The sequence below is a fragment of the Enoplosus armatus genome, chromosome 10 (genome assembly GCF_043641665.1).
Source record: "Enoplosus armatus isolate fEnoArm2 chromosome 10, fEnoArm2.hap1, whole genome shotgun sequence".
Classification (NCBI taxonomy): domain Eukaryota; kingdom Metazoa; phylum Chordata; class Actinopteri; order Centrarchiformes; family Enoplosidae; genus Enoplosus; species Enoplosus armatus.
Window position 1 is genome coordinate 12551752 of NC_092189.1, and position 70344 is coordinate 12622095.

At 42.5% G+C, this 70344-nt stretch overlaps 6 protein-coding genes and 1 non-coding gene across 10 annotated transcripts in view; 3 read left to right on the forward strand and 4 right to left on the reverse strand.

The window, feature by feature from the left end:
- Positions 1–11244, forward strand: part of cabp2b (calcium binding protein 2b) — a 12598-nt gene extending 1354 nt beyond the window's left edge. Inside the window, exons 1-6 of one of the 3 annotated variants that reach the window (XM_070913334.1) lie at positions 6742–6786; positions 9427–9457; positions 9550–9696; positions 10216–10325; positions 10977–11124; positions 11219–11244. In XM_070913334.1, the coding sequence (XP_070769435.1) occupies positions 6742–6786; positions 9427–9457; positions 9550–9696; positions 10216–10325; positions 10977–11124; positions 11219–11244 (507 nt within the window). Of the gene's footprint in view, positions 1–6741; positions 6787–7550; positions 7656–9426; positions 9458–9549; positions 9697–10215; positions 10326–10976; positions 11125–11218 lie in introns of those variants that run through there. The other 2 variants (XM_070913333.1, XM_070913331.1) reach the window with 2 other exon arrangements.
- Positions 11245–13008: 1764 nt separating this feature from the next.
- On the reverse strand, positions 13009–14067 carry crybb1l1 (crystallin, beta B1, like 1). Its single transcript, XM_070913963.1, has 5 exons — positions 13975–14067; positions 13726–13844; positions 13506–13638; positions 13272–13414; positions 13009–13180 (listed from the first exon to the last, which is right to left on the reverse strand). Exons 1-5 carry the CDS (start codon positions 14065–14067, stop codon positions 13009–13011), a joined length of 660 nt encoding a protein of 219 aa, XP_070770064.1.
- Positions 14068–15965: 1898 nt separating this feature from the next.
- On the forward strand, positions 15966–17185 carry cryba1l1 (crystallin, beta A1, like 1). Its single transcript, XM_070913964.1, has 5 exons — positions 15966–16040; positions 16235–16353; positions 16445–16586; positions 16680–16822; positions 17038–17185. The coding sequence occupies exons 1-5, from the start codon at positions 15966–15968 to the stop codon at positions 17183–17185; spliced, it is 627 nt and encodes a 208-aa protein (XP_070770065.1).
- A 13298-nt stretch (positions 17186–30483) lies between these two features.
- On the reverse strand, positions 30484–49286 carry LOC139290985 (catenin delta-1-like). 2 transcript variants are annotated; one of them, XM_070912843.1, is made up of 21 exons: positions 49195–49286; positions 43966–44089; positions 42429–42592; positions 39979–40047; positions 39752–39871; positions 39271–39533; positions 38233–38514; positions 37883–38123; positions 37560–37782; positions 37026–37218; positions 36793–36910; positions 36514–36667; positions 36260–36277; positions 35830–35898; positions 35183–35310; positions 34814–34964; positions 34455–34647; positions 34131–34339; positions 33933–33974; positions 33752–33819; positions 30484–32093 (listed from the first exon to the last, which is right to left on the reverse strand). In XM_070912843.1, exons 3-21 carry the CDS (start codon positions 42585–42587, stop codon positions 32085–32087), a joined length of 2709 nt encoding a protein of 902 aa, XP_070768944.1. In that variant the 5' UTR covers positions 42588–42592; positions 43966–44089; positions 49195–49286; the 3' UTR covers positions 30484–32084. The 2 variants fall into 2 exon arrangements, with proteins under 2 accessions (XP_070768944.1, XP_070768945.1); XM_070912844.1 differs by lacking the exon at positions 36260–36277.
- A 1887-nt stretch (positions 49287–51173) lies between these two features.
- On the reverse strand, positions 51174–51997 carry LOC139291868 (gastrula zinc finger protein XlCGF49.1-like). The gene has a single exon (XM_070913988.1). The coding sequence runs from the start codon at positions 51973–51975 to the stop codon at positions 51499–51501; it is 477 nt and encodes a 158-aa protein (XP_070770089.1). The 5' UTR covers positions 51976–51997; the 3' UTR covers positions 51174–51498.
- Positions 51998–55357: 3360 nt separating this feature from the next.
- smtnl1 (smoothelin-like 1) lies at positions 55358–60311 on the reverse strand. The gene is made up of 5 exons (XM_070913601.1): positions 60042–60311; positions 57551–58191; positions 57344–57458; positions 57045–57196; positions 55358–56140 (listed from the first exon to the last, which is right to left on the reverse strand). Exons 1-5 carry the CDS (start codon positions 60123–60125, stop codon positions 55762–55764), a joined length of 1371 nt encoding a protein of 456 aa, XP_070769702.1. The 5' UTR covers positions 60126–60311; the 3' UTR covers positions 55358–55761.
- A 2845-nt stretch (positions 60312–63156) lies between these two features.
- trnaa-ugc (transfer RNA alanine (anticodon UGC)) lies at positions 63157–63228 on the forward strand. The gene has a single exon. It is a non-coding gene; the product is annotated as a tRNA-Ala (tRNA).
- The last annotated feature ends 7116 nt before the right edge of the window (positions 63229–70344 follow it).

A 70344-nucleotide genomic window follows, 5' to 3' on the forward strand; every position in this document is an offset into this window, starting at 1 on the left:
AAATGTTTTGCCTTCTCGTTTAACCCCTCTGGCAGGCGGGAGCAGCGAAGCACGTGTGTTAGAGCTGAGGACGGAGATGGCGTGTGTTTGAGAGGATTTAAACTCCTTCACTTTGAAACATTATGAAAGTGTAATCCGTAACAGATACGGCCATAGTCAGCCAGAGATCTGATGCACACCGTAACTCTGCGTCGTATCAGCTCAGTATCACATCACATCCCATCATTCACATGGTAAGCAGTGACACACGGCATGGCACGGTAGGCTACACCATTACAGCATCTGTTACCCCGGGGTCAGACGTGGTGTGAGAAAGTGATGGGTTTGTGTGTGTGTGTGTGTGTGTGTGTGTGTGTGTATGAAAATAAAATCAAAAGAGATTACACCCAAGTTAAAGCCCCACTCGCTTCCTGCTGCTGACATCAGTATGGCTTGTGAGTCACTCTGGATTTTGTTTTTTCTGACATGAAGAAATAGTCCACTTGATCACGTAAGCAGACTCTGAAGGGGGGTGATGATGATGAGTGTGAGGTTAGAAACAGGAAATCAATGTAAAAAGAAAAAAAAATGTGCATCAGTGGTGATGCAAGTGATCCAAAATAAGAGAGAGCGGCTGAGTGAGTGGGCGAGAGGACCATGATGGCAAAGTCTGAAGAGAAGAGATGATTTATCTTTTCCAACCTCACTTTGACAACCAGGATGAAACTTGTGTATAACAGGCAAAGTCACAGAGCAGCGAGCATGTGGTATTCCCAGAGAGAGACCCTCAGCCCCCACATGCTGAACTGATATCAAACAGACGGAGCTTGAAGAGGCCTGCACGGACTAATCGTCCTCTTAAAGAGATATTTCATAAAACAAGCTCAGTTACACACATTACATCATGACCAAACATATAACACTTTGGCTTTGGCAATATTGGCTTCACCAAAAGGCTCTGAACATCGTAAAAAGGACGATTCTCACTCAGCAGCTCTCTGGGAGGAGGTGTACAGAACTCTGTTTAAAATATGACTTATTTAAAGACGAACAATCCCTGAGCATATTTCTCTTTAATGCTAAACTTTTGGCACATAGTAAGTTGTTTTAGCTCAGACTGTATGTATGATGCTTTGAGTATCTTAATACAGTATATTCTTATTCATAATGTCGTCCCGTCTGCTCTGCACTATGAGCTCACCAAGGTTCCTAACTTAACTTAGCTCAACTCAATTAATTTCTTAAGAGGTTTCCTGCAAAGAATAATGTAATTTGGTAATTTGGAAAGTAAAGACAAACCTATAGTTAGAGTTCACTGTAGTTAGTAGAGTCTACAAGTAGTTATTGATTTCCTTCATTTTCCATTTATACCCCATTATATATTGATTATAATGGGGTATATATGTTGAATCGCATGCTTGCCTGAGGGCACATTTCACAGTTTTGCAAGTTCAGCTCAACTCAACTTTAGGTTATCGCAGCTATTAATTGCAATTGATTAATTGGAAATGAGCCAACTGTGTGAGCTGGAAGTGCGTCACCTATATTTAGTATCAAATCACATGATTCTGTTTAGGAAAGTAAGAAATTACATTATTACCCATGAAACAAAGCGATATCACAAAACCACACAATCCAAGGTTTTAGGGATCTCTCCGTCCTTTCTGCAGAGGTGGAAACTCTACTTAAGTACAATTTTGAGGTACTTTACTTGAGTATTTACATTTTGTGCAAGTTTTCATTTCTACTCCACTACATATATTATTATATTATATTTTATATATTTATAGTATATTATATTTTTACTCAAATGCATTTACTTGACAGCTTTACTCTTTACTTATAAGATTCATATTTCAAATTAAAATCATATACTCAACATATAGAATATGATACCTTTTTTTAAAATTACCCAATATTATATAAAGTAGTTAAAATGCACTCAACCTTGAACAACTACAACATTAAAATGCTTCTTACATGTTTATGCATCAGTACTGAGAATCTAATAACTAGTTTATGCAGGACTTTAACTTGTAATGCAGTATTTTTACTTTGCTGTTTTTCTATCTGAATACTTCTTCTTCTACATCTCCCTCCTTCCCTCCTTCCATGCTCCATCTCTTCTGTCTCTTCTAGTCTTTCTCTGATTGACAGCTCTCGTTACTGGACACCAGTTGATCTACATCTGACACCAGATCAGTAAATGATATGTCTACTGGTTTACCTTCTCTCACACACACACACACACACACACACACACACACACACACACACACACACACACACACACGCACACACACACACACACACACACACACACACATACACAGACCCAAGTTTGTGACTGGGGCACACAAGAGTCCAAAACAAAGAACAGAGTCACATTACCTGAGTACTGCCCATCTCTCTCTCTCTCTCACACACACACACACGCAGCACACATACACAATGCATGGTCGGTGTCACAGGTGTGTGTGGCGCTAAAATTAACTGCTAGTGTGACGGTCATTCAATGCTGATATCTGGATCTCAAGCAATTGAGAAGTAATCAAAACAGAAACCCAGTAACATAGATCAGCCTGACACACACACACACACACACACACACACACACACACACACACACACACACACACACACACACACATGCACGCGCACGTCAAAGTGGCTGATAAAGTTGTTTTTTTCAGTTGGATTCACACAAACAGAAATGTTGTGGGTTGTTAATAGGTGGTATATTATGTGATGGGTCTAATTAGCTTTGTTTTGTTTGTGGTTGGACTTAAAACTGGTTTCAGAAGTTAAAAGATTGTGGTCTTTAGGTTTCAGCGTCAAAGACGTGATGATGAAGTTCACACTTGAGTAAGATTATGCAGGATGTATTTACTAATTATGAAAAAGAAACATGGATGAGAATGAGTTGTTTGTTTTTCCCCTGTGAAAACACGAGTGTAGGATTTCAAATGTGTACTTTTTGTTTGTTGTTTTGGTCTTCAGATGTCACATTTTAAATTCAGATGTGGGGACCTCCATTACATAAGATGGTATTTCTGTTTCACACAAGATAAATAATTACACAAGCACAGACCAGACCTACAGCTTACAGGTGTGTGTATATACAATGCTTAACAAATTTATTAGACCACCACTCAGTGTAAGGTGTTTGCCACCGCTGCCCTTAATTAACAGTATTGCTGATTACCAAAATATTTAAAATAAATGATATAATTATTGTTGTTATCCATGACTTCTCAAATTTACTGTTTTACAAAAAAGCAGAAAAAAATAGCACATTATTATTTTTTGATTGAGATGCCAAATTACGATTATTTACTTGCATTCCTGAACAGAAAAATTTGTTTTGTGGTTGCAAGAATGCAAGCTGTTATCAGGGCCAAAGGAGGTCATACAAAATATTAAGATTTTTGGTTAATATATGTGAATAAGGTCTATTTAGTTGTTCCAGTTTGTTATTTGCCTAATAAATAACAATACAATTTTTAGTTTGAAACAAGTTTTTGACAGATTTCTAAAATATTTGTGTTTTCTCATTTTTATGACAGGTGGTCTAATAAATTTGTTAAGCACTATATATATATATATATATATATATATATATATATATATATATATATATTCACCTATGATAATGTATGTGAAGCAGCTTCTCAAAATCAGACTTTTCTGGAGGGCTTTGAAGGTGCATGTATACAAACAATAACAAAATATGAACACAATATGATGAGTCTGATGATAAAGTATGTGACATGGGTTTGTTTGCGTGAGTCCACTATCCATGTGATTTTACTTCTTTGTGTTTTCTTACATGTGCTCCATTGCTGCCATCAAATCAAAATGTAAGAGACAGTTAAACTGACTTGGTGGCAAAATAGATTATAGTAAAAATGACATTTGATCTCTTACATGAGGATCACATGATTTGAAAGATACTGTAGTCTTATTATACCCTCCGACAGCACTCACATCTGTCTGTATGCCAACTAGATCGCCCACAATTAGAGTTTTTAAGTCCAAACAGTCTGTTTCTACTTTTCTACTTAAGAACTTTTTCGTGGTAGAGATTTCATTTACAGTGGTCGCTCTTAAGCTGCACATCATTCAGTGGCGGCTCAATCTGCCCTGAAGTGATTCTGCTAAAATCAGAGGATGTTTATCATTACTGTCTGAAGCCTTCACTGCAGCAGCTGTCAGCAGTCATTAGACCTGAAAGTGGCCTCTAGTGGTGACTGCTGATCATCACAACGACTGACCAAACAGAGAGAGGCGTCACCAATATGAAGGTTCTTATAATGAAGGACGTTATAATCCAAACAGGTTCATGAGCAGCTTATGTGAGGAGAACACTGCAGGTTAAAGGCCTTGCTACACCCTGTACACCTCCTGATTACACCTCCTCTCCAGACTGTGTGGCTGTGAGTGTGCTTCATCACTATGACTCTGATATGAAGGTGTCGCTCGTAGTGATGAACCTACAGAAGACTATCACCTGAATCTGCAGCTCCTCTCGGCTTTACAGAGAGTTTCAGCTCATTGTTTAGCTGTCTGGCTGCATCTTTACTGTCGTTTTCAGCTGCTCCAAACAGCAGACAGACACAGTTAGCAACTAGCTGGTGAACATAGTGGAGCATTTGACAGTGAGAGAGCTAGATATTCCCCTCAGCGGAAGATGGAGACCAAAAACAGAGGTAAAAGAGAGTGAATACTGGACTTACATTTACCAAAACAAAAACAGATATCCATTTTTATAGAAACAATTAAAACAGACTGAGTAGTAAAGTATAACATTAGCACTTAGCATCCATTTACCTCACAACTCTGGTCACTACAACTACACATTAAAGCAACAACAATAATACCACCCAGCAAAAGTAAATGTTATTTGTCTTACTGCTTCTATACTGTAGCTATACTGTGTATGTTATATAAGAGTGTGTTTCAATTTTGCACATTCGATGCTAAAATTGGAGATCTAATGGGTAAAGTTACACACACACGTACACTCACACACGAACACACACACAAGCTGTGCCCTCCATATGGATGCACTGTAGTAAGCAGGATGCCAAATCTGCTTTTGAAGAGATTTGTTGACAGATGCTTCGTACTAGCTCAGCTGACCACTTAGCTTTGCACTTGTGATTTTAATGTTTAATGTGATAATTTTAGACAACTTTGCCGGTAGTTCTGGGATGTAAGAGTTCAGCGAGAGTTCAAACCACCTCGGACCCTCGTCCTGCCCAGTGTGACCTGAGATGACACGGGAGACTGAGGGTCTCGTAAGCTGTCATTTACTGAACTGAAGCTCAGTCGTGTCACTTTGTCATTAGTTTAAAAGTTTAGCGCGATTTGAACTGTGAAACATTTCTAATTCTTCATGGAAAACACTTGTCAGGAAACAAAGACTTTGACAGTGACTGACTAGTCGACTAGTTGATTTTAGAACTAAATTTCTCATTCAGTGGAGCATGAGAACTCCTCAAAATAACATTAATCTATCACTTCTGTTCTGGTTTTAAAAAACATCAGACATGTATTGTAACTTGATTTTTCCTACTTTAACTTTAACTTACGTTTTTTAGCATCTACCAACTGTTTTACATTTATATTAGGGCACATTTCATAATTCAATTGTTTTTATTTAGTTTCTGTTTGTGCAAAATGTTTTATCTTTGTTTTGTGTTCAAAATTGATGTACCAGTTTCATACTGTACATACACCTTTTTGGTTGTACATATACAATTGTATACTGCGTCCTACTCCAGTCAAACGTTTAGCAAAGAAAAGGCACAAATCTAGTAATTTAAGTTGCAGCAGATAAACGGGAAGTCATGCTTCTGATAATATGATATTAGTCTTTATTCACTATTATTCTATTTTAGAAATATATCCTTGACTCTATGTTCATTTTCACTTAAAAGGCTGAACCTGCTGCGAGAACTTTATTTCAGTCAGTTAAGAAATACAGCGTCAATTCTGGTTCAGATTTTACTGACACCCAAATGTTAATATTTTTAGTTTTGGATTTAGTCTAAGTTAAGTATACAGTTCTCAAGTTGAGGTCAGTTTTTCCCTGTTTTAGTTTCTTCTTTTCCATCTCTTTACTGTATCCCTTTCTCTCCTTTCTTTTCATCGCCCCATCTTCCTCTTTAATCTCAAATGGCAGGGATTAATCCCTCTCTGTTTATGTCCTCTTAATTCTCCCTCTAAAACTCTTCATGCTGTAGATGAAGTCATATGAATGCTGATGCAACATGTTGAACGACAGGGAGGAGAGAGAGAGAGAGAGCAGCTGCAGAGGAAAGAGAGCGAGAGAGGGGGATTAAAAGCACTGATCAGTGTGAAGGGGAAGAGAGAGTGACGCTGCTGCTGTGAAGAGACACATGAGTGAGCTGCTGTCAGTACAGTTTGGTCTGGTTCGTTTTTTTAAGGTTTTTTTGTGCTTCTTCGTTTGGTGCCATCGCTTGACATTGGATCATATGAGTCACCGAGGATCACTCAAACATGGATTAGAGTTGTTGTTCTCTGTCAGATGTGACAACCAGCATGGGACACTCAGAGAGGCTTTCTCACACTTCAGAGCTTGAACCTGAGCTGCACCTCTGAGAAGTCCAGAGAGAGGAGAGCAGAGGAAAAAGGGGAAGAAGAGATAAAAATAGACAAATAAGATCAGAAAGAGAGCGAGCGAGAGAGGGGAAAGATTTGTACGGCTGGAGGAGAACGGCAGGGTGAGGTTGGGCTATGGGCAACTGCACCAAATCATCTATGAAAGACGAGATGAAGAAGGTAAGAGCACTTTGTGGGACTGTCTCTCACTGGAGCTTGAGGCTTTCGCTTGCATTTGCTAATTGACTCTTTTACTATTTTGCATCTGTGTACATTTATAATCATAAAACATCTTGACATCTTTGAGCTTAGAAGTTCATTCTTGTCATTTTGTGAAAGTATATGTAACAAAATAATAGCTTTTTTCGCAACTGGACGTAATTATTGAATCCCTGCATAATAGTATTAATAATTGTAATGTATTTCTAAATGCAGGAAACAGCAAAAGATAATTGTTAAAATTTCCCTGCTGGTTGTTTTAAACCACCTCACACAAAATGTTTTGATGGCAACTGCGAGAAAAAAAGAAAATGGTCAGTCATTAGACGAGACAATTAGCAGAATTATCAGTAAGTGCAGCAGGATGGATTCATACAGAGGCTGTTGAGATCAAGACAGTTGTCACAGTAAGGATAATAGCGGATGTTAGTTGCCTTGAAATAATAAGCAGCTTATGTAATCCAGGCTTACAGCCCTTCTATCTAATGTTTGCGTGACTAGAAAACAGTCGTTCTTAGCCTCGTTCCTTGAGAGATGTGATGTTTTTATGTGTGAAGAAACCAGTCGTGCAGACAGTTGGAGTGGTGGAATAACAGCCTGGTCTGCCTCTGAAGGGGGTAGTGGATGGGCCACACAGGGGTAAAGTGAGGGGCCAGCAGGGTCTGCAGCCGGAGGGAGAGGAGGATCCCGACGTGGATGAAAAGATGTTCAACGATCCTTTCAGTATGCTGCTGAGGAACTGCAACATGCTGCACAACATCGTGGGCCCGGCCTGCATCTTCCTTAAACAGGGCTTTTCACAGACGCTCGTATGTAACACAACACAAAGTGTGCCCTCTGCGACCTCACGCGACCCTGGTGCAACTTTTTCCACTCGTAGTCGATTCATTTTCATCCCCCGCATCGTGGCTGACCCTCCCACTCTCCATCACACCAGCCGTGTCATCCCATCACTGGTCCGGGTCAGACGATCAAACCTGATGGCACCGCACGTGCTCAGAGGGGTCAATCATTCAGTTCCATGGAAAATTATTGACTGGCTTTGTGGAGCTTACTCTAAACCGTGTGGCACAGGGTGATGTGGACTGAAAAGGTCCCTGAAGGCTCCAGGCTCACTGCATTGGCAGTTAGCTTGATCTAATTTAATTAATCACAGTTATTTGTAGTAATACTGAATGCACCACTAAAGCACAATGTAAACTGACATGACAAGGACCTTAAGGTGTCTCTTCTGGGTGATGTTCCCAGTGTCCTCTTGCGCATCGCCAACTGTTATCACCATCTTTGTTTCATATATGTTAACATATAAATGCAGATAGAAACTAAAGCGAACTCACTTCAGGGATGAGGGCTCAGTATTCACTGTCCATCATCTTAATAAAAGGTGTCATTGGCTTCATTGTCACTCGGCAACTCTCTTGTGTTTGTGTTTCCTTCCTTCCCTCTGTGTCCGTCTCTGACAGGCTCATATTAGATAAGACTTCTTGATGTTCGGCAACTAACTAATAAGAAAACAACCATGACAGGCGTACCAGTTGGTTTTTGGTGGCTCTGGTTATATTTTGCTCTGGGCTAGACAGGGGGAGAAATGTGGGGTCCACTATGGGTCCACAGTTCATTTTTAAGCCATAGCATGTCAATCCAACCCTTTCAAAACTGTATCTGCAGATTTGATCTGGCATTGACAATTCATATAGACGACAGGAATAGAGAATCTCACATTAAAGGAGGAGTGCAGCTTCTGGAGAGTTATGGGATTTTTCCAATCTTGCAAATCACACCTCTTTTCTGTTTGTATTGATATGAAACTTCCCTTGCTGTGAAGAAGAAGTCTACTCATACTGTAATTGTGCATTTAGTTTGTTGTGTGAAAAATGAGGCTGAGGGCAACCAAAGTAAATAAAATGACCTCAGAGGATTTTGTTTTCACTTTAAAGCTTAGACTAACATGAACCACAACGTCCACTGTGTGAGTGTGTGCTTTTGGCCTGCGTGCAACCGTGAGTGCTATGTGCAAGACAGTGTATGGATATATAGTATATGTGTATTTATGTGTGTCTGAACAATGGACATGTGTCCCAAATCTCATAATCTCCAGATGTTTGCTGCCTGGTAGCCTCCCACAAATAATCTGGCTCCCCCCTGTGATTTATGGTACATTAATTGTCATATACATCATATTTTAATCCGTATAGAGTCACTGTTTTTCATTTGGAGATGCATTGGGTTTGTCCATCTAATGCAGCTTACTGAACAACTAAAGCATACTTCTCTACATTTGCAAATTATGTTGACGTATTAAACCCTGACGATAATGCATTCATGGGCTCAGTTTTGATGTAAATGGACACTTCAGTCAACATTTTATATCATCGTCACAGTTAAAGCCAAACTCCATTAATCTTTTCTCTCATTTCTTCTGGTCACTTGATGTTTGGTTCATTTCTTCCACTCTCAGTGGTTGTCTGTTTATATCTTTGTACTTTGCCAAACAAGCTCTCTAAATATTTTCACCATGAGTGTTTGTGAGTTGTGTGTGTGTGAGAGGTTTGGCGCTGTAGGAAGTGAGAGGCTAATGTGTGTCTCTACTTCCTCCAACAGGACAGAGAGCTGAGACCAGAGGAGATTGAAGGTGAGGTGATTTCTCCTCAGTGTGTTCACAGCATATCACCGTGACGCCTGACATATGAATATGAACATTTGTTCTCTGTGTGTTTCTGTCAGAGCTCCGTGAGGCGTTTGTGGAGTTTGACAGGAACAAAAAGGGCTACATCAGTCATAAAGACCTGGGGGAGTGTATGAGGACCATGGGGTACATGCCTACAGAGATGGAGCTCATCGAACTGAGCCAGCAGATCTGTGAGTGGAACAGCAGCCTGGAACATCTGAGAGAACGGGACACAAGACAACACAACACAACAGGAACAGGAATAGGACAGGACCAGGACCAGGACAGGACAGGACAGGGACAAAGGCAGGGGCAAGGACAGGGACAGGGACAGGAACTGGACAGGAACTGGACAGGAACAGGATGGGACGGGAACAGAACATGAACATGAACATGAACATGATCAAGAACAGGAACAGGAACATGAACATGATCAAGAACAGGAACAGTAACATAATAGAATAGACTGGAGAACCCCAGCAGTCTAATGGTTAAGGCTAATTGAATGGGAACCAGGACAGGAAGAAGAGAGATCACAACAGCAGGACAGAATGAAACAAACTATAGTTGGCAGCAGAAACATACTGTACATGGGTGGTTTTCCTACAATGACTAAAACAAACCGAGTAGGTCGGCTTTACAGCAATTAACAATCATTTCTCTATACTGTTGTAATTTAGTGGAGACATGCGGACATTTTCTATATAACTTGTGTGTTGTAGGTGGAGGTAAAGTGGACTTTGAGGACTTTGTGGAGCTGATGGGACCCAAGATGCTGGCAGAGACAGCAGACATGATCGGAGTCAAAGAGCTACGAGATGCATTCAAAGAGGTCAGGATATGCATGTTGTTACACACAGGTGTAACTAATAACATTGTTCATAGCTGCTGGGATGGAGCCCTCGATAGTGCGATTACTGCCTTTCCTGCTATAACAAGTCAAAATGTCTGCTGTGAAGAAAGCTCTGTTGGGACAACAGGTGGGAGATAATGAGAGCCAGTCAGATATTACTTGTCCATTTCTCAAACCAAGTGCTCCAAACAAACAATAAATCACACGTTTTGCGCACGTTTAAAGAAACGAGAGTTATCTGAAGCTGGCAATGCTGTCAAGATTCATGTTTAGCAACTTTTGACAGGGAAGAAAAGCCCTTTACCTTTCAGTTTTCATTTCTTTTTCTTTTGAAATGTTATATAAGTTTCTTTCTTTTGTTTGTACTGTGGTTTCCCCGTGTTGTTGCTGGATTATAAACCACTTATATGTCGGGGTGGCGGCGTGAAATTGGGGGTCACGCCAGAAAAAGTTTGGGAACAACGTGAAGGATTTGAAAATGTCTTACTTTAGCGCCATCCAGTGGTGGTATAAAGAATGATTCTGTGGCTGCATTGAAAGTAAATTAGTGTTATTTCCTAAAATGTCCCAGTGTATTCAGTTTGACAGTATCAAGACAAAATGATTAAATTTCTCTCTCTGTGTGTCCAGTTTGACTCTAATGGTGACGGCCAGATCAGTCTAACTGAGCTGCGTGAGGCCATGAAGAAGCTGATGGGAGAACAAGTAACCAACAGAGAGATCAACGAGATCCTCAGAGATGTCGACCTCAACGGAGACGGACTGGTGGACTTTGAGGGTGAGATAAATTATCTTTGCCTCAATGGGATCTCTCAGGAGACCACATTCATCCTCCTCTTCCTCCCTCTCACCCCTGTCTCTTGTCCTTTCAGAGTTTGTGCGAATGATGTCTCGCTGACCGGCCCAGCTGCCCACATGTCAGATGGACACACAGACTGGGCGACTGCTGGATTTGGGAACACACTACGTTGTAGTGAACTTTCTTCATCTGCTCTTGAGAGCACTTATCTAAAATTGTATTTTTTATATTAAAAAAGAAAAAAAGAAGAAAAAAATGCTTTGAATAGACAAATAGCATCCAGCCTACAACTGACATGATTATCCACATCTGAACTTGAGGTGCAACACAAAGATAAAGCATTTTAACAACTGTAAATCATATCAAGAGCTTCATAGATTTACATTTATGACTGTGTTTTTTAGATGTATTTTTATATATCAACGTTTGTCCTTCGAGTGTAAAAGCTTGTTTGTAAAACTGTAAAAATCTTTTTTTAATTAAAGATATATACAAAAAATGTGGATGAATGGGCAACTTATCACACACTAATCACATCATTAAAGAGCCAATCCATAAGTCTATAATATAACATTTATACAGTACATTGACAGTTAAATGGTTCATTGAGTCATGACTGGGCAAGAGAGAGACTTTGTGGCTTAAATAGGGATTAAACGAAAACACACACAGTCTGTGTTGAGGTAAACATAGTGTGTAGGAAAATACTGAGAGGACCAACTGATCCAAACATGTCAGAGGGTATAAATAAACACCATATTTTCCTAATTTGTATACAAACAAAATAATAATAAAGTATTATATAAATAAAGGTGGGGTTTGGGCTCTATTTTAATGTAGTATGCCACTTGCAAATCAGAAATGAGGCTGAATATCAGCAGACATGTAGGTGTGTCCTGTTGTTATCTTGTTACACACTAATATGTCACTATGTCACATGATCAGCATCACAGGTCTGAAACTGCCCTGTTGGCCAATTCTCTTTTTCTATACACTGCTTTTTCCTCTGTTACAAAGCATTGTATGACTTGGAGCTTTTTTTGTTGCTGACTATGCAAAGCTTTCCACACCCCAGTCAACATGACCATATAAGGAGTGTTTGTTTGCTTTAACTATAACTACCATATTTTCACAGTTGAACACAGGTATCACACAAATAACATGGCGGCTCAAGCATGAAATGATATTTGGTGTCCAAAATACGGAGCTTCAGAAAAGCAGTGATTTGTTAATGATGATTCAGAATTGATAAATCTCACATTTTTATTCATCTTATTATTTTATTTGTCTGTTTTGTTCATTAACACTTTCGATCAGATGATTTTTCAGTATTAAGTAACAACAACAACATCTTTGAAATCAAGATTTTCCTTTTTATTGAAAACTTGGCCAGGATTCTGTACAGCAGAGAGGGTGTGCAAAGCACAGGGGCAAGAAGATGGGGGGCAGGGGGCTCTAGGGAACTCAGTTTCCCATGGTGCATCATACCCTGAGCCGAGAATCAAGTGTGTAAAACAGCCAGAGGTGTTGTGTTCCCTCTTTGGTGTTTCAGAGGACCGTGGAGGGGAATGAAGTGAGGGACTAAAAAAAAAGGGAGAAAAGGGGGGAAAGCAAAACTCAGCCCATAGGGGAGAAAGAGAAAAGTAGAGACAGAGAGGAATGGAGGGTGGTCCGGCTGGTCCTTCCACTGAGGTGTTGTCTCCGATCAGGGGCAAATCTAAATCCTCACCCTTCCCCTCACTGCGTTAGATCAAAGACCGTTTAAGGTACTGAGGTAAGGCCTCAGACATCTCTCCCCCTTTCCCTCTTCCTCCGCCCCTCTCCCTCACTTCCGCTCTTTCTCTTTCTCTCCTTCCCTGAGCCTCACTTGCTGGCCATGGTGTAGCAGCCCTGTTGGTGCCACTGCATGTCACGGATACGCCTCACGGACTGGAACTGAGGATGGCGGGCGCCGTACTCGTTGAAGTGCCTGTAGTCGCCCTTCTCCAGCAGGTACTGGCTGCCACGGTATCCAGGGAACTGGTATCCCACAAAGCTGGAAAAAAAGAGGAAACATGTCTGTGTAGGTCTGACTTTATGTAGATTTATATGGTATATGAGTCCTGTTTTTGAACAGTGACACTCACGTTCCACAGCTGACAATGATGCTGCCCACTCTGTCTGTGAAGCCGTAGGAGAACAGGCTGGGAACGTCATCATCCATGATCTCCATCTTGCGGCCCTTGAACTCTCCGACCTCGTACAGGCAGATCTTGTGCTTCTCGGGGTCCTGGAAGAGAGAAAAACAGTACTTTAGAAAGGAGTCTAAAGCAAAAGAGAAACTTGAGAGCATGAAACCAAGTGTGCGTGTTTTTTTTTACCATTCTGACAGGCCTGAAGGACAGCAGGTAGTCGTTCTTCTGGCAGTTGCTCCAGGAGTCCCAGCGAGGATACTCTCCCTTCTCCAGGATGTACATCTCACCACAGAAGTTCATCTGCTCAAAGCCCACGAAGCTGCAGACAAGACAAATACCATGAAGTATCCATGCAAAAACGAGTGTTTTAAATGCGAAAATGCACACGTATCTCTTGGAGACTTACGGTCCACACTCAACGCGCAGGGAGCGCACGCGGTCCATGCCCATCTCACACACATTCATGCACTCGTTGCTGATCTCGATCATGCGACCCTGGAAGTTCTCCTGGTCGAACACGTACATCTGGAGGGGACAGATGAGTAAGTACAACAACGGACAGGATCTGCGATGTGATAACCTGAATATATCTCAGTGTGGCTTTGACAAGAGCCACCATCATCTGTATCTGAAGTCCCATGTGAGAGCCACCCACCTTGTAGGACATCATTCCCATCTCAGACTTCTTGCCCTGAGCGGCCTTCCCGTCAGTCTGGGAAGAAGTCTTGGACTTATCTCCACTGGACATGATTACTGTGTGGAAAGAGAAGGGAAAAAACACTTGTTCATGCGACAAATCAAACCTGTTTTGACTTATAAATACTTGCAAATAAATATAAAAATATAAAAAAGTATATATAGAATAATCTGTGTATTTAAGTGTAATCTTTGCCTTATCTCCACACACCTGCAGGAGTACAGCATGTGTGTGTGTACCTTACCTGTATGTGCGTGCGATGCCTACGCCGAGCCTCACTCAGAGTGTGTGTGGCTCGGAGTGCGCCTCTCCCTTTTATACGCTGGCGCCCATGGGAGAGGGATTATGGGGAGAGAAACAAACCTGCTGAGGTCAGAGGCACGAGACAAAAGAAACCCCACATCATCAGAGAGGGACGGACAGGGAGGATGGGCGGGGGCAGAGGAGGACTGACTGGAGAACGGACTGAGGACCAGTTACTGATAGAAGTAATAAAGTACAAGCCGATGTTCCTGACATCAACTTTGAGAGGCAATTAATGAGCCTCAATCATAGCGATTTAGTCTTATATTTCTTCATTCCCCTGTCACCATACCAACCCACTGAGACAGGCTTGGTTGCACTCAATGACATGAATTATATGATTGTGGATGTGGGAATGTAACTCATAAGGTGGTTAAAATTAAATGTAATCGATTTATTTTATTTCCAGGCTACATGTTTCCAGATAATGTCGATGAGTAACATTCATGTGTGATACATAAATCTGAATGAAATGCTTCTCTATTTGAGGTCTGAGGCTCCCAAAACTTTCACCTGGAAGACCCCCTCATGGAGGCACAAGACCACCGACCCACGTTTTACAGGACAGGATTTGTTTAACAATCTCAATCAGACATTTGGTGTTTGGTGTAATTTGGGATTGGATAACTGTTTGAATGGGGATGTAACTTCATGGAAACTTCCATCAGAACTGTTGAACCATTGATCTTGTTAAACCACACATCTGTGTGTACACGCGTGTACCTGCACCCTTGAAGGTGCGCGCGCAAGAGCGTTTTGGTGGCAATGAGACGCCATTGTGTGAACATGAAAATGAAACTTGTCTAACGTTTCTACATACATACAGACCCACCCAGTTATCTCCTACTGTGTCCCCCCGCGGTGCCTCTCTGCTCCGCCGTTAATCCCCACCGATCCCGGCCCTTTGTGCCTGGGCACGCGCTGGACTGCTGACCGGGGTTCGAACATACCGGAGCGCCTTTGTTCCGGAGCACCAGCAGCACTATAGGATCTGCTGAGCTGGCCGCTGGAGCGGGACAACAGCGTCCAGCGGCCACGCAGCGAGTCCGGGAGCGCGCCTCGCTGCCGGCGCTGCCGCTGTGCCAAATGGACGGTGCGCGCGGTCCGAGTCAGAGCCGTGGACGCGCACCAGCAGGCGCGCTCCCCGACCGTCGGTATAAAACTGAAGCGCCAGGTTCTCTCAAAGCTCTACGCGAGGCAGGCGGTAGGCGCGTATCACTCCCAAGCTCTTCCTATAAAGTGCCACTCTAGGTAAGGCTGCATCTCTGCTTTCAACACGGCTCAGGGTCACGCAGACAGCAGCGCTCGAGCTGCTTCACACAGACTCTGAAAACCAAAAGCACTTTCTGAAACACCTGTACGACACGTTACTTGTTATCAGAATTGTATTTTTTTATTTAATCTAACAGTTTTTGGCCAGACCTCCTCCAGATGTTTTAGTTCAGATTTGGAGTGGTGGTGTTTCAGTACGTGGAGATTGAACACCATCATGTTTTACACTAAGAAAACATGCCAAATAGTCTATCATTGATGCTCTGAACGAGTCTCTACATGACATTTTCTCCCCCTCACTGTTTCCCCCATATCTTCTTGCCTTTTACTTTACGTCCTTCTCTCTGTCTTCATTTGCCGCCTCAGGAGTAAAGATGTACAGAACTACAAGGTCCCCAATGATGCAGCCGCTGGTCAACTCAGGAATGGGCATGGCTCCTTTCTTCAAGGTAAACACACTCCCATTTGTGCACAAATTATGTGATTCAAAACTAGATACAAATTATGTGATTCAAAACTAGATACAGTGGATATGAGGTGGATTTATGTGACCTGTGCTTGAAACACAAAAGTAAAGGAGGATAAACTATATTTCTTCTTCTTTGCTGCCTCTTATTCTCCATCCCCTGCTCCGTCTCCCCAGGTGACTGTGTTCGAGCAGGAGCATTTCCAGGGCAAGTGCCTGGAGTTCACCTCCGAGTGCTGCAACATTCAGGAGTGCGGACTGGACAACATCCGCTCCATCAGGGTGGAGAGCGGAGCGTAAGTCTCACAAACTTTTGCTCTGGCAAAATAATGGGCAAAAATGAGACCCAGAATGTGGATGTCAACAGTTCTCTCTCTCTGTGAACAGCTGGGTGGGTTTTGAGCACCATGACTTCCAGGGCCAGCAGTTCATCCTGGAGAGAGGAGAGTACCCCCACTGGGACGCTTACAGTGGTTCCCTCTCCTACCACGTGGAGCGCCTCATGTCTCTGCGCCCCATCTACTGTGCCGTGAGTTGCAGAGTTTTGAGTTTCAGGTGACTGTCAACAATCACCTCAAGAATCCCCCCCAAAAATCCAACCGTTTCTCTCTCTCCCCTACAGTCCCACCAGAGCAGTCGCATGATCATCTTTGAGAGGGAGAACTTCATGGGCCGCAGTGTGGAGATCTGTGACGACTACCCCTCTCTGCAGGCCATGGGCTGGATGATGCCTGAGGTTGGCTCCATGCATGTGCAGTGTGGCGCGTAAGTAATTGTTATTGCCCTAATAAGATGCATTTTATCAGGACACACATCCACAAATGCTCCTCCATTTTCCCGGTGTTTTAGACTTGTCTCCCTTATCTGGCTTAGTTAATTAATGTAATCTACACACTAGACAATTACACCTGTACACTGAGCTTGTGCAGCTCCTAAAATAGTCCCACTAACCCTCGCTGCCTCCTCTGCCCATCCCACAGCTTTGTGTGCTACCAGCACCCTGGCTACAGGGGCCAGCAGTACATCATGGAGTGTGAGAGACACAGTGGAGACTACCAGCACTGGAGGAACTGGGGCTCCCACTGCCAGACCCCCCAGATCCAGTCCATCAGGCGCATCCAGCACTGAGAGGAGGACAGGCTGAGACTGAGACAGCAGCTCCCCTCGACCCCCCCCCCCTCCCTTTACCCATAACCCTCTCCTCTCTTTCCTCCTGTCTCTCTTCAATCTTTTCCTTCCTCTTGACTTGAGCCACAACAGCCGCCCCAACACCTCTACTGATTTACAGCCGCTGCCAGAGTGTGATAAGAGACAATATCGCACTGTTAAAGCACAGGGAAACACACACTCCACACACATGCTGACATAACTGACACTCACACAGTGTCTTTTTATTTGGTTTAGAGATCCCTATACACTCATGCGCAAACACACACCTGCGCTGTGCTCTCACCCGAGCTGGGTGACGAGTAGAGCAGTTCCTCAGCGAACTGGAGGCAAACAGAGGGGGGAGATGAAGCTCCAACAAGACCGGGGATACCTCCCCAGCTGCACTCCCCCTCCTCGGTGCAGCAGACTGCGCTGTGGTGCAGCTCAGATGTGTTTTGTTGTCGTGTGTAGGAGGTTGATCCACAGGTTGATAACTAATAAACTCATTTTCAATTCATGCATTCTTGTTTTATTACGTGTGTGTACATCATTTCATGGTGACTTGTTTATAAAAACACAAATACATGAATAAAGTTTAAGATGCGCCGACTGTAAAGTGGTGCAATGTGAAATTAACCACCAATTTGCCACATTTAGATCCAAACGTTTAAAAAAGTGGTGTGAATTTAATGTAACTTTTTACCAGATTTGCAGAATATATTTGTCATATTTAATTTTCTTGTGAAAAATATATTAAATATAATGTAAATGTTAAATGTTGAATCTAAATCTAAATCTAACTTTAAAGGTTCCATTTTAAATCTAAATGCTAAATGTAAAGGTTAAATGTAAATGTCACAGGTGCTTAGTGAAACTAAATATTTAGCTAATATGCAAATTCACACTGTTGGTCAGTGGAAGTACCAAAATAAATGCTTGATGAAGAGATCCAATGCGGTCTTCCTCAGGTGGTCAGACTGTGACGTGTCACCACGCTCAGCTGTCCGTCACTAGATGAAACCACGCCCACTTCCGCATGACGAAAGCCTAGATGGCTGCGTTCCCATGGAAACCGCGCGGGTGACAGCTACAGTAGTGATACGGGGCGCTGAATTTGATGAATTTACAAAATGAGACAAGAGTTAGCTAGCTAGCGTGCTGTTTCCTAACTGTATGTTCAGTGGGTTGAGTGATGGGAAACGTTAATAATTCTGAAGGACTATGAGTCAACAGTTTGAGTCAAGCATAGAGGCCTTTAGTTTATGTGAATAGTTTTTATTTGAGGTGAGGGAGAATGAAACCTACACCCCAACGATGAGGCTCGTGTTCAGTGTCGCACACGTGGAGTCACAGAACAGAGCTGGTGCCACACAGGAAGTAGAGTTTTTATTGTAGAAAGACTCAAAAGTGCCACGAGGAACATTGTCAAACGTAACTTGACAGTAAAACAAGGAAGACAAGAGTTTTCCTGGAACATTTATAAACTGTGGCAGGACAGAGGCTGACATTATCAATCATATTTACAACTAATACAGTCATTGTCATAGTTACAACTGACAAAACGCTCCTGAATCCTTTGGCAGCCCATAAACCTGATTTCTCTTTTTGCGGTGAATCTCTTTCTAAACTGTTCGGTTAGTGTTGTTTTCAACACTTGACAGTTAAAACAAACTTACCAGTAACAACGTTGTAACTCTTAATATAAAATCAATGTCTAAATATCCACAAAGTACAAAAGAATGAACAATCCCAGTCACCTTTGACAGTTTGACAGTTGTCTCTATAATCAACTCAAGAGCTGAAACTGAATAGCAGCAAACTACACTGTCCTGTTGTTTTGTGTCTGTATACATTATGATGCACATCTTTTCTTTTCTGACAACAAATAGCTAACATGTTGCTCACTGCTCTTCTTTTCCTAAACATTGGTGAAAAACAAAAATCCCTCACGTGATTGTGACGCAAAACAGAAGACATTCATGATCAAACCACATTTCTCTACCTGTCCTGTAACTCACAGCTAAATCAAACAATTTCAGGAATGTTTTCTGGGAAATGTAAGAAATAACACAAACTGAGGAAGACGAGTAATATGACAACTCCACTTGGCTCGCACTTGGACATCACAGATGCTAATATAAGAGCATCTCAGTCTGATATTTTCTGTCAACAAGCTCACCTTTATTCACAGTAGTGAAGACCGCTGATGAATCGCAGTCTGTCTTTTCTCCGACAACATCAACATCCTCGTCTGCTTCCTCTTCCTCGCCCTCTGAAGACTCCGTCCAGCTGATAATCACCGGATCAGGGGTGGGACACGAATCTCCAATCACGTCAATGACCTCGTCTTTGTCCTCTTCCCAGCTTCCTGTCGAGCCCACACTGACCTCTTTAGCTGAATGTGAAGGAGGTGAAACAGAAGAGTTCCCTTCAACAAAATGTGACGGGGATCTTCCGCTCTGCCGGTGGTTCTTTTCATCTTCCACGTCTCCATCCACATCGATTATGTCATCACCGCTGCTCTCCATCTCTTCATCCATCAAACTTTCAGTTTCTCTAACTTTGATTTCACTCCACACTGGTTTTTCTTTTCGCTCTTCTCTTTGTAAATAGTCTCCTTCACTGGTCAGCGAAACAGTCTCCACATCGATTACGTCCTCTGTCTCGATGGTTGCTGCGGATTCAGAGCTTGGTATGCATGTTTCAGAGGTCGGTGCTATTTGCTCAAAGCAAACCCTCTTGGCCACAGTGGCGTCATCGCTTATCTCCTCCTCTGACTCTGCTCCCCTCTTCTCTCCCCTCCTTGTAGGTCCCTCTGTCTCCGTCTGTGGCTGGACAGTCAATTCTTCTTCATGCCTCTCTCGATTTTCCTCTAGTTGTTCATCCACAGGCTGCGACTGATTTGGTGGTGTTGCACTCTCACCATTAGATGAACTGAGAAGTTGTCCATTTTTCCTGGGCCTGCCACGCCTGCAACATGGTTTGCCTGCTGAGGAAGGCTTATTGTCTATAAGTGGCTCCACAAGAAAGGGCACACTGTCCTGTAAAACAAATTAACCTTATTAGATTCTACAGACAAATACAAAAACGAGTCTGCAGCCATGCTAGCAGCTCTGCAAGGTTGCACTTATGCCCATAAGTGCAACCTTGATTTGGTGGTGCTGATGTTTAGCAGGTATAATGTTTACCATGTTCATCATCAATTTAGTGTGTTAGCATGCTAATATTTGCTAATTAGCAATAAACACAAAGTACAGCTGAGGCTGATGGGAATGCCATTCATTTTGCAGGTATTTGGTCATAAACCGAAGTATTGGACAAAGTAAAAGTTTTTACCTGAAGATGGCATGAAAAGTTAAAAGATCACCAAAGAAGTGTGAATGTCTGTAGTTTCTTTTGTGCAAATCCATCTTGTAGAAGCTGAGATATATTTAAGAGTTGTTGACATATTTAAGTCAACATAACCGACAGTGCCATACCTGGAGCCTCGCTGCTAGTGTAGCTAAACACAATAACGTTTAAACATGGCGTCTCTTTCTTTTCTTTTCTAACAGATGTTTGAAAGACAAGGTCTTTGATTATGTGAATGCTCACCATGATATGTGCTTCCCTAAACCTACTCCTGATTGGGTATGTCTTTGTGCTCCATGAGACTGTCTTTTTCTTGTCAGGCAGGCTGCGATGTGGGTACTTCACTGATGATGAACTTGAGGTCTTTGTTTTTGCAGGATTCTGAAAAATATAGACGCACAGAAAAACCATTTGAGACATTTTCTTTCACATTCTGTTGCCGTCAAAATCCAGTTTCACCCTCATATAAATATCAGTTATCAGTCTTAAAAAGGCAGTTTTTTTGCTGGACTGATGGTGACAGCAGACACCATCAGAAGCATTAGTGGAGTTTGAAAAGTTTGTCACCTTGGCTTCCAGACTTTGACAGCTGTGTCCCTGCAGTGTAACTCTGACTGGCAGTGTGCCACTCCTCTCCAGTTCCACCACGGGCATCTGCTGTAGTTGCTTGTCTCTTCGGTCATGAGCGATTTTGGACTTTGTGTCACTTGTTGACACTGGCTTCCTCACCCTCACCGTCTTTTTCTCCAATGAGAACAGATACTCATTTTTTCTCCTCCTGTACTGTCGTTTGGCCGGTGCTCTGACTTCCCCCGGTGTTCCCTTGGTGTGTTTGGGATGAACGGCACTGCGATTAGGAGCCTTGCGTGGCTTTGAACGTCTCTGCTGTGTTTCTGTCTGTTGCAGTTCAGTTCTTTGAGAGACTGGATGTGGTGTCCGTGTATTCTGAGGGGTTGTGGTCTGGGTCTTAGTTTTTCGGTATTTATAAGGCAGGCTCGTCTCTGTGCAGCTCTGACCACTCATCTCCACCTCTTCCCTGGCAGAGCAGCCGTCAATGTGCTGCTCAAAGGACTGCAGGAAGTGCTCCAGCATCTCATTCAGCTCTCCCTCTCCCTGCTGTTGCAGAACAGGCACCTCCCTGTTTGCAGAACTGGAACCGCCAGCTCCTCTTGATGCGGTAACAACCTGTGCGGACCCATGGAAACCCGGACCTGCTTCCAGGGTCTCAGTGGTACAGCCTGGTAATTTGCTTTGGGCCAAAGTATTGCCAGAGTAGGCATAGGCACAACTGCTGATTCTGACTGGGAGAGGAGGCTGAGAATGTGAAGCACCAGTGTTGTTTGGTAAAATGTCGAGGCCCATCATCACTTCCTCCAGTAGACGTTCAAAGTGCTCGGGCTGTTCCTCATGAGGTGGAGGGGCCAGAGGAGGGAGGGAGCAGGTGTGGAGGAGGGATGATGCTGTAGATATGTAGGAGGCTGGAGGTGACAGCAGGCCGGGTGATGGAGAAGGCTGGAGGGACGGACTGGAGACAGCGTGAACGTTGTAGAATCGCATGGGAGGGGAAGAAAAGCAAACTGATGTTGTTGGTTTGGCCCTCGACCTCTGAGCCCTGCTGACAGGGAGCCCATCCTGTAACCGGGGAGAAAAGTGTTTGTAATGAAATACAAAGTGCAGATGTCCAAGGAGTTAAACATGTGTAATGCACTCTCACCTGGATAAACTGCTGCGCTGTATTCCTCCGCCCACGCTGCGTGTTACCTTCTCCTCCCTCCCCGTACAGCTGCAAGTCTCCACTCTGGCTGAACTCCCACACTTTACTGCGCCCTCTTCTCCTCTGACAGCTCTTGGCTGGCTTCAGAAGCTCTCTTGTCTTCAGGTACAACTTCCTGCCTACAGCTCCTCCGCCCTGACCCGTCCTGGGAGCCCTCACCCCCCACTTCTGCAGGAACCGTTTCTGCAGCCGGCTCACCCCCACCTCCTGCATGTCTACCGTCTGCGTTAACCCTCCTCTCCCCCTCCCTGTTCTTGCTCGTGGTCTCCTGGCTCTTCTCTCACCCGTGCCTCCCACTCCTGCTCCCCGCCTCCTCCTTGCCCGCCCCCTACGGGAGCCACCTTCCTTGTCCGGGTTCAGGAAGTAGCTGATGTATCCTGGGATGTTGCCTTGAAACTGCTCGAACCACTCCTCCTCCAGTTCTTCAGCCGCTGCGACATCTTTGGTTGCTCCTTCAGGGCCAGACCACCAGCTCTGAGGGTCAGCAGCACACAGGGTCGCTTGGCTGGAAAAAGGAAGGTGGGATGGGGGGGCGGAGGTGTACGGTGGTGCCACAACAGCAACAGATGTGTGTCCAGCTGCTGTGGATTCTTGCCAGACGGGAGCATAGGAACGTTGGTGTCTTTGGTTTTCATCTGGTGGGTAGATGAGGGATATGGGGACGTAGGGAATTTGAGGGGCAAGAAGATGGGGGTCTGTCTGTCCTAAACTCTGGAGAGCAGCCGTGTCAATGGTCTCAAAGGAGGCAGCTGGGTGAGAAGAGGGAGCTGTGTTTACCTGCAGCTCCTCTGTCTGAGTCCATGTGTCTTTTTCACCATCTGACAGTGTCTCCTTCCACAGAAATGTGCTCCCATCCCTCACCTCTCTCCTCCACCTGCCCCGTCTCCCCTCATTCTCCCCAGGCATCGGTGACTCCGTCTGCACTCCTGCGTCTATATGCCGGCCTTCTCCTTCCTCGTGTCTGCTTTTACGATCTCTTTCTGTGACCTCCACCAGCCCGTGGATGCCCAGCTTGGCTGCAGCAGAAATAGCCTCTCGCTTGTCCTCCTCCCCCTCCCCTGCCATCTGTCCTGAGTACAGCAGTCTGACTATGTGGAGCAGGGTGCAGGCGCCGAGAGCCCGAAACTCCAACAGATGGCTCTGTCCTGCAGGGGGCGGAGGTGTGGAGGACAGAGCTGAGGAGATGTGGGGGCTGATAGCTGAGAGAATACAACTGTGTGCTGGCACTGATACACCTGGAGGAGAGGAAAGATGACAATAATGATAATATGCTTCCACAACTTACTGCATGAAACTAGAATAGAAGGTGTTAGGATGTGATGTGACATCTCCTACACAGAGTATGAATTCAAGTATATGTATACCTTCTGTCTGGAGCACAGTGTCACAGAACTGGCTGCACTGTTGCTGTCTCCGCAGCTCAGCGAGGAGGAGGGCTTCAAACCCCGGTTTCTGGTAGCACCACATCTCGCCATCCACTTCAGAGGAGGAACAGAGAGGAGGAGAGTGATGGGGCATTAATAAAGGAGGTGACAATTTGTATGTCTCTCTACACGACTTCTGAATTCTAGCTGGCCAGAATTGTAAACAACACTTATGGAAAAATGTCATAAACTCAAGTTTCTGAAAGTGTAATAAGAAAGATATTTTCTTTTAGCCAGAAACAATAAAACACAGATGTAGCTCATAAAAGTATTTGATCAAAGATATTTTATTAATGTTGGCATGAGCAACTTAGTTCAGTGCTTCATCAGGAAGCGTGGAAGAGTTCCAACAAACCAACAACATTTCAAACACTGATCTATAACTGTGCCCATGTGTGAGAAACAGTAATCCATACAAACATCATCAGGTCATCTTTCCACAGTATGAAGGAAACATTACATTCTGCACATGTCTGACTCTGAGCTGCATGCTGAGCGCAAAGCTGCTCTAATAAGGCAAACCTGTGTAGTTTGTATTGATGGACAGATCTATTACGACTCAATCGATGCTGTGATTGTGTCAAGAATCCAGCAGCATGAGTAGGATCGATTCCATTGTCTATTTCACACACAGCAGATTCATTTTCTTTTTTGTTAAATTCATCACCAACTGTTAAAGAGATGATGTTCTTTATTGAGCAGGGCGTTGGAGTACTGTATACTTTAAGGAGCCCCATCATGAGCTGTTCTAGTGACATGTATTTAATTTCTGTCAAAAATTGAAGTTCATGTATTATTATTTTATTAATGTATACTACTGCACATACCGTACATATTTCTGCGTGTAGTGTATAGCTTTCTTTTTTCCTTTAGTGCTACTGTTATATACTTTATTTACATTATTTTATATATATGTTCTATTTTATTTATTCATTGTTTTATTCTATTCTGATTTAAATATTTGAATATGTGTTTATACATTTTCTGTGTGTAGCGTGTGGGGGGCCACCACTGCGTTTCACTGTGCAAGCCTGTGTTGTATAATGGCAATAAAGCAGAACCTTAAACACTATTTATTAAATTAGTAAGTAAGTAGTAATACTGTAGCTATATTTTGATAGTCATTGGCTGATGGCTTAAATTATTATTTTGAAAGAGAACTGTTTAATTGACAGTATTACATTTTCCACATTCAATCCAACATTGGGTACTTATTAACATATCAAAAGCATTAAATATCATCTTATTTCTAAATCCCATTGTTAAGAGCCTTTGGCTCACTCCAGATTATATTAAAACTTTCTTTCTTCGTGAAAGTAGATTCATAGTTCTCTATGAGTTCAATCACAAATTCAAGCTTTAGAAGTTAACTGTGCACACAAAGTGTAATCTTACAAATTAATACAATTATTGTGCTGTTGAAGTTTCCCTTCCGACTGTACACAATTTTAACAGGATTAAATCAGCAATACACACTGTCTCAGCTGGGACAACACTTATTTGAACTGGGGTCCTTGTCCACAGACGTCAACTATCAAAGGGTCTCTATCATAAAGGCACACCTGCAGATTAGCATCACTGCTTACAGCTAGCAGCCAGCTAACAGGTGCACGAGACGACCAGCCCGCGCCAGGTAAGGAGGTGTAAACTAGCCATAACAGGCCACCTGTTAGTTAACATGTCGTGAACATTACATTAGAGGCTCTAACAAACCTTCGGTGTACAACCTGAGCTGTTTGAACTACTTTCTCGCGGCTGTAACGCTGTCACACACAAACTCGTGCAGGTGACGGTCTTCACTCACCGTTTGCGAGTCTCAAAGCTCTCTATAAATCCGTCCCCACGTCAGAGAAACTAAATTGGTTCCCTTTATAAAAAATACACGTTTTAACGCACGGTTTACAGACAGTATGTTTTGTTTTTCAGTGGGTTTTTGTGTCCGTTTTTAGTGAGGTCATCCACGGGGCAGCGTGGTCATTAGCGGCAACAGTACACTGTAGTGTGTCGCTCCGCCAGCAGGGGGCAGGAGATTCACCACGCAGCCGCCACAGTGCAGCAACGGACAGCCAAAGATTACAGAAACACATTAAACACGAGATAATTCACTTCTGCTACTTCCCTTTTCGCTTCAAAAGATTTAACTCCAGATGTACCTTTTTGGTAGTTAATTGCTATATTTACATATACTGTTGGTGTATATATTGGTGTATATAGCTGGTGGAAACAGACAAATGAGTCTTATTTGATTTACACTTAGTTACCAGTCTATTTGGTGGCAACTAGCTAAAGCTAATTCAGTCAGCAGAGGTGGAAGAAGTACTCCAATCCTCTACTTGAGTGAAAGTATCAATACCACATTACAAGTAAAAGCATAAAGTTAAACTATCACCTCTTTGAAGAGATTAAATGCAGTTTAAATAAAACTGAACATTATAACCTTAATGAAATTAGGATTAATTGCAGGGCTATGCTGCATAAATCTAGCTGGGCGGATTTAAAGTGAGACTGTAACTTTTGGAGGAAGAAATAACACATTCTTCTTTTTACAAATGAAAACTTTAATTGAAAAGCCATAAAAGTCAGGGGTTTTGCTGTTTCAGTCGTACTTGGTCTGGTATGACCAGTCGCTTACGGTGGCTATTAGCTAATGTTGGCAAGGTTTAGGTATATATTTCTGTGTAACTACTTTTGTGACTTCTCTACAGTTACACCACATTTTAATCAGTGAAACACGATAAATGGAAGACACTCCATACTGAGACACAATAAAAACATTATCCTGTGTTAATTGTTACCACCCAACTCTGCCACAGTCTGGCTATGATCTTATTTGGGGTAAACAATTTTAATGGCCGGCCTTGGATACCTTTCTCCTGAGTGACATGAATAAACGCATTAACAAGGCGTTATTTTTATCTACCTATATGTTGTGTCTCGTGCAGAGTTACCAATCTGCCTGTCAACCCTTGCCTCCCTGTTTGAGCATTCATATAAAAATATGCAGATGAGATACATTAACATGGATATCAAAATGTCACAATAACCCAGACTAACCACAACGGTTTCTACGGTATCGTACATCAAAATAATTCTGTCTCTATAGTCGGGTCCAGGTTTTTGTTTGGGAGGGTTACTTAGTGAGAGGAGGGGAAAAGACAAACAAAATGCCACTGTGATCTGCTCTTTTCAATGTGGTGTTGATAGAATGTTAAAGGATGAGTTCACATTTTTCCAAGTCTATCTTTATAATAGTCACGTGCACATATGCACACTGAAGGCGTTATTGGTCGCTTTAGTTGCTCAAGTGTTAACATCCACTGTAACAGACAGAAATACAGGCCAAACATATGACATCATTGGTGCTCTACTGTACATATCAGGCAGCCACATTTTATTATTAGAACATTATTCATAAAGTTGATACTGGAGTTTTTTTTCTTTACAACTTTAAGGGCCATTTAGTGCTTGCAATACGTCCAAAAACCTGTCCCGAAAAGTCCTAATGGAGACGAACTACATAAGTAAACTGCAGCACTTTTGGTTGAAATGGTTGTTATATCACCATGACCCAGTCTCACATTTCGCAAGTTAAAAGAGACTGGAGCACACTGATTTGTCCTTGATCTGAGAAGCAACTGATTCAGCTGCACATTGCTGGAAGATGTTCACCCAGTCTTACATGATATTTCAAGCCCTCAACATAACTAGCTGGGGTCTGGTAAGAAGGACAGTTAGGGGACAATAATCCAAATACATGCAAAATGAAATGACTCGTATACATTAGTATCAGTCTGTGCCCTTTTAATGGCACTGAGGCCTGGTGTAATCCCTGGTGAGTCCTTGTTGCTCATATCCACAGAGAAAAGAAAGGCTCGTCCAGTTTTTGTAATCAAACAGTTCACATCGTTTCATTGTCTCTGTGCAGTTCAACAAGGACTTGCTCGAAGGACGAGGAGGGGACCGGACTGAAAACCTCCGTAGGTGTCTGAGAGTCCTGCTGCTCTGGAGTGGGCCGTGGCCGGGGCCAGCGCTCGTTGAACTTGACGAAAAAGAGCGGGTCTTTGAAGGGCCCCCCGAAGATGATGGCCTGCATCAGGTAGACGAGGGCCACGACCATGAAACTGATGAGGAAGAAGGGGATGAAGGGCCTCAGGTGGTGCCAGGCCACACAAAACCCATAGCCCAGGCTGCCGAGCCCGCTCTGCTTCCCGGTGTGGGAGGTGTGGCGGGAGGAATCCGGGACAGTGCGATCGGGGGACTCGTCATCTGAGTTTGAAGAGGACGGACTAGGGACCCCGAGTGAACCCATGGGTTACAAGGCAAGACTGGGTAGCTCCTTTGCTCTGAAACTGATCTGTTTGTGCTCTCGTTTCTCCACAAACCAGCTCCAGGGATCATGAGGAAGGAAGGTCACAAATAATCTCCTAGTGGTGTGGTTTCCCTACCTCATCATGCATGGTAACACACACACGCTGGTGTCTTTAATGTGAGCTCGTGGTGATGAATCCGGTGCTGAACAGTCCTTCCTCTGTGAACATGTGCTATATCCCTTTGGTCTTATCCTTCCAGCAGTTTTCTAGTGCGCTGGAGTTACATGTTGCTGCTTCTGCTTGAGCCTGAGAGAGCGACAGAGAGGAAATGAAGAACAGCGGGGGAGACTTAAATAGATATGACATCAAATGACGGGACACAGGGAGGGAGGGAGAATCTGCTGCGCTGGGTGGTCTCAAGTTTAAGGAAGGGTGTGAGTGTGTGTGTGTGTTTATGTGTGTGTGTGTACAGCAGCTGCACAGGTTACTAACATCACACACTCTCAATGACTAACACAGACATGCACGCTCACTTGTCACTCAAATATACACTTGTAGCAGCTAGAGGACAAGATCATTTATGTTTCTCTGCAGTTTATTACAGCTGTAATAAAACTACACCTGTGGCTGCTGCATGTCAAAGATGTTGTTATAGGCTATAATAGCAGGTGCAGCTGTAGGATTTTTATTAACATGCATAAACTTTACACTTCACGTGTTGTCTGTTTTAAAACAATACTCACATGCACACGTGTTCATTTCAGGGGCTATTTGTCGCTGTAATTGTTCCTCCTCTCCATACAAGCCGTGAAGTGATCAAACAAAATCCACAGTCTTCTGTGTAAAAATACATCTTAAAGTTCAGTTGAAGCTGTAATGAGGCCTCATGCGTCTGAGTTAGACAAATCAAATCTCTCTGCCACAGCTCAGCAATGAAACATCGTCTCGGGAAGCAAAAAAAGGTGAATTTTGTACTAAAAAAAGACTGAAACTATCCTTTTGTATATGCTGAGTACCAACCAATATGTTTGTTTGTGGTTTGTTTACTTATTCTTTGATCAGATATTTCATGATTTAAATCAGAAAACTTTTTTAACTTTTCTAAAAAAAAACAACAACCCAAAAAACTGTGTATAACCATGTTTATATTCCTTTGTAAAAGGTACTTGAAGGGCAACAATATTGATGCCGATCCCTTTAGTTCTTTATGGAATCTTTCTTTTTTTATTCAACATGTTTATTTCTTATTCAAAACAGATTTGAAAAACAGAATCAGAAACATTCTCTGAAAACAAGATTAATCATTGTCTCTTTGAAAGTGAAATCTTCAGAGTAATGTGTATATACAGATGTGTATATACAGGTGTGAAACCTGTTGACCTCAGACAAGAGCCACATTTACGTTTCATAGACTAAACAGCTAATCAAGAAAATGATCAGCAGATTAGCTGCTGATGACGATAATCATTAGTTGCCAGCCTAAAGCAAAATGTATGTTTGTCTATTAGATCTACCTCTAAGACACCTGCCGTGTGCAGGTTTTAAATTTGTAAAACAGAAACTCCCCCCATGTTGCGAAATCCCCCTCAGGGTCCACATTATTCGCTACGGCCCTGAAGCTAACAATTAAGTAGCTGTGTTCAGTTCTTGGGAAATGGTCTTCATCTTTATCAACATTTACATTTTAAGTAACATTTAAAAAAAGTACTCAGTGAAGTTGTGTGACATTGTATGGGTCACAAGCAGACACATACACATCATAATCTGACTAATATCAAACTTTCACACTGACATGCACTTAAAGCCCTCGTGATCCAGCAGCTGCTTCTCAATCTGTGTGGGATGCATTTCAGATGGTTTGCATACTGGAAACACCGAGACACTTTCACGTCCCCGTACAACCCTTGTGTGTTCTTTCGATGCGTCTGGAGTCTGATAAACATACACATACAAAAGCTATTCCCTGTCAGCGTGTGTAACCAGAGACAACAGCAAAGCTGAGAATGTCAACAGTTAACGGTCTTCAACTGTGCTGTGGTGCACGTCGTGTTTGAAAGTTCCTCGGCTGCATGCAGGCATGAACACAACACCTGAACACAGTTTGGCATCTTAAATTGGGAGATTAATGTGTTTGTAGTGAGTTTGAAAAAAGTCTTCTGACACAAATGACTTCACGGATAAGAAGCCTCGATAATTAAACATCCAAAAAAACAAGCCTAATGGAGCACACAGATGTTGGAGAGTGAATATCTGAGATAGTGTCAGGTTTGTGTGTTTGCCATTTGCCTGAACAAGAGCGAGGGGATGAAATTACCCAGACCGACAGACTGCCTCTCTTTAATTAGACATGTTTATCTACATGATACAGCAGTCCTTCCTCACCTCAACACACAGCCACATCAATCACACTTCGCCAAATCTTGTCTAAGAAAAGATCTTTATTTATAAAAACAACAGTATTACCAGTTACATACTTTACTGAAAAAAGCAACTTCTCAGAGCCAAGGCAGGTATGAATGGTACATCATAATTTTACATGGATAGGCAACATTACAAATATACTGTGTGGAGAGTAAAAAAACAAAAACAAAACAAAGATGATTGGTCTCTTTTGCCTTAAAAACAACATCTCAGCGGTAAAACTGGGAATAAAAAGTTCAACGAATTGCATAATGCTCTCACCCACCGCTCCCACACGTATAAACCCCGGAATAAAATACAAACAAACCAGACAAAGTGAAAGGGTAAAAAAAAAAGAAAAAAGGATCATCGACCAAAATGTGCTTTTTATCCGCCTCCTAAATTAAATTAAGAGATCCTCCTGAACTTTCTAAATAGAGAATAAAGAGTAGGTTGTGTCTATAGTGTGAACCTATTACAGTAGAGCCAGGAATGGTCTCTGAAAGCAGGACGTCAACATGTTTTAGTGGTTTCGTAGTGTTTGTTCCCAGCATCACATTTCAGTACCAAGTCTGATGTGTTGTACTGGTCTGATCGGCTAAATCCAGACTGAAAAGTCAAAACGCAGCGTCTCAAATTCTCTTTTTCTTTTCATTGGGGGAAGAAATAAAACCAAAGTTGGAAATTAAGGTATCAAACACAAAAAGAGGCAGTTGTTACATAAAAACTAACAAAAAATAAAATAAAGCTTAGTCACACAAGAAGGAGCACAAGATAAAAAACAGACAACATGAACGGATGAAATTATCAACATGTGGTCTTATGGGTCTGGTCCGTGCACACACACATACAAAAACACTCACTCCAAGGTCCATATTCATTTTCCACACACACACGACCAACACAGGTTTACTGTATGACAAATATACACACACCTGCCCTTTCTTGTCTACACCTGTGCTCATCCCAACCGAGAGAAAATAACTCTAGACAGGAAAATAACTCCTATAAACAACATTCTCAATCTACAGGGCGGCCGTCGGCCCGTCTCAACCTCCCAACGATCCCGGTAAAGGGACGATTTAAATTAATGAGCCAAAACTAATGCAGTCATCCCATTTTCTTTTTATATACAGTATATACCCTACATAGAAGTCTACGTATAAAGTCATCATTACGATGCGGGTATTGGTAGCAACATGTAGATGACAGAATTTACCAAAATGTTGACAATAGCAAGAAAAAATAAAAACAAGCACGGTGACAACACCAGAAGTAAATGATTGTCAACAAAGGTGATTGCCTTTACAGAAGAATTATAATTTAAAAAAAAAAATGGAATATATTTATGTTGCTACAATTGAATGAATTTGTAAAAAGTAGGTGTGTGTGTATGTATCTGTACGTGTGTGTGTGTGTGTGTTGCATGAAATGTTTTGCCTGCAACACAGCCACTTTCTTTGGATGCCAACCCTCATCTTCTGATCCCATCTGTGTGGTGATAAGAGAGAGTAAGAGAGGAGGGGGGAGGCGAGAGGGAGAGAGTCTGTGCATCTGGATCCTCTCTCCTCAGTAGCAGTGGTAGGGCAGGGACGGCCCAGTCTGGGTGATGCACACTATTAGTTTTTCTGGAACAGAGCAAAAGACGTTGATTTAAAAACCCCCGAGTCAAAATATAAAGAGAATAAAATGTGGGTCATTTACACATTAAACATGGAGGCAACACAAAGACTCACTCTGTGGTATAAGTATGGCACACTGCACAGTAGTGCTGTCACAACTACCAGATGTTCCATAATACTTCAATACCAATACAACATTAAACTAAACACAGTTTGAATTCAGTGTTTGAACAAATAGTTAAATGAAAAAAAATCAGTTTAGTGTAGTAAATGACACATTTGATAGTAACTACAGTTAAAGGAAACACTACCATCATTCTCTTGCCTGATGAAAACTGTGCTACACATGAATTTCAACACTATTATACTGTGACCTATTTAATTAAAATATGTCTTCCAGCATCAATAAGTGTATGCAGGAGGAGAAAAAAGTAAAGTACAAAATGGAGGACAACCTACAAAGAAGAACGCACGGATAATAAATACAGATACTCTAATTTAATTGATGCCATGTAAAACTAACCTGTTGTCAGAATTATTTATTTGTGTTTATCACTTTACCAAAATCTCATCATTCTTCTTTCAAGTTTATTTTCTTGTTTAATCCCAATTCTCAAACTGATATGAAGTTACTCGATAGCAGGCAACAGAGGCATTAAATCTGCATCTATCCTTGCACTTATGTTGTTGTAATGCCCTGCAGGACCACAAGAGTGCACTGAACCACAAATCCTGGACCACTGGCAGCAGGCAACAACAGATAGAGCTGCAGCTCAGTACTTGGATCCTGAACAGTATTTCTCAGCATGGCAAAAGTATCAAACACTACACTACATTCCTAAAGCGAGTGTAAATCCAGTCTGGCAGCTGCCGCTCCAAGATACACAAAACTATTTCGAGAGGACGAAGATCACGCCGAACGTCGCGTAAAAACCCCCTTTTGCAAAAGTTACAAAGCTGTTTAAGGAAAGTTTGGTAACACAAGCAGAACCTATTAAGAATTTTAATGAGACACTACATTTCTTTAATTCTTTGTTGTCGTAGTTATGATTTTGTTATCAAAGTCAAAGTTCTGGTATTGCAACAACACTACTGCACAAACATTATTCTGAGGATTTAAATCTGAATCATCAGCCTGGGGTCATCTCTACACTGACAGACTGTGTGGACCACAACGCACAAGGAGCACCTTGCAGCATACTATACCAGCATATACACATCACATCATATAATTCAGTACAGTAGACCTCAACCAGGTGTCTTTAAGTACACCATCATAGACAGAGACCAGGTTTCACTGAGGGTTTGAAGTTATAAGAAACAAAGGAACTCAGAGTCCATGCAGGACGAGAGGTCAGTTGGACATACCATGCTGTTACATGCAGAGGGGGTAGAGGGGAGGGGGGAGGGGGGCTAACCATCGTAGGAGTCCAACAGGGGCAAGGAACCCTTTCTGCCCCCATACACCCCTCGCTGAGAGTCAACCAGAGAAAGAGAGAGAGAGAGAAGAGGGAGTGAGTGTGAAAAAAGAAAAATGTCAGTAATTGTGAAGTTTTTGAAGGTTAAAGGTCAGGAAGTATTCATAGTGGTGCAGGAGATTAAGGGTTAGTGTAGTTAAGTGAGCAATCCAACATGTGAATGTGTGTGAGAATGATTTAAAGTACCGGTAAAGTGTCTGTGGTTTCATCCAGAGTGTGTCTCCTCTCCCTCTGGTCCAGTGTAGAGTAGGCCTCTGAGAAAAAACAAAAACAAAAAGACAACAAGAATGAGAATTTAAATATACATCTCATGTTGAAAAACACATTTTCTGTCTTGCTAAAAAGCAGTGATGATAAATGAACTAACCAGGGCCAAGGTCATTTAGTGGAATCATGTCCCTCTTCTCCCCTGAGATGAAGTAAGAGAGTCACACGTTAAACAAACGCAACACGTCAGCTTCATATATACACAAGTCTTTCATAATTTTATGAACGTTTTTCCTAAATGTTGGGTTTAAACGCTGACAAAATGTTTTTAACCACAGATTATTTCCTGCACACTGACCTCTGTCTAGCAGTGGCGTGGTGCTGTCTTCATAGGTGCCGTTGGCTCGGGTGCTTGGGCCGTTGGTGTTGCTGGTGTTGGGGTTCAGGTTGACCATGAAGTCTGTCTTCTTCCAGCCGTCTTTCTCAAGCGGCCGGCGCAGCTCTTTGTGGGCCCAGACGAGCTGCAGCACCTGGCCGGCCCCCCGCACCTCACGTTCTGAGCGCTTGCTGTAAGATACACGGAGATGTGTTCATTTAACAAAGTCTTTGTTTTTGCTTTATATCCAGTCACAGTTGTCTTTAAACAGCCAGCTCAGGCGATCACTTTCCAGAAAACACTTACCCGTCTTTGTTGATAAGCACCAGCCTCTCAATGCCCTGCGAGGCTCGTAGGGTCTTTGCTGCCTCCAGACTGTTGCCTAGCACCTCAGTGAGCGTGCTCAGTACAGACACCACCGTCTCCTCTGAAAGAGCACGCCCAGACTGACTCTGGCCTCCAGGCAGGTTGGCCACAAGGTGAGGCACTGCATGCAAACCTGCAGGAGAAACACAGTGAGGTAAGAAAATCTATATCTGGAGTAATACAAATACAAATATTGTATTTAGAATAAATGTAAACAAAATCCAGCAAAATAAAAGCATGCGTTATATTCTTTGAGAGTATTTTGCAGCTCATTTGGACACATAGTCCAACATCCTTACCGAGCAGTTCGCGGTTACGGTTGTCAATGGCGAGGTTCCTCAAGGCTCCGGACATTGCCCGAACCACACGGTCATTGCTGTGAGCCAGCAGCTCTGCCATCATGGGAAGACCCTTCTCCAGACGCACAGTGGCCCTGATATACCGACCATACTGAAGAACACGCAGACAGAGAGGGAGAAGTGAACATCATTTTACATTCATAGCAGTTTCATTCTAGTAACGTCTAGAAACACAGACAGTATCATGGACTAACAGACCCAAAATGCTCATACAGATTTGGTTTAAGACTAAGAGTTCACCCCGAAAACATAACTAATATAACTATTTTTTTCCAGCAGAGTTTCAGTCTGTTAAGAAATGGTACTAACAGTCCATCGGCCGGCACACAGGTTCTGGATGGCACCAGCAGCAGCCTCCAGCACTGAGGGGTTCTTGCTCTCTCTGAGCAGCGACGTGTAAACACGAACCACCTCTGGTTGGAACAACAGCTCGTAGCCTGAAGTCGACACAAAGAGAGGCGTGTTAGTTTGACAAACCTCAGCATTTGCGCTGAAGACAGATTACACAAATTATTTCTATCAACTAGACCTGGTATTTTGAAAATATTAACTAAGTCTGAACTGTTTCTCTGTGATTGAATGGAAGCATTAGTCTATTAGTACACATTTTGTGGTCTCATTTCAAACATTAAGAACCTACTAATTACTGTGTGTCCCTAGTCCCTGTCATGAGTTTGGAACCTAAATCATATTTTGAGTGTGAAATGCAGGCACAAATTATTGAAGAATCTATTAACATTTTCAGCTGGTTTCCCAGAAAGGAATCAAGCCATTTCTAAGACTGACACAAAACTTAATGCAGATATCTGGTGAAAAAGGTCTTCAGTCCAGGACTAGATGTTGCATTTATGTTTAGCAGTGGCAAACTGAGCTTGATAGCAGCACAGAGAGTGCTCTACGGGACCCGAGGGGATTTGTACTTCAGCATATAAGCGTGCTACCCTCAAGACTGATACCTTTGGCAGGTGCTGTCCTCTTTGGAATGTCAACCTGATCTGCACTCCCATCATCTCCATCCTTCTTTCCTGCAGCGAGAAACCAAAACAAACACAAAAAAAGAAAGAGAGAACATGAAAGACTGAGTTGAAGAAGAAGAAGCAGATTATGCGAATTTGGTTGAGATGAGCAGTCAGTTATACGCAGTCCTCTACTCTGGTACATTATCATGTGAAAGGCGACCATGCAACCAGTGGAACAAGCACTGTGAACATGCATTGTCATTTGCGTGACATCAGGTGATCATGCTCATGAACTGGATGTGAATTCAACATTAGAAATTCTTATTACTCTGGTGAAGTATTATTCTGCGTTAGTAAAATGAGCGATGAGTCAATAGGTGGTCAATAGTTTCAAATGTTCACAGGAACACCAAGAGGAGAATCTTACCTTTGGAAAACCACTCATCTAAACACAGCAGAGAGAAAGGAGGAAGTGAAGGAGGGGTGGGAGAAATGTAAGAGGAAGGAGGAAGGCGGGAGGAGAGAGAAGAGGAAAAGGAGGGAAACAGTGGTAGAGTGTGAAAAACAGCGACAGGTGCTTCCGCCACCAACAAGCTCAAACCCACCAGCAGCTACTCATCTTTCAACAGCCAATCATAGACACAGTGTAACTCTCAGCTGTAACAGCTGTCTGACACTGACCTTTGCCCTTTCGAGAGCCAAAGCAGCCGCCTTTGTTAGCGGGGGGCGGCCCCTGGTTGAGGGGCGTGGTCTCTGCGTAGCGCTCACAGCCGGGGACTTCACGGTGAACGTGATAGGACAGATTCCTCAGGAGGCAGACACAGTTCTCCACCAACTGCAGGGAGAGAAGGAAAGGGAACAACACAATCAAAGGTGGAGGCAGAGGAAGAAAGGGGCTCATTTCATATGATTTTTAATTGAACCAAAAATTAAAATCTGTCATCCTAAATGAACAGGTACCTTATTATCCACATCTTTGCGGTTGATCTGTGATTGGACAATGTACATGAGTGAATCCACCAATCCTGTGCATTCTCTCAGCTTTCGCCTGGCCTCGCTGCGTTCTGAACTCACATTCCTGTTGGAGAGAGGGAAAAGTTAAGCACATAATTGCATGTTTTCTTCCCAAAATAAATCTCGTCTTTCTCCTCCTTGGACTTCCTCTGCTTTCCGTCCATTGATTCATTGCGTACCTTAGGCAGCCAGCAGTGTTGGTCAAGGCGGTCTCCCACTCCAGATGGCGTGGTTTGCAGCTCTCCTCTCCTCCGTTGCTCCCTCGCTCCCAGCCGGAGTGAGGAACGACCACCTCGTCTGCTAGGGCGTGCAGGGCGTGGTCCACAATCTCCATCTTCACCGAGTCGTGGGATGAGAGGTTCCACAAGGTGCCTTGAACGACATAATAAATACTGTTACTATCAAGAAGAGACAGTTTTAAAATAATAGAATTATAACCAAATTTAACCTTAGAGTTAATACTCTGTGTCACATTTCAATTTTGTGCATAAAGCCACACCATAACAACTGTGTTGTATGCCATTAAGTTTTATTTTAGTTTGTTTTATCCATGCTGGATTGAATTTGTGTTTTTTGGTTCCGGTTTTCTCTTTTTTTGTTCCATGAATATATTGTGTTATGACCAAACCAAAGGGATACAAGTTATAAAAACGTATATATTTTAAAAAAAAACAACACAAATGATCCATACAAGCGTCACATGATGTTGATACCTGTGATGGTGTCAGTGAGGTCCTGGTCACGGGCTTTTCTCAGTAACCTGACCAGAGCGGGCACTCCATCGCAGTTCTTGATGGCGATCTTGTTATCTTGGTCTCGACCATATGAAATGTTCTTTAGAGCTCCGCAGGCCGAGTGGTGCACCTCCTTGCTGGGGTGGTCCAGCAGTGACACCAAGGACGGGATGCCCTTCAGGCGACGCACCTCTGACTTAACCTAGACACACACACACAACATTTTCCAAATAACCACATTACAGAAAGATAAATATTCTATAGTAAATACTGTTGTTGTGCATTATGTGACCATTATTCACCTTATCATTTTTGAATGTGAGATGCTGGAGGAAGGCGGCGGCGTTGGTCTTGACAGGGTCCAGACGGTAGTTCAACATGGCGATGACCTCCGGCAGCTCCGGCTGTCTCCATGAAGCGGGAGGACCCTTCCTCAGTGTGCTGTCCAGTGAAGCCATGCTCCCCCTCTCCATCGTCATGGGAACGCCCCAGGCATAAGGGTCAACTCCTCCCATGTCACCATCCAAAGTATCCTCACAGCTCCTGCATGTAGCAGAAAGATAAATGTAGAGATGTTTCATAGCTTGCATTGCCCTCATACATAAATATAATAACTGTAATATGACACCACAGCAGTGCCTTTGAGTGTTACCTGAGTCTTCGTCTGTCCACACCCCCGGGGCCAGGCCCTAGGCGTGGCATGGTGCCATAACCTCCAGGGTGCATGGGTGGAGGCCCCATGCCATAGTCATCATATCCCACACTGCGCTGGTCATCCTCCATACCATAGTGGCCGTGGCCATACCGCATCTCCATCGCTGAGCCTAGGGCCCTCATTCCTCGGCTCACCTGGGGCTGTGCAGCATACGGGTCAAGCTGCTGGCGGCTTGGGGCCCGGTAGCCAGAGTCCAGGGTCCTGTAGCCATCAACTGGCCTGGGGAAAGAAGCGAATGGCAGAACAGAGTCGTTAAAGTGAGATACCACCCTGAGTGATCCCCCTTTCATACTGCCACAGTGATGTGAGATGAATTCATAACTTAAGTCAATCTGAACATTTCAACTTGTGTTATCTGGCTTCATAATCCTGATTCTGAACAGGGTTAAAAGGATCTGACACTTCTTGAGTTTGGTGTGAATGGGGGACATGTGTGTCTACAGTAACCATATGTTATCAAATGATGTTTATGGTGTTGATTTCTAAACCTCTCACCCATATATTCTGCTCTTGTCAATCTCAGACATACTAAATGATTAGAGCCCACAGGTTGTTCCATTTACTTTTTCCATAAAGTGAACATATAAAAAGGAAGGAAATCAAAGTTAAACCACTTTGTCCACAATGCCTGTTTAATCTTTAGAGTAAATATTTAGAGAGCCTGTTTAGAAGGAACTGAAATATCAACAACTGTTAAGCAAATATTCAGTGCTTAGATGAAGTCAGATGTTTGTGTTGTGTATGAATTACAGTTGTAGCTCCAAGTCTTTTTTTAAGGGATTAACGATCAGGGATTTAATTTTAACAGCTAAACTTCTGGTTTAAATGGTTAAAACATGGATAGAGCATGTATTCATTAACGTTGTGAAATAGAGTTTGTGTGTAACAGACGTGTAAATGTGACACAATATGTTGACAAAACACAACAGAGAATTATGCTTTTGTGTCACTCGTTAGGATGCAGGGGTCTTGTACCTGTAACGGTCATCCATGTGTGAGCCCCTGCTCAGGCTGGTGTACGCCTCTGATGGTGGGCCTCCCCGGTAGTCATCGTAACCCCCTACAGGGCCATAGTGGTAGTTTCTGGGCACTGTGGCTGTGGGGTAGTCTCCTGCTACAGCCTGCCTGTAAGGACGGTCCAGTGTGGCGCTGTAGCCGCCCATACCGGACACCGACAAGCCCCCATCAATGGACATGGAGTCAGACGGCAGGACTGTGCGCGAGATTGGTTTCTTCATCTGGGGGAGAGCGAGAGAGATAATCAAGTGGTGTAAGATCCTTGGATGTGTAGCTAAATGTATGCTTCCATAGCACTATCAACCACAACAATCTCAACAAAAACAATTATAAGGAAGAAAAATGTAACCGTCTTCTTGCTTTTTAGGCTTTTTTTAAGCTTTTGCAAGGATTTTTAAAAAGTCTGATGAGATCATGGTGCATGTGCCATATCTTTTACCCCATTGTCTGGCCGTCGTGTGGTTCCCTCGTCAGAAAAGACTGAGTGCACTTCCTGGCAGTCGTCCTCTGGTGTGTAGCTCTCATCAAGAGCGCCGTGTGCAGGGTCCACCATTCTGTACTGTAGCACAGCCGCACCAAACATTTATATTTCCTTAATTCACTGGCAATTACAGCATGAATACAAGACAAATAATAACATTTACATGATAAACTATAAACACATACCTGTGTGCCGTTTAAGTATGCGTCAGTCAGTTTCAGTCGTTCTATGTCTGCATCCCCTAAACGCCCGTTCTGTGACGAAAGAAAAAGACACAACTGTGAAATATATATTGTGAAAAATGTAAAATATGATACACCTTTGCTGAAACAACACATGGAAATGAGGTTAGAGTCAGGCTTCCCAGTAGCCAGTGCTGTCTACTTGCTTACAACCACCCAGATGATATTACTGCTGCTCAAGCACATTCAGTGCTGACCAAACCGTCCCTGCATGTTTATGGTCTGTGAATCACTGCCAGACTAGAGGGAGGACATCACACCCAACTTCCTCCTGTTTTATTCTGTTACATAATCAATGGCTGTCACGCTGTATGACTTGGACACCTTCTACATAACTCTGTGTAACACTCACTTTTATGCAATATGACTGCTTCAGTTATCAGTAATAGACTCAAGCTGAATCACATGTGAACTGCATAATTGGGCTACTTTGGAAATCTTTCCCAGCAACCGTTCAACCACAAAGCGTAACACTATCAGTTTCAGCAATTCTGTGATACTATTGACTAATGCAAGATAAAACAATGTTATGAACCTTATCAAACACTGACTCCCACTTAATTTGCAGTAGTATGTCATACTGCACTTTGCCTTATGTCCACAAGGAGGCAGGGCTGTTAAAAGGCAATGGGAAGTACACCAAGAAATGCACACTTCCCCTACAGCTGGTCCTTCCTTTAATACCACCTCATTTACCAGCAACTCTGTCATGACTTTGGAGAAATGCTCAGACTGTGCAGCTGGCAGATTTATTTAGAAATAAAAACATGTGCAGTTGGCACAAGGCCAAAAACACAGATCCCTGCTTTCTTGGCCTTCATCCTCCACACACTAATCAAATAAGTCACTTCCAAGGATTCAAAGAGACAAAATGTACAATCTAATCTATGTCAGCAAGACCTGAAAGGAAGGAAAATATTTAGGAACACCTTTTATAAAACTGTTCTACTCAGTCTGTGTCAAGTGCTGACAAATATGCTTCAAATATCAGCCTCTGATAGGCCAGGCAGGGTCGTACCCTGAAATGATAAAATCTCTCCTTTAATTGCTCCTCTAAGCCTACAGGCAGCTAGGCGAAGTTTACCACTCTCCGATAGTCAAGTCAAGGCAACAGTTAGGACCTCATCCAACCAGATAACTAAGCTGTAAACAAAACAGCAGAGTGAAAGACAAAAGCTTTTTGTCAATTTTCAACTTCAAAATGGATGTATACCACAACATAGCACAATCTCAGGAAAAGAAAAATGATTTGCAACATTGCCCACAATGGTCAAATACAACAAAGAGATATTAAAGTGACAGTAATGTGCCGATTAATCATTTAGTCTAGTGACAGAAAGTTAATCTGCAACTATTCTGATAATTGAATAATCATCTAAGTCGTTTTTTTAAGCAAAAGTGCCAAAAACTACCTGGTTCTGACTGGTCAAATGTGAATATTTATATTTAGTCCTCTATGGTACTAATTTGAATATCTTGGGTTTTGGACTCTTGACAAACAAAGACGAACAAACTATTTTAAGACGTCAACTTGGGCACTGGGAAATTGTAATGTAGATTTTCTATAATTTTCTGACATTCTATAAACAAAAAAAATGTATACAGAAAAGAATCATCACATTAATCGATAATAAAATAAATCAGTTGCAGCTCTGAAGTTAAAACATCTGATGGCAGACACATTTACACAGCCTGATTGTGTATAACGTAGCAGAAACATTACATTATTTCATCAGGGAGCTTGCAATATCGTGGATGTTCAACATACAAAATATAACTGCATGCAAAAGAATTCTTAGTTTATAGCAGGATCAACAGAAGTAATGAATTAAAGTGTTTAAATGAAAATAAAAATTCTTCATGATGAACAAGAAACCACACTGGATGCAGGACTATGGGACACATGCATGACACATGACCGCATTCAATAAACACGACATGCTGGAACAGAGAGGAAAATAACTGAGATTCCACAGCAGGGGCCGACGAAAGGTGTATATGTCTGCATGTCGGAGTGTATCCGGTGAGTGACACTGAAGGCATGCTGCAAGTGTGTGATGATGACCATCTCAGGCATGTTAAAAGTAGTGGAGGTATGTGCAGGCATGAACCGATGTACTTGCAGATGAGGGCTGAAAGACAGATGGACTTACAAGATAGAGTCTATGAAGAAAGACATTTAATGACGACGCACAAAAACATACACAGACACAAACTCGCCGAGCGCTGGTGGAGAGGAGGCGGAGAAGGAATGAATAATAGATGGATGGATGTCAGAGGGAGAAAACTTTGAGGGTTGGATGGAGGAAATGTTGATCCATGGAGTGCAAGATGGGGGCTGTAACCATGAGAGACTCGGGATGGGGATGTTGTGGTTTGTTGGGGAGCGTTACCTGTGTGTGAGGGAGGGGGCGACCCAGGGCCGAGGGGCTGGTGGCAGGGAGGCCCACTCTCCTCCTCTCCTCCTCCAGCGCCCGGGTCAGCTGTTCAAACTGCACCTCCTGCTCCCTGACCGACTCCAGCAGAGCCGCTGCGCTCTCACACTGCTCCATACACACTACACGGCCCCAAGGGGAAAGAGGGCGGCGTTACACACATCCATGTTGCCTCAAACACACCGCAGCACAGGGAGGGGGGTGCCTAACAAAACACAGACACACCTCTCCATACAAAGTATAGAAAGATCCAGTGGATGCAGGATTTTCTGGGCTGATATTACATAGAAGGGTTATTTCACCCTATCTGATTAATCTGCTGACAGATCTTGTTTGGTGACGCAGGCTAAGATGCCTTCTTGGAAAACCATCAGCACTGTAGGGATTGCTCAACAGTGGATCTATTCTTTTGATTTCAATAATGAATGTACAAGCAGTCACCACTGTAAAGACAAGTTTCTGGTTGAAACTCAGACTTTAAAAATCCCCCAATTACACTGGGTTCTTGTGTACCACGTCAATTCCTTTGAAAGCCTTTCACTGCGTAATGATTCATTCATTCAAGTTTCTCCCCACAAAGAGACTTCAAAGGCGGCTGATCTGCTCAAATTTCTTGTACTGCCTTTAGCAATACCTGACCACGTCAGCACTGATGAAGCCTGTATCTCAAGGACTGTGTGAAACGCATCACTGCTAACTTTAAGTGCGACAGTGAATCCTTCCATGGTGACGCTATGTGAAAAATATAGCAGAATAATAAACAACCCAATTAGTGCCATTCAAAGCATAATTCACATGAGACCATGCTAAATTTCAGGTCCAACAGTCAACAAAATATGAGACAAACACCGCAAGAGGAGGGTACAGTCCGATTCTTTAAGACCCTGGTTATTGCATTGATCATAAATATTACAACATATTGATCAGGATAATGTGGAGAATATCACCATTCCCTGCATGCGGATCAATGAACGTATTACCACTTAAAGCACCCTCTCCGACACCACACCCGAAAATACTCTTAAATACAAACGACAGAATATTGGATAACTCCTCTGCAGTGTGTAGACTTTGCAAAACAGCATTGATGTATTGCCAGAAAGCTACCAGCAAACTTCGTTTTTAAAAAAGGAAACAGCATTTCTATTCCCATATTTTAGAGGAATGTGGGGTTTTTATTTCATGGATCTATAATTTTGGCTACGGTTTATAAAATCACGGGGAAAATGTTTAGGTTGATTTTCCATACAGGTACATCAGGAATGGAAAATTAAACCACCAATTTTAAATCCCAAAGAACCGGTGCAGCCATAAATTTAGGCTTAGGATTTTTTTGTGACTATTTCATCAGTGCATCAGCAGCATCATTTCAGTAAACAAAAAACAAATAGGACAAGCGCGTTTCACATGAAGAGAAGCAGTTTAAGCAGAACACATACACAACATCAGAGACACACTCTCAAAGCTCAGTTCAGAGAAAATCAGAAATACACACCTTCACCTGTGGGCGTGGTTTGGTAGTAGAGGTGAGAGATCACGCCAAGGTCAGAGGCTGAGCTCTAGTTGCTCATGGGTAGAAGGTCACCGAACCACCAAGTCAAGAAACAGGGAGGAATGGACTGCAGAGAGAGAAAGACAGAGAGGTGGAAGAGAAGAATAAGGAGAAAAGAGGGAGAAATGTTTTAGTGAAGGCACCTGTGTTTGAAAAACAGCAACATAGTGAGAATACCGTACAAGTGTGTCAACAGGGTTGTGTTTGCTCTGTGAGCAGGAAAACACAGCAAGAGACGGAGACATACAGTAGCTCCAGCCTTTAGACACACCCTGTATTTACTCAATATTTGGCCTGTGGACGGCAGCTAGCTGTGGGAAGTTGAACAACCTGCAGCTCTTTCTGGGTCAGAGAACTTCAATCGTCAGCATAAAGAGAAAGAGGGTTTTAGAGATAGTAACATCCTTCAAGAACCATATGTTCTGTTATCAACTCATCCTTTTCTTCTCCAGTTATTTGCCTCTCTTTCATTTTTTCCTTCAAGCCTTTCTTCTCTAAATCAGTCCTCATCTACCTCTGGCCCAACTCTGTCAGTTCGCTTATTCGTGTTCTCTCAACTTAACTGCCTTTCATCCCTCCCCCCACGTCCCTCTGTTATCTTGGCTGTGCTCTGAGAGAAAGACATTGTTATATCAGAGCCAAACAAGTGGAGACTCAGATCCTCTTATCTGTTGATACACCCTCTGCTGCAGTAGCCCGTATCCCCATCAGCCCTGGCTTGAAAAGGTGAATAAACCCAGGCATTGCCACACGAACACCTGCATGACCGGTTGGACAAGGTAGAGGAGGGCCGACCAAATTTCAGTTTCTCAATGTCTCCCTCTGTCTAGCCAACATGCACAGACACACTCTCCTTAGAACCTGTGTGAGTTTGCATGAAATTTCGGGAACAAACAAGATTTATATTTCAGGCAGCAGGTGTTTGTGTGAATGGCAGGTAGGGTGTTAATAAAAAGCATAGGTGTAAGGAGAGTGGAGAGATGGTGACGAATGACTCACAGTTTCACCTGCATTAGATTGTGCAAACAAAAAAAAGTAAGACAGACATGATGTTATCACTGTTTGATAAACAGTTATGTGATATGGACAGTTATAGACTATTACGACACCCTTTAGCTGGTAAAATGAAGCCTGCAGAGGCTGCATCTGTTCCTGTATGTCTGTCAAATGAATGACTAACACACACACGCATATATGACTTTGCTTATTTTTTTAAATCCCTGCTTGGGGTGTGACCAGTGTGGGAAAAGGGGGAGGAAAGTGGGATGGCCTGATGAGAAAACAAGGAGTGGCTGAAGTCTATTTCACAAGACAAAGGAATTTGTCTGAACCAAAACCAGGATTTGCATGTGGGATAAGGCTGACTGACAGGAAGACATGATGTCACACACACTCACACACACACTATCTTTTGCTTAGTGGCTGTCGCGCCCCAGAGCTATAACCTCCCACCTGAGCAAATCACACACTGCTGTCCTGTACTACACATGCCTATATATGGTCACAGCCAGGACAGGGCTGATATTATCGACTACAGACAGACAGAGACAAACAGAGTAGGAGCTGCAAACAAATAAAAAAAGAAAAAGATGAGCCGTCTTTCAGGGGAGTGAGAGGGTAAACTAAAGCACAAGAGGGGGGGTAGAGATACAGAAAGGAGTGCTGAATACAAGATAAAAGCTAATCTTGCATTCCTAGCATTGTCTCCTGCCAATTCAGCACAGCAGCCCACCCACTCACCCACTGTAAAGTGACCTTAGCAGGACACTGGCTGATAATCTGGCTGAGAGATCTGTGTTTACCGTACTATTGCAGCATTTCAAGGCAAGTTTACCAGTCTCAATTACCCAAACACAGAGAAACGCAAACTATTTAACCAAATCTCTTCTCATCTGGCATCTTTTCATAATTTTAAGCCACATATAAACACTGTCTCGCTCATCATCTTATCTCAGATGCAGGAAATAACTATCATTAACATGCTACATGCTATCTTATTTCACTAACGAGCGCAACTGTCATTCATACAATAATAATTAGACACTGTGGTTGATATTTCTTGGCAAGTCTACTTGGGAGTGTGTGTGTGTGTGTGTGTGTGTGTGTGTGTGTGTGTGTGTGTGTGTGTGTGTGTGTTTTAACCGCAGCCAGAGCAGGGAATTTGCAGCTGTCAGTGCGGGAGGTTGGTGGAACAATAAGAAGTTTGTGCAACTGAGAGCAAGAACGCAAGTGTGAAAAGAGTTGGAGAGCAAGGAGGATATTATTGGACACATTTGAGTGCATCTATGTTTGTATGTGTCACAGTTCATGTCACTCTTTACACACTCATGGCTTCTGTCCTCCACCCGCCTCCCCCTTTCACAGCTGTTAGTTTTGGCCTTGAAAGTCAGCGGTGAGTTTCGTTGAACAATGAAAACAATCAGTGCGGTCCCATTGCCACTCCCCTCCCCCTTTCCCCTCTTAACCACTTCCTGAGAAACAGGATGTTATGGATTCGACATCAGAGATGAGTAAAGGGACGTGCCGGCTACTGAAGCTCACCAAAAACCATTTTCCTCAACAGAACTGCGTGTACACAAAACCATGAGAGCCTATATGATGTACACTTTAATAAATCACCTCCTGATGGTTGGCTTCCTCCAACCATCAGTTGTTTGTGCAGTGAAAATCCCCCATGGTCAATATGTTGATCATACGACCACAAACCACTTCCCATTTTGCTAATATGGTTCTCCATCTAATGTTTTCAGTTCTGCTTTCATGAACTTTCAGAGGCAATTTGTGAACTTGCATGGCTGAATCATCACATTCATATTTTTAATAATAATAATAAAAATTCACTGGTTCAAATGTGAATATTATATTTTTCTTACTCTTCTATGATAGTAAGCTGATTATCTTTAGGCAAGACACCACCTTGGGTCCTGGGAAATTGTGATTTGTCCCTATTTTCTAACATTTAATCAAGAATATAATCTGCACAGTAAACGAAAATGAATTCTTAGTTGCTTCCCTTGTTTTTTTCCTAAGATGACAAAAGATATGTCTAGGTAAACCCCTCCAAGAAATGAAAAAAGAAAAGCAGCACAACACATTTAAAGCAAAAGAATAGAAATTGCTACGAAACTAAGAATGGCAGCAACAGACGGTCAAAATGTCAAGCACAGTGCCTTGAGGTCAGCAACATAGACATACTCCTCAAACATCTGATCGAGCCCTGACACACCACGAGTCACATATCTCCATTTGAATCTGCAGCCATCAGTCAGCATGACTCACTCAACCCTGTCAGAAGACATCTGTGATTGTACGCACATGTAACCAACAATACAGCCTCTGTCGACTTAGTAAAACTCTGGTTAATGCAATAAGCGTGCACACCTGCCATCAGCAGCAAGAACTCCCACTGAAACAACACATTCACTGTCAAAATGCACATCTGTTCACGCATCTTGACTGGAGTTCACTGATACATCGGTGTGAAGCCACCAGGGCTGGTTTAAGCTGAGCGTGGCTTGTAATGGGATTGAAGCTTTAGGCCACTAATCCACTTACCGCCTAACACATACACACATGACGTTAACATGCACGCACATACGTAGACACACACACACACACACACACACACACACACACACAGGTTAGGTCCTCTGTGGATTAACCTGCACACCTCAAGAGAGCAGACACAATTGTAGCCGGCGTTGAGAGCATGCATCAACAATCAAACAATGACTTGGAGACAAGTAGTCAGGAAAGGCTGATACATGGGTGTTCATGGTCACACATGGTGTTATTAGTGGTGGCACCTGCAGCACAGCTACAGTCCAGTGATACCCATACAAATACTGTACAAACATAAACCAGGATAGCCCTAAAGCCCACAGGGAAGGCACTTACCTCCACTGCAATATGTGTCCTGCATGCAAGCAATGTTTACAAGGAAAAGCTAGTTTACTTGTTCACACTCAAGGCGACAGTTATCCCCACCCAGGCGTTTTCCTACCAAAACAAGTTCACACAGGACCGACACAACAGGTTTACAAGCAGACACACTTAAAATCCCAGCCTGTGTGACAGACTACAACTGGAGGACCACCACCCTTTAAAAAGACTCAAATACACAAAACAGACTCAACGTATAACATTTCTTGTCAAACAAGCGGCGAGGTTTCCAATTACCTTTAACTACACTCTTCTCTCCGGGGCTCCTTAGCAACAATAACCGTTGAGGTGATGAAATCTACTTATCTGCTTAAACTGATAAAACTGCTTCCGACAGAAAGACGCTTAAAACGAGACATGGTCTGACCATGGTAAATGTGTACGTCTGGAGAACCAAATCCGGTCTACTTCAGGGTTGTAAACCCGCCTGACCGTCACGTTGCCGTGTCAGTTTGTATTCCCTACAGAACTCCAAAACCTCTCCTTCCTTGTAGACCTTTCAGTGAACCATCTGGACCCGCTAACAGTTAGCATTCCCCTCATCTAACAAAACCCCACACACACTGTCATGGATTGATTTGCTAACGTAATATAGCAATCTAGGGCAGGACCGACGCACAGAGCTGGCAGCATTAGCTAACAATAATAAGTCGTGGGTATAAAATGACTCTCACGAACAAAGACTCGCGTATTTGAGGATTGACTTACTCGTTGCTTGTGCTAACGCTACTGCCCAGATAAATGACAATGTTGGACATCAAATCATCCCAGTTGGCAAGAATGCTCGCTCAGCACCCGTATGACCTGGTTTGGCTGTCTTGCTACGTTAGCATCACAATAACCCACATAGCCAACGGAGAGCGGTGCCAACAACCAGGCTAGCGTTAGCATAGCAAACACAGATTAGCCGAAAGAGCTGGAGTTAGCGTGTGTTCAGCTAAGCGGCATTGAAAGCTAATTTCGACGGTATCCTCTGTTTTACCTGTTGGTATCAATGACTCTTTTTAATCAAGTATAACAGTGTGCACGGTATGAAACGGGATCGCGGGAACCGTATTAACTTTTAACGTTAGCATCGTTAGCTAACATTAGCCTAGAAGAGTCGTGTTGCTGATCTGTCCATGATGTGACCACTCCTTGCCAACGCTGCAGTGCACCCACTATCTTGTGGAAATAAAACTGCGACCCCAGCTATTTCAACCACCTGATAACATTTATGAATTGGCTCACCTGCTCGTGGAAAGTCTGTCCCGACCCCTTCCAGACTATTCCGTTTTTTTTGTGTTTTCTCCCCTCTTTTCCCCTCCTTCCCTGGGTTCTGGGTCAAGCTCGTTAAAGACGAAGCGACATCACCGAGTTTTCTATCAAAGAGAGGGCGGGATCAACAAGCGGCCAGTACCGTAAAGACTGCGCACGCTGAATTCCTCTTCTCATACAGGTGTTTGTCACAAGTTTCTAGACTGGATCCAGACTGGTAATACAGCCCTTGTATTCCTGCCAAGATAAAACATATACACTGACTGATATCATTATAAACGGGGAGTAAGTGGATTTAACTTCTGGTGCAGTGGTAGAATAAAAAGGCTACCTCCCACCGCCTCCTCTCTCCTCCCATTTATTTCCGTCTGTCGCTCCCTCTCCCACACATATACACACACTGATGTCATTTCATTGATTGCCCAAGAACAATGGCCTGAGAGGAAGCAGCATTTCTTAGGGAAGTACAACAGCATACCACACCAACGCGACAAAAACTATTGGCACATAAAACCACTACCAGTGACCATCACATCCTCCGCATGTGCCTGAGCAGTAAATAGATTGATGGTAAAGAGCCTCTGCAATCACTTTTATGAATCATACTTGACCACTGAACTATTTAGGGATCACTGCATGACTGTAATTATAAGCATTACCTAAGTGTAATGTGTTCTCTTAATTATACAGCTTTTACAGTAATTATTGTACTTTCAGTGTCTATTAGTGTTTAATATATTTCTGACTTTGAATACCTTTGAGTGAAATCAAACAAGTAGAGGCCTGATAAACAATGCTTTAGTGTGGGCAGGGTGGAAAGAGGAACAATGCATGGAATTTCCCCCAGTTTCCTTATGAGTCCCCCCACAGTGCTACAGTGCAGTATGAGTAAACCTGAGTCCCAATAATCACTGGGAACATAAACAATGCTGCACTCTAGAGGTGCACAATGATAAGAGGACTTGACAGGTGTTGAAAGCTGTTTTAAAAAATCCATATTTATTCACAATTCCATATTCAGATTATAAACCTACAGACATAATCCACATGAAACTGATTATTGCCCAGTCTGAAACTTTCCAGGAAGTACAAAAAAAGAGGAAAAGAGAGCTGCACAGTGGAGGTAGATTGCTTTTTAAATGAACCACTCGCACACACACACACAAATTAAAGACGGGCAAATGGCCCTCTCCTTATGCCAGGTCTCTAGCTCACTATACAGTAAGTCCAAAGTTTTTAATTCCTAATAAGTTATTATGATAGGGTTCCAAGTCTGAAGTTTGGTAAGTGTATCTGGGATTTTTTGTCAACTGTGTGATGTGAGAAACTGCTAATGGCTCTGCAAACTTTTTAAACAGTTTAAATTTGTACCTAGGGTTAGGTGCTATGACAATATATACTGTGACTCAATAGAAACTTGTGAGCCATATTATAACTGGATTTTGCCAGACCAGTTACACTATGCTGTCACTTTAATATCTGCATTTGGCAAACATGGACAAATCAATGAGCAGGGCTGCTTTAATATCGCATCAATGTGATAAATTGTCAGGTGTTTAATTCATTTGATTAGCCAAACACAAACATTCCCATGATTTTTTAACATGAACCATTTCTCACACATTATAGATAAACTCCCTTTCTTGATTATTTACTATATCACAACATGATATTGTGAGATAACACAATCTTTACTTCAATGTCACTGTACATGTTTCTCCATCACAATGCTTAAGATTCCCAAGGTGACAGCTGATGAGTCAAGATGGCAACTGCGAGGGTCACTAATAATGAAAATAGTGAGCATTTACCAAATGTGAAAAATTTACCAAGTTACTGCATATTTTCCTTGAATGATGAATGAGACATAACAAGAGGCATCCAAGTGTATCTGCTTTTCAGACAGTATAAAACATTTCACTCTATCAGGCCCTCGAGCCAGGGAAGAAAACAAAGAAGGCATTTTAGTTTTGAAGGTTGTTTTCCTATTGCTGGTTTTCCTAGAAATAAATAGAATGCAAGTCTCATCATGTTGAAACGAGATCATGCTTGTGTCCTTATTTCGAACAACAGCAGTCCGTGGATTTTACTGGAAAGTTGTCAAGATATACATCAGTGTACTTTTAGGTTATTGAGTGCATTTGTCCCGTGACAAGTGGCAAAACTGGAAACACAAAAGGACAAGATTATGAGATACGGCCAAAGGAAACACATTTTCCCAAAATAAACAAGTGTCAGTAAAAGTAACATGCTGAGAAACGTTTGCGTCTTTTATGGTCAGAGCACTCCGTTCATGTTGTGCGTGATCATGTGCCTGCGCAGGTTGCTGGGGTTGTTAAAGCTGGCGGTGCATTGATTGCAGGTGTACGGCTTCTCTCCAGAGTGAGTCCTCAGGTGGATCTTCAGGCTGCCGTTCTGCGTGAAGCGTTTCCCACACTGCGTACAAGCGTACGGCTTCTCCCCGGTGTGAATGCGCATGTGGATGCTCAGTGTGGTCTTGTTGACGAACGACTTGCCGCAAAATGAACACAGAACGGGCGACTCCCCAGTGTGACTTACCCGGTGCACAATCAGGTCTTCGCGGCTGAGGAAGCGCTCACCGCAGAAGCTGCAGTCCAGGGATTTGTTGATGGTGTGGGGGAAGACGTTCTGCTGCTGCTGAGCGAACTGGCTGACATGACTGGGGTGCCCAACATGACCATCAGCTCCTACGATTGGTGCTTTTATTGCAGGATTCAATGCTGTTGAAGGCATTTGGGTGGACTTATTTCTTTCCAGTTGGCTGTTTCTTGCCAGTCCAACACTGTTATCCTGCATCCCTCTCATCGGGGCTCTGTCATTGGCCACAGTGGTGAAATTCAGGAGACTGTCATGGCTGACGTTGTGGTCAGGAGACAGAGAGCTAAAAGCCTGGAGTTCAGAGGCAGTGAAGAGGGTGTCACTCTCCTCCTGCAGAGGCCCTTCCCCTCGTCCGTGAACACTCACAATTCTCAGCTCCTCATGATTACCTGTCAGGCAGGACGACTCTAGATTCCCTGTGGCAACACCTCCCTGCGTACTGTGGTTTCCAAAGTCATCTTGACCTAAAAAAGACAAACCACAAAGTTACATTATAAATCATTGTTTGTGTGTATGAAACTTCTAGACTGTGACTTAAAAAAAAAAAGGCAAAAAAAGGGACATACTTTGTATTAAGAAGCTAAAAGTAGCTTGAGCAAAGTCTATGTGGGATTGTCAAGTGCTCACTAAAAGTTTAAATAACGAGTGCTGTCATGTCTGCCCAAAATGCCCCTCTTCAAGTAGTGAATCAGCCAGTGCTACAGTTATGTGTCATGGCTGAATCATGCCATTCATCATGTTGACATCCATCATGACTAAAATATATTGAAGCATACAAGAAGAAAGCTAATGACAAAAATACAATGTTTTAAATTTTAAGTGGTGATGTTTGTATGCAAATTAAATAAATATTAAGTTGTTTCTCTCTTTTCTCCCGAAGAGAGAGTGCAGATAAATGGCTTTTCAAGTTTATAATCACATTCCTCCTGCTGTGACAGACACAAATATATTTAGAAAGTCTATTTTCTGCTAAAATGTTTCCTTATTCATTATTCACGTCAACAAATCTCCTGAACAACCAACAATGAATTTGTACAACTAACAGTACAAAGTTTTGCCTGTGTAGCAACTGCCTGCTATCATGTATGGCTTTGTGCCAGTGACAACAAACACAATCAATCTAATCAATGATATAATCTAACTGATGAGGTCCTGCTTGAAACAGAATTCCCATCAGCTCATGAAGCTTTATAAAATGAAAATACATCAGCCAACTCACCTACAACCGGCTCACATCCTCCAACGTCGTCTTCATCTTTGATCAGGATGACATCTGGGCTCTCCACATCTGGACACTAACAAGTATGAATACATATGCATGAGCAAACTAAACTATTAGCTACTGAACGTTCATGTCCTGTATGTCCTGTATTTACCTCCACTCGAGCGGCAGAAGAGGACGTCTTGTTCTCTGATTGTAGAGAAATAGAAGCAGCCTCCCCAACAGTCTTTTGAGCCACTGGTGGCTTAATGACAACTAGAGGAAAGAAAAAGACACAATTCAGGACCACTGATGGTGATAGATGAGTAGGAGGGGTGTACTATCACTGTCCACAACCCCAGCATTGTGAATTAAATGCACATCATTTTCAGTCTGAATTCTGACAAGACAAATCTGTTGCGCACTGACTCAAATGTCAGGCTTCGCTTTGGATACTGGTCTAAACTTGTGGTGATCACTTTTGTTTGAAGTAATGGCCGTGGTAATGCTATGGACTGGAAAGAGTTTAGCCAAAGAATTTATGGCAAACAAGAGCTTTAATTGATTGACAGCTGATCAAGACTGCTACTACTACTACTACTACTACTGAGGGCCATCCAAAACAACTTGTTGTGACTCACTTTGGGCAAAAGCATCTGCCAAACAAATATAATGTAATATAATTTATCTACACACACACTTTCTCCACTATATATTGTATGTAGTATCACATACTTTTACCTATATAACTAGAATGGGCATTTGCTGAAGAAAATACAAGCAACTGCTCCAAGATGCAGCAGGATCCAAGGAATCAAGAGAAAAAAATATTTTTCATCCATACCCCGGGGTTCAAAAGATGTTGGTGATTTTATGCACTGTCCCATAGACTACCACTCAAAAAATGTATCTGTACTTGGGCTGCTGAACTTCCCCCCTGGGTATCAATAAATTCTTATCTTAAATGGGCATTTCAACTGTCAACATGTAATTAGAGATAAGTAACTTAACTATCTAACTTTATTAAACTAGTCATAACAAAGTTGAATATGTCATGAAAAGTGAATTAGATCAAGCACTTTATTTCATAAAGTGGCGGACCACCTTCAGGGCACGAGGGCAAACCGTTAGTCATGACGTACGTGTCATGTGATAAGCAGCAGTTATTTATTAGTAGTTAATTGACTATTCAGCTAATCAGCTTTTTTTTGTATAAACCCCATTAAAGGAGCTGTTTTAATGAAAATAAAAAGCAACAGTTTTTCACAGAAACGAGTCTTGAACTGTTGACTAACCTGCAGGAGGAGGAGGTTACTTGTTACTTAGTATGTTTGAAAGTGAAAGTAACCTTTACCGTTACCTTGTGATCTAACCCGTGGTTTGGGAATGTTTCCCCTGATCGGGGAGAAGCGACTGGCCGGCCGGTTCGTCCTGGTCTGCAGCCTGAGAGAGAAGAGCTCGCTCCTCGTCACCTTCATCCTCATCCTCAGGGCTTCGTTTTCCTTCAGGCTCTGGGTTAAATGCAGGCGGAGAGACGCCGAGCTCTCCGAGAACAGCTGACTGATTTCAGTCACCGCCGCCTTCACCAGCACGTCCATGATGGACAGAAGCTGGGACTCCAGGTTCAGGCTGCCCGGCGGCATGTCTGCGGACATGTTTCACTTCGCTGCCGCCGAGAATTATCTTGGAAAACAGCGCGACACTATCGGTGGGTTAGCTTACAAAAGGAACAACACAATGCCCTTTCCGGTTGCATGACGCTGGGTACCGTAACTCCTAGAAAACAGGGGCAGGTTTGGTTGATGTTTTACTTCTTCTTCTTCTTCTTCTTCTTCTTCTTCTTCTTCTTCTTCTTCTTCTTCTTCTAATGGATTTCAGGCAGGTTGTACTACTGCTACTTATACACCGATATATAATACATCCTCAACAATTAACCTGGGTTTGGATATCAACTAGCAGTAACGATCAACAGCAATTATTAGCCGAATTATTATAGCTTAATTAAGAGATATTAGAATTAACTAAAGAGTGAGTAGCTGAAGAGTTACCTACATGAAAATGGCGTGTTTTACTCATGTATTTATAAATGTGACTCATGTAAACTTTAAGTTATTTTTCATCAGAAATGTAGTTTTAATTTTCTATTCATTTTAGTTGTTTTTTAGTATTAGTCCTGATATTTAAAGGCCTATCAGTTGGTGGGGAGTGCAGCAAGTTAATCCATTGTTATAAACTTTGACGTTGGGCAAAGTATTTTCTTTATAGACCCCAGACCCCTTGAACAACAATAGCTTTATTATTGATAGGCTGTACAAAAAGAGTAGTAGCCTCAATTGGCTCAAACTCTTCAATGGACTTGCATTTTTTAATGAAGTGGTGTTTATCCAAATTGAATAAGTTCATAAAAATCTTTTCAGGCAAAAAGTCTCACAGATACAGTAAAAAGTTATATTTCTCACCTACTTTCATTATATTATACTTTATACTGAACATTTCAGTTTTATGTGCTCAAAACAAACATATACAACAACACGGCAGTGAATGAAAAATAAAACAAAAAAAACACACTGTCAAACATACAGCTAACTGTAACATCATGTTGTGCCTCTTTACTGTGCCAGTAGACAATCCAACACCAAACTAAGACTTACTCATTGTACCGCAACCATCAACAATCTTTTTGGTCTTTTCAGTCTTTCTGTTTGTCGTCAGTATTTTTTCTAGGACTCTGCCTCGACTAACACTCCTCCATCTCCCTCCATCTCACAGCTGTTTGATGCATGTTCTTCCTCGCCAGTTCCTTCTGTCTCTGTAACATCTCCCTGTCTCTCCTCCTGGCTCTCCATCGTCCCCTTCTCAGCAGACTCTCCCTCGTCCTTCTCTGCTGACTCCTCCCCTGCTGCGTCTTCCTCTTTGTCTTCTCCCTCATTACCAGCCTGGTCTTTCTCCTCCTTTTCTTGGTCTTTCCTCTCTTTCTCTATTTTGCAGAGGCTGTGGCAGAGGGACTGGACATACGTGAACACACACATGGGATCTGGGTTTTTACCCATCATGATCATGTCACCCACTTCCAGCAGAGGGCAGCAGTCAGCCAGGGACCTGCCAGGGAGTGAGGTGACAGCGGGGCAGAGAAAGGAAAGGAGAGAACAGGGGTGAGACAAAGCAGTGACGTATAGTAACTACTTAAACTGAAAGAGAGAGACAGTCCTGACCTTCTCACTGATTTGTTGGTATGGTCATTTTAAACAGGAATCAAGGGGGCTACATTGCCAAGGTAGCGAGTAAAATATTTGGTGAGCATGGACAGCTAAATCCAACATAGCCAATCCAAACTAACCTCCTTTAAGGAATTTGCCAGTCAGATACAGTTTGAGAAGATTCGGTGCAAGAAGTTCAAGTTTCCCATGTGCAATAAGCACTCTTAAACCTGCAATAAGATTTTTTTGGCCACTTTGAGGCAAACTCTATCAACTCCCGAGGGACATATCTGGCTCTTTAGCAGCTAAACACTCCACTATGTTCACCAGCTAGTCACTAACTGTGTCTGTATGCCATTTGGTGCTGATCAGGTAGAGTGCCCTGAAAATGACGCAATGAAAGCGGTGAGAGTGACCTAAAACAGTACAGTTGAGGGCCAGACAGCTAAACAATGAGCTGAAACTCACTATAATGCTCAGTAAAGCCGAGGGGAGCTGCAGATTCAGGTGACAATTCTCTGTAGGTCCATCACTACGAGTTCATCAAATAGTTTTCACTTTGTATATAGTAATAAATAGTTTTATACATTATTATAAAAATATTGATTATTGCCTCATTACAAATCACTTTTAATTGTATTATGTATTTTGTGTATAGTACCAGAACTTTTAATTGTCTTATTGTGTTAATGTTTTATGTTTTTATGCTGTCTTGCTGCAAAACACACAGTTCTTCTTGTGGCATGATAAAGATCTGAACTGAACTGAGGGAAGAAATGAAGGAGAGAGCATTTAATACTGCGTACTCTGCAGTTTGGAAGGCCAGAGTGAAGTTTTTCTCCCTCTCCTTTGGATTCAGGGAGCTGTAGTCAAAAGCATCAGGAAAGAAGCGATGGATCAGAGCACAGAACGCCAGCCCATCACACCAGGACGATGAGAAGTTTTCTATGTTGACACCCTGAAAGGTCAAAGGACAGGAAGAGGTAAAAAGATACACCGAGCAAAACACGTCCTCACCAAGGCTTATTCATATTATTTTGTTAAGTTCTCTGACGACAAATCTGTAAATTTGGTGCATGTGATGAAGATTCTGTGTTGAACTCACTTCATAGTTGCGAGTCTTGCTGCGACACCACTGAAGCATCTTCTGTTTGATTGAAGCTCCTGTAGCCACAGCCGTAGATGACCTCTGAATCTTGAAGTTGCGGGGTATTGGTGTCCTAAAAATGTCACAACGTTTCCTTCATCAGACCATATTTTACTGCCACTCTGCAAACCTATTTTTGGTCCTGGGTATCATACAATGACTTACTCTGGTGCACCTTGCTGGAACTTGGCAATGATGTCGTTTTTAGCGGATGCTCTAATAGAGCGTGCAGAGGGTCTCGGTCGGGAGAGAGAAGAGGAGGGAGGACCACTCTTTCTTTTGGGCCTTGGTTGCTTTTCTACCTCCTTTATCTTTCCTTTGTCTTTCGTCTCTACATCCACTTCCTTGACTTGCTTTTTCTTCTCTGCCCCTTTTGCTGCTTTTTCATTCACATCTGTTCCTGCTTCGTTTGCCTCTTCCTCTGTTTTACTCGTCTGTTTCTCTTTGTCCTTCATCTCCTCTCCATCTCCCCCAGTCTCACAACTCTTGACCTCTTCCGCCTGCCCACCTTTCTTGTCTTCCTCCCCATCTTTTACTCCACTCGGAGGTTCCTTCACGTCAACATCAGTGGATGCTTTGTCTTTATCTTGTCCAGCCTCTTCAGCGTCACCTTCAACATGCTTTGATGCCGTAGTCTGGGGCTTGTCTGTATCTTCAACACTGTCCTCCTCTTCTCCTCCCTGGTCTGGTACTGAACCCTCCTCCCCCTTCTCCCCCACCTCCATTACCCCCTGACCTTCTGCTGTCTCCTCTGCTGGAGGCTCTCTCCCTGGGTCTTTACTCTCCTCCAGCTCTGGCTCATCTGTCTGGAGGACAAGCAACATAAAATAGAGTTTAGGTAAGTGTCAAATCCATCTGCAATGATCTGGTAGTAGTAAACAGGTTACGAAGCATGTTTGTGCATCTACACACATTTCTGTATCTATTTTAAATTTTAAATCTATATCTTACCTCTATGCCTGTTTACAAATATGCCTCGAATTTGAAATTTACTCGTAAGTCACGTTTAAGTTGAATCAAATTTACCTTAAATCACACAAATTTCATACTTAGGTAACATGATAACAACTAAACTATCTGAAACTGATAACTGAATACCTTATCTGTTGAGGAAAGTACATATATTGTAATATTGTAAATATTATCTTCAATACTTATTTATTCTTAGGGTTGGGCCAATTGATTTAGACAACATATCCAGATATCTACTTGGATGGTTTGTGGATATATATTGTCATGAACATTAATTTTCATTTTTAATATGGTCGGACTCCCTTGGCCACAACAACAATGTGTCCGGTTGAAGTTATTGGGAGACTAAAGCATTTGTTTATTTGTTTTAATTTTCCAAATGTTGATAGGTTGATCACATCTGATCCAACCAAGAGGAGCTCTACGTCACCTGTTCACTCATCAATGTGTCACATGCGAATCATTTAACATATGCCTGACTGACCCATGGGGGAAGTACAGCTGTAGCTCAGACCACGACCTCTTCCTCACTTCATTCATTCATTTGTAATGGATATACTGTATTTACTGATGTTTCTGCCATTAGTCTGAGAGCCAGTGAAGAGTTTTAGTGCCCAAAAAGTTTTTTCACTAAAGCATTTTTGACATGCCTGTGGTCAAACTGAATGATGTTTACTTCACGATACTGACGATAAATAATCTAAAATGATATGTATCAATATCAATGAAAGGACATGCATGAGAGGAAACCTAATATATTCCGTTGTTATCCTGCTTCTGTCCAGCTCCAGTTTCACTGCAGAGATACATTTAAGTTTCAGTTGAATTGGTTTCAAAAATACAAAGAAGATGAACTTAATCTAGTGACAATGTGGTTGAGTTATTAAACATGACTTCTGTTTGAGAGTTAACATTATGTAAGATGTACTAAAATTAGCGTCCACACTTTACTCGGGGGACATCATGGTCCTCCGACAGAAGAGTGTAATGTAATGTGAGATCTGAAGCTCTGCTCTGGGATTTGTTGCGTATGTCACTTATTTGAATACAGCTTAGAGGTTGAACTTTCAGATGCAAAATTTGCCTTTTGTAGTTTTTAAATCACACCTGAACCTAAAATACAGATCAACTTCATCTTAATTAAATAATTTAAATCCACAACTAATCAAAAAACAAAACCCCTTTTGCCAAAGTGGTTTCTTATGCCACCAGTGCTGTTCATTAATCTGAGGAAGTAATCAGTCACTTGAGGGTCATACAAGGTTTTTGAAACTTCTATAAAATCTTCAGTGAAGATGAAATGTGGCATACAGCATTTTCATCTTATAGATTATTGTAATCATGTTTGAAATACAGTAAAGTAGTATCATGACCTACTGCAGGAACAGTCACACCAGGTCAGGCCTCGCAGTGGTGACTCATCAGAGGGAATAGGAAACTCCACAGTTTGTTTTTGTGTGTGTGTGCACGAGCATTACTTTGTATAACCTGTGTGTCCCTGTGTGTTACGTTCTTCAGCCCAGAGTAAGAACAGGTGTAGCACAGCCTCTCCTGTCCTGCTGTCCAAACACAACACCTGCCATAGCCACTAATACACTTACTGCTTATTCCTGGTACGGATCGTAGCACCAGTCATTGTGGGTTTTACAAATGTGAAATGTTTGCAATTTAACATAACACAGACCTGGTTGCTGTTGTTGTTGGTGTCAGTCTGACTGGTCGTCTCTGTGGACCCAGATGTCTCCTGGCTGGGAGGTTCTCCATCCATGATGTCCAGAAATGTCTGTTTCTCCACTGGATCAAAGTTCAAACTGAAATGACTTTTTTAAAACTCTCAAATGATCCGTTCTATCTTCCCCAGAACGTTTTCATTCAGTCACAGGTGAATCCTCCTTACAGGAACCCTGCTTAATGTCTCCCTGTCTGCTTCTCACTACTCTACTTTGCTTCCCTGTCTCACTCTCTCCCCCTCGCTGTCAGCACTGACTCGTGGTCGTGATGTGTGTGTGTTGGTTTGTGGATGTCCGCCTTCGCCCCTGTTCACCCGACACCCCCACCCCTCTGCTTTGTGAGGATTCCTATGCTTCTTTATCTGACCTTTCCAACAACACAGGGTCCCGAAATAGAGTCTCAGTGACATAGGCGCAGTCCAACGGGCCAGACAGCTGCGTCTGCTGTGGAAACCGTGTCTGGACACACACGTATTATACACACGTGGGTGCGTGCATGCAGTCCATTCAACATGGTTGTAACACACAATCTGCCTCTACCTCTTAATATAAGATGTTGATTTGGATGCGGTGTTGTAGTGTTGGTATGTTTGAATGTGTGTAGGTGTAAGTGAATCAAATTTAAAGTAATTGTTAGACATTTTGGGAAATAAACCTATTCGCTTTATTGCCACGAGTTAGATGAGAAGATCAATACCACTCTCTTGTTTGTACGGTAAATATGAAGCTGCAACCAGGTGAGGGTTAGCTTAGCATCAAGACTGGAAACAGGGGGAAACAGCTAGCTTGGCTCTCTCCAAGAAACAAAATCTGCCTGCCAGCACACCTGAAGCTCACTAGTTGATAAGTTATATCTAGGTTGTTCAATCTGTTACAAAAATGTACTTCTTCATTCGTTGCAGCCCAGCGCATAACTCTGCATTTTTGTTTGGATTAAACAAACTAAATGTAATGTGTTCATTTGTGAGCTTTAGAGTTGATGGTTGGCAAATTTTGTTACCTTCGAACAGAGCCAGGCTAGCTGTTTCCCTTTGTTTCCAGTTTTTATGCTAAGCTAAACTAACTGTCTCTTGGCTGTAGCTTGATATTTAACGGACAGACGTGAGAGTGGTATCGATCTTCTCATCTAACTCTCAGCGAGAAAACAAGAAATTTCCCAAAATGTGAAAATAAAACACCAAATCAAACACACATTTTGTCATTTTCTTCTTTATCTGTTCTCTGACTTTCCCTGTCCACCATTATTTAGCTTCTCTACAAATGGTTTTCTTCTCTGTCTTTTTGTCCTCCCACTTTACAGTTATGCCAATAATATCATAAAATGTTCAACTGGCATATACATATAAAGTAGATACATGTTGAAACAAGACTGGTACAGCTTTTTAACATGATGTCCTGTCCGAACAATGTATCTACTCATTCAACACAAAACAGATGGTTTTAAAAATAAATGTCTATCTTTATTCCCACTCCGTCTGTCATTATCTTCTCCGAACCCCCACATCCTTCTCCTCCTCCTCCTCCTCCCTTCTGTCTAAGTCTTGGGGGCTATAAATATGTCAGCGCCTTCTTGTGTATCTGTCCCACTCCCTCCTGCTTGTGGCCCAATCACTAAAGCACAATACATATATGTATCTGTTGCACTTTGTATGTTTGCAAAACCAGATGACTTGATACGATTAAATGAGAAAAACGAAGGAGATGTTTAGAGATTTACATGTAGGCTCTAGAAAATTATAATGGATGACAAATGATAGTGTTACTGCGTATGTGTGTGTGTGTGTGTGTGTGTGTGTGTCCATGGGTGGAGTCAAATGATATGTTTGTTAAAGCTGCTGTGTGATTATCGTTGTTATTTTTGCCACTGTTCAGGGATCATCTAAAATTATTAAAATGTCTTGCTTTATAATGTGTTGTTGTCAACCACTCTTCCTGTTGTCTTCTATTTCTTGGACTAGATGCATAAAAGTGGCAGCAGTCCTAGTATGAGGTCATTGTTTTTCACTGTCTCACATAACAAAAAGCTCATAGTCAGAAACTTTTGTAGACAGGTCAAACAAAGAGGAAGATACAGATAAAAAGCAAACTCACCATGTGCTGCCCACAAAGCTACAACCTGATGTGATTTCAAGTTGGACAAGCTACCAGTGCACCACTGCACACCAGTGCAGGTTAAGGTGGTATTGATATGATATGGATCCTTGATTCAAGCATAGAGGCTCACAGAGCTTGCTTGTATTTTAAACAAATACAGCAATGCACATAGTCAAACTGAGGTCAGTCTGTATTAATTATAAATCATACGTGATTTGAACACGCAGCCTCCTGATCTGGAGTCAGACGCGCTACCATTGCGCCACAAGGTCTGTTTTATAGTGCAGAAGTGACACTTATAAACATTTATATGGTATGGTATAGGAGTTCAAGCTGAATAGCACAATTTGACTTTTTGTTTTAACCCAAACCATGATCTTTCCTAAACCCAACCAAACTGTGTCTGTTTCACAACGTTAACCACATGTTAAAGGCTTTCTGGTAGAAAGGATTTATTAATGTATGTACATATCTTAAGGCATGTGGCTATGTGATAGAACACAATCTTTATGTGTTTGACTTTCACAGGTTCAATCCCTGATGTTTCTATTGTAGTTAAATTCTGTATAAGACCAAACTGTAGTCTGAAGTCTCTAACAAATGTGACCTGTCAATGAGCCCCTACATCAATAAAATACCCATAATGCTTTTCATGATGTCAACAACTTTGCTTTTTGCAGACAACTGGTTGCCTATCAAGCTGTTGTGGATGACTGGTTAAGGTGATGGTGTAACACACCGTCCCGTGACTCGTAGACTGTGGTCTTGTGTTTACGATGTTTCTGTGTTTGAGGTGATGTGTCCACTCAGGGTTGCCGTAAAGCAGGAGTTTTAGACATGTGTGAAAGAAAAAAATAAAAGCAGCGTCTCCGTGTCACGTTTATAACCTGTCCAGTTAGACGATCCAAGATACTCCCTGCGCAGGTTTGAATGTTGCAATGTTTAATACTTGTAAAGAACGGGCGTAATCAGGAAGGGGATGTAGCTCAGTGGTAGAGCGCATGCTTTGCATGTATGAGGCCCCGGGTTCAATCCCCGGCATCTCCACTCTTTTAGATTTTTATGTCCGTTCCGTACATAATCAAAGTGCAGTAAATCAGTGCAGATAAATACACACTTACAATGGCTTTTGCCATGATTTGTTAGCTGAGCGAACTGGAAATAACGTAAAGATCCTACAGCTCAGCTTCATACACATCTAGCAAAATAATAGAGCTCAATGGATCCTGTAAAGAGATGTTGAAACACAAGACGCACCAAAAACACTGGTGTGCCAGCAGGTGGCGCTACCAGTTTGTCATGCCACCCTGCCAACAAGAGGATAAGTCGTCAAACCCTCAGGCATTTCTTTGGTGGAGAAACTGCTTACCACTGCTGCTGGAAGAAAGTCAGCCTAATTAGTAAATGTTCTGTATGAATCTTCAGCAATTATAAACTCATGATACTCTAAAAACCTGGTCTGGCCTTACATGAAGATTCCTTGGTGTGATGGAGTACTGCAAGACATGTCAGTCCAAACTGCTCGGTGCTTAACTAGGCCACCTCATGCAACAGGTTGAACAAGCTGCAGAGCTTTCAGCTTGTTTGTCCACAGCATTTTTGAAAGTACCATGTGATTAAATTGCATAGCAAGGTCTGTAACACATCACTATTCTGCAGTTATGAATTTCAGAGCATGCTTGAAAAATTCTAAAAGCAGGACAGCGCCACACCAAGTATCCAAGTGGGCTAGGATAGGTTTTGTGCATGTAGAGTTTATGGCAAAGCTGAAGAGCTCAGTGGACAAACATCACATGTAGCACTGCCTTTTGAGCATTTCACAAACATTTAACCTGGAAGGCTTTGGCCATTGAACATTAAGGCTGTAGGGTGATCTAACACATGGTCAGGCAGTGTGTCACCACACGTCTTTTTAAAGCCTGGAGCCCAACACTCAACTGGAACTACCACCAAGCCCAAACAAAGGCATCCTTTAATTTCACTGCCATGGTGAGGCAGTTGACCATCTGACACTTAAGTTTACCAGCTTTCACATTTCAAGAGAACAATCCTGAAACCAGAGTATTTGACAAAGTATTTTATTTAAGTCAGAGAGCTTTGTTCATGCTGTAGGGATCCACTACTTAGTATCCAACCTGAAAGACAAGAGCAACATTAGTACAAGTTATAGAGAGACCCAGCAAGTAGTGTGCCAATACATTTTGTAAACATACCTTGCCCATGTTATAGCCACCTGCTGGGTTGCGAGATGGCTGCATGAAGCTGCCATGAGAAGCAGGTAGACCACCCTGTCCATAACCAGCCATCACAGGTTGCCTTGGATCTTCAAAGCTCTGGGGGGCTGCAAAAGAATCAGAGGTCTCGATCTGCTGTGCAGGAGGAGAGTTATAGGGAGCGTAGTATCTCTCATAGTGAGTGTTTTGCCAGTTGTCTCTCCCTTGTTCGTAGCTGCTGCTGAAGTCATCGACCGTGCCTGGAGGATACTGGCCAGTCAGGAACATGAAGTCGTAGTAAGGATAAGTGCCCCAGCTTCCACCCATCCTGAACTCTGGCTGAGGTTGGCTGGTGAAGCCTTGTCCAGTGAAGTCTTGTCCAGCAAAGCCTTGTCCAGCAAAGTCTTGCATGGGAGGCAGGTAGCCTTGCTCCTCTGTCTCCATCTCTGAGTTTCCATTCTCAAAGCTCTTCTCAAAATGGGACAGCTCTCCTGATTGATATAGTGGTCCAGGTGGTGGTAGAGGTGGACTCACGTTCTCAGGTCTGCTGGATCCAAAACCTTGAGTGCCAGATGACATTTCCTCACCTCCAGATAAGGGACGAGGTGCAACAGCCCAGTTGTCTGAAAAACAGAATTGAGAAAAAACCCCACAGCCATGATCAAGAACTTCTGTTACAGTTCAAGCCATGATTTGTGATCAGATGGCCATAGACCTTTAGATAATATTAAGTACTAGATTCCTACCTCGTGGGCCAGACTGAAAGCCAGTTCCTGGTTGTGTAGAGCTGGCGGGGGCCCTGTATGCTGACAGAGCCGGTCCAGAGGAACTAGAACCAACAGATGCTGCTGGTTCTCTCTGAACAGCAGGCTGAGGGAAAGTGAGCGCCGGCTGTGGCTCAGGCTGATAAGAGTTAGAGGGAGCATTGTTGGCCATAACTCCAGGTGAAAACTCACTGGAAGGTACCCCCTGGTTATAGCCAAAATCAGGAGCAGCATTTGTGTAACTGCTGCTATAGGAAGCAGTGGGATTAAAGCCTGGGTACAAAAGAAAATAAGTTAATCAGAAGTGAATTCAACTGAAACATGCAGTTTTACCAGCTTGATACTTTACCTTTCTGAATAGGGAGGCAGCATATGTCCACAATCAGCAAAGCAAAGAGGGAAGCCCTGAAACAAGTTAAAATAAGACATTAGTATCAACAAGTGTTTCCCAGTAAACAGTCAAAAGGCCACTTAAAGAACACCAGCTACTTACCCTGAGAAAAACCGTGCAGTCGTCATATTGAAGCTCAACACTGGTGAACCTGTCAAACGTGACGGGTTATAAATGTTGCTGGAGACCAGGCCTGACCAGTCAGAGCTTAACGAGTTAACAAGAGGCAGCTGCTGGTGAATGACTCTCAGTAGGTGGATCAATCCTCAGCAATTAGTCTAACATGAGGCAGGTGCAAAAAGTTGCAAAATTTGTATCCACATTTTAATCACATTACAATTTGGTTATTTTATCTGCCAACAGTTCTGAGTGACTGCAAACCTTCTTCCTTTCATCTTGTAGGACAATTTATATCTTGTGTGCAGTTGCGACCAACAGTATAGAGAAGATCTTTGTATCAAAACTGAGTACTGCTATCAAACACTTTAGGGCAGGAGTGGAAGAAGTATTCAGATCCTTTACTTAAAGGTAACGTAAAGGTAAATATATGTCATACATTCAAATTTTTAGTAGCAAAACATCAGTATTAAAAGTAAAGTAATTATTAAATATTGATGTAAACAGCATGCATGTTATATGGTCCAGGTGGAGCTCACTTGAATTATTTTTTTGATGCTGTTGAGGAATCTACCATATTTAATCATATTTTACATTATATTTAATATATTGTTCATATAACTTGTGTAAAATCCCAATCTGCAAAGTAACTTTGAACTAATAGATGTAAAACAAATGCAGTGGAGTAAAAAGTGCAATATTTGCCCCTGAAATCTGGTGGAGCTGAAGTCTAAAGTGGCATAAAATAGAAGTAACCCAGTACAAGTACCTCAAATCTGTGCAGTACTTGAGTAAATGTACTTAGTTACTTTCTATCACTGATGTAGGTTATATTTATTGTTACATTTCATTATTATGTTTTAATTCATGAGAGCCAATACTAACAACTGTCACTTTCATGACGAAATGCATTTTTATTAAATGGTCACACGGTGGCGCCAACAGACTGAACAGTCCTCCATTCACATACTGAAACCAAAAGTGTGTTTTTCTAGCTTAAATTCTATAAATGAGTTGTACTTATTGTAGTTTTTATATTTGCTTGTGGTAATATTTTGCTCATCAAACTTGGAAAATGATAAGATGGCGGTGGCACAGCAAACAAATCTCCAAATACTGTGAGCCAGTCTTTAATTTATTTCGCTCACAGGCATTAATCTCTCATCAGTTTTTCCATGAATTGCCAAAAGAGATATCAGAGCTTCAATTTGCACAAATCGGTCGATTATAATGAATGTTTCCAGCAGCAGCGGGGAAATGAGGGGCATTTGGACCTGGAGGAAGCACCGAGAGACCAGAGATGGGAGCAGCAGAGCAGCAGAGCAGCAGCGCACCCCGCCCACCCTGACAGCAGCGGCTGCAGCATGTGGGTCCCCCCCGCCGGGTCTTTACATCTTATGGGACGAACAATATGTGGATGGTATGAACAATGGGTTCGCTGTAGGAGCGCATAACATCACGTAAGTGTACATCCTGCCATGAAAAGACTATAGACTTAGAATAGATCAGAAGCTCTGTCTTCTGTGTGACTCCATGCACGACTCTCACTTACAGTTTATTACAGGACTGTTAATGTGGGATACAGTTCAGTGTGGGCAGTAATCACTCAGCGGCCCACAGCGTGATCACAGGGCTGTGCAGACCCTGCACCACGTAGCAGTGACACTGTTATCTGCTGCATGCAGTAAGAAGCAAGAAGGACTGATAGCCGTGTGATATTTTCCAACCAGGTCCCATTCAAACACGTTTGATCACATTTAATCATGCAAAGTGTTTGTACTGCTTGAGTCTCACCATTATACAGCAGAGATTAAGAGCTTGGTCAGCCTTTGACTGCAGCTGAGTGGTGTGTAGTCTTACTGTTTGCACATGAAGTGATTTCATGAGGAGGACTCTGTCAGCCGTGGTCCCTCAGTGTAGAGCAGTAACTCCCCACTTTGTTTATCTTGTGACCTCTTAATACAAAACAATGTCTGCTTGTAACCCCTCATCTCAGGTTGAGTTGAGTCAAGTCAAGGCATTTTTTATTTATATAGCGAAATATCACAAATCACAAATTTCCCTCAAGGGGCTTCACAATGTGTACATTTCTATCGGTTGCATGTCTATAAATTGTGAGCAGCTCAGTCAAAGAGTGATTTTCCCCTCTGAGAAAAAATGAGCCTCAGATCCGACTCTTGCCTAGTGATGCTCCAAGGCCTGAACTGCAGCCAGTGTCACTTTGTGCAAGTTTCAGGGTGTTCTTCCCTTCAGTCGGGTGCTCAGTTAATGTTCACCAAATATACATAAATCCTCAAACCAGAGTAAAGCTGAAATTCAGCACTTTACAGTCACTGTTAAAGGTAAAACCCAATGGCTGAGCCAAAATAATGTCACTGCCTTTTTTTTTCTGGGATTAAGTGTTGCTCTTGAACTTTAACCAGGTCGTCATTCCAGGAGTGTGTTTAACCATGTCAGAGGGCAGATGGATATTGATCTTCATTGTCTGCTAGTGGAGGTTAATTTAATCAAAGTTAATTTCAGTTTGGTTCAATACGTTTTATTTTAGGTTTTATACTAATCAGTTCAATTCAGTTGAAATTTTGTTGTTGGAACACACGACACAAAACATCCACACAGACAGAAACACACTGTACAAACTAAACTAAAACTGTACAGCATTAATATACATCAAAACACTGAAATTAGGAAAATCATAGTATCAAAGAAAGTGTTTAGGATGTTGTTACCAGATGATCTCATAAGTCGTGTGTTGCATTTCGTCTTCACCTTTCTCTTCCACCTCAACACTTTTAGAAAGAAGAAGTAGAGCGTTAGATGGAGAAACTAGAGTCTCGTGGTTTGACTCTATTTGGGTATAATTTTCGAAAGAAACGAGATGAGAGATGATGACATATGAGCTAGAATTTGCTGATGTTGGCACTTTTACTGTTGACACGATTGCAGAGTGTGTTTGACTGTTGGTTATGAAACAAACACACACACTCGCACTTTTCTACTTTTCTACTTACGAGGGCTCTTAATGGCACAAAGCATTCCCTAGCCCCTAATGTAACCGTTAAAGCTACATAGCTAACGCGTAACTGTGCCCTAACCTGGACCTACACCCAAAGATAGATTACCAACAGGCAAAGTGGGCAACTGCCCAAGTCACCAGACCCCCCTGGGCCACCAACAGCCCCAATATATAATATATAATGATATATGGTAATATAATCAACTGTAACTTTCTGCTTTAATATTCAGGTTGCCTCTCTTTAGAAGAAGCTTAACAGCTGCAGTTTTCAGTGATTTGGGGAAAATGTCTGATAGGAGTGGGCCAATTTTCAGCACACCCATTACCAAGCAACGGAAAACGTATTTGAAAAAGCTTGTTGGCTGGGTGTCAAAACAGCAGGTGGATGAATTAAGATGCTTCACTTCATCCTCCAGGGGTTTTAGTGTTGATAGTGTTGAATGTTGACAATCTATCCAAATTGTTTCTGTGCAGTTGCAGCAGTGGTCTGGTTCCATTGTTTGACACGGAGGAATTTATGGTTGCTAAAAAAAGATGTGGGAAAGAAGCCGCAGCTCAGCTCGCCATCAGCTGGCTCCAACTACATGGTTATAGTACAGACATGAGAGTGGTATCAGTCTTCTCAATAACTCTCTGCCATAAAGCAAATAAGTGTTTGCTCCAAAATGTCAAACTATTCCTTTAAGACCATCATTGTTTCAGCTAATATTGTGCTTTAATATTCCATATTCCTAAACCTTGGGCCATGTAGTATTCCTGCAGAGGAACAGAGATGGGGAGGAACATTTTAATAGAGACTCAGCAGCTCAATGTTGCCCTGGGGCCCCTGATCCTTAACCATAAAACCAACTTTTCACTTTCAAACCCTTTGACCTGAGCATGCTCAATCTGTGTTTATATTACTTTCCTATTTGGTTTTGCCGCTTATCATTTGATACTTTAGACTTACATTCATGAATATAAATATAAAGCTACACAGTCTGTCTACACAGCTGTACCACATGAGCTGGATTATTCAGACGAAATACAAGCTGAGAGGAATAAACTGTACTGGGAATTTGACAAAACAATCTTCACTCAAGGTCCACTTGCTTGCATATTCTGGAGCTTTCAACCATGTCGCACTGTCTCCATCCGCAGAAAAAGGTTGCTTAGACTTTGAGGAGCTGTAGATCGTCAAATTTCATCCATCAGTCTGAATATGTTGGACTACTGTATGTAAGTCAGTGCAACAGTCTGGCTTTTATGTAGTTTTTGGGCAGTAATGGAGATCTATGGCACACAGGAATAAGCTGTATGAGCTGCTTGACAGACATGTTAAGGATAAATTGTTTGATTTGTTGACTATAGTTCAAAGATAAAATGGCGCCAGCTTTACCGTTCAAACTATAGTGAGTCTGCTTTGTGAGTAGATGGAAGTCATGTGGCTCAGGACCGTCTTTGGAATTGGTGTCTCGAGGCTATATCTACACAAACACACACATAGACAGATGTAGGCTGTTGATGCTTGTGTTAACTCTGTGGTTTTAGGAAGTGCGTACAAGCTTGTTTGCGTGCCACGCGGTCTGTGTGTGAATATAAAAAGAGCTGGGTCTTGTGATCGGGTGATGATCGTGGTAAAACCTCAATTCTGAGGTCTCATGAGGGGTGTTGCAGTTAAAG

Coding starts and splice junctions, on each gene's coding strand:
- crybb1l1 (XM_070913963.1), bottom strand. CDS start 14,067: ATGTCCAGTGGAGATAAGTCCAAGACTTCTTCCCAGACTGACGGGAAG. Junction 13,639..13,725: donor CTGCGCGTTGAGTGTGGACC/GTAAGTCTCCAA, acceptor TCTTGTCTGCAG/CTTCGTGGGCTTTGAGCAGA. Junction 13,415..13,505: donor CCTTCAGGCCTGTCAGAATG/GTAAAAAAAAAC, acceptor TCTCTCTTCCAG/GACCCCGAGAAGCACAAGAT.
- smtnl1 (XM_070913601.1), bottom strand. CDS start 60,125: ATGGATGGAGAACCTCCCAGCCAGGAGACATCTGGGTCCACAGAGACG. Junction 57,459..57,550: donor TTCCAGCAAGGTGCACCAGA/GTAAGTCATTGT, acceptor TGACATTTTTAG/GACACCAATACCCCGCAACT. Junction 56,141..57,044: donor CTGGCCTTCCAAACTGCAGA/GTACGCAGTATT, acceptor ACTCCCTGGCAG/GTCCCTGGCTGACTGCTGCC.
- cryba1l1 (XM_070913964.1), top strand. CDS start 15,966: ATGTACAGAACTACAAGGTCCCCAATGATGCAGCCGCTGGTCAACTCA. Junction 16,587..16,679: donor TGCGCCCCATCTACTGTGCC/GTGAGTTGCAGA, acceptor TCTCCCCTACAG/TCCCACCAGAGCAGTCGCAT. Junction 16,823..17,037: donor ATGCATGTGCAGTGTGGCGC/GTAAGTAATTGT, acceptor CCCATCCCACAG/CTTTGTGTGCTACCAGCACC.
- LOC139291868 (XM_070913988.1), bottom strand. CDS start 51,975: ATGCCTTCAACAGCATTGAATCCTGCAATAAAAGCACCAATCGTAGGA.
- LOC139290985 (XM_070912843.1), bottom strand. CDS start 42,587: ATGGAGCAGTGTGAGAGCGCAGCGGCTCTGCTGGAGTCGGTCAGGGAG. Junction 37,783..37,882: donor TCACATTCAAAAATGATAAG/GTGAATAATGGT, acceptor GTGTGTGTCTAG/GTTAAGTCAGAGGTGCGTCG. Junction 37,219..37,559: donor CCTCACTGACACCATCACAG/GTATCAACATCA, acceptor ATGTCGTTCAAG/GCACCTTGTGGAACCTCTCA.